The 67,837-nt window shown below is 47.2% G+C and overlaps 4 protein-coding genes across 7 annotated transcripts; 3 read left to right on the top strand and 1 right to left on the bottom strand.

Annotated features, from left to right (window-relative positions):
* Positions 1-27,260: 27,260 nt before the first annotated feature.
* On the top strand, positions 27,261-32,423 carry POU5F1 (POU class 5 homeobox 1). The gene is made up of 5 exons (XM_003422446.3): positions 27,261-27,653; positions 30,946-31,066; positions 31,355-31,485; positions 31,813-31,974; positions 32,157-32,423. The coding sequence occupies exons 1-5, from the start codon at positions 27,261-27,263 to the stop codon at positions 32,421-32,423; spliced, it is 1,074 nt and encodes a 357-aa protein (XP_003422494.1).
* A 2,000-nt stretch (positions 32,424-34,423) lies between these two features.
* TCF19 (transcription factor 19) lies at positions 34,424-38,245 on the bottom strand. Its single transcript, XM_003422464.4, has 3 exons — positions 36,966-38,245; positions 35,323-35,887; positions 34,424-34,779 (listed from the first exon to the last, which is right to left on the bottom strand). Exons 1-3 carry the CDS (start codon positions 37,192-37,194, stop codon positions 34,545-34,547), a joined length of 1,029 nt encoding a protein of 342 aa, XP_003422512.1. The 5' UTR covers positions 37,195-38,245; the 3' UTR covers positions 34,424-34,544.
* A 135-nt stretch (positions 38,246-38,380) lies between these two features.
* On the top strand, positions 38,381-52,815 carry CCHCR1 (coiled-coil alpha-helical rod protein 1). 4 transcript variants are annotated; one of them, XM_064283195.1, is made up of 18 exons: positions 38,381-38,469; positions 39,528-39,594; positions 39,672-39,885; positions 41,656-41,953; positions 43,064-43,227; positions 43,336-43,471; positions 43,677-43,787; positions 44,008-44,157; positions 44,723-44,833; positions 44,931-45,037; positions 49,360-49,472; positions 49,628-49,673; positions 49,823-49,965; positions 50,116-50,304; positions 50,405-50,506; positions 51,875-52,026; positions 52,147-52,336; positions 52,586-52,815. In XM_064283195.1, exons 2-18 carry the CDS (start codon positions 39,534-39,536, stop codon positions 52,696-52,698), a joined length of 2,400 nt encoding a protein of 799 aa, XP_064139265.1. In that variant the 5' UTR covers positions 38,381-38,469; positions 39,528-39,533; the 3' UTR covers positions 52,699-52,815. The 4 variants fall into 4 exon arrangements, with proteins under 4 accessions (XP_064139265.1, XP_064139264.1, XP_064139263.1 ...); XM_064283194.1 differs by lacking the exon at positions 38,381-38,469 and adding an exon at positions 38,552-39,232 and having other exon boundaries at positions 52,189-52,336; XM_064283193.1 differs by lacking the exon at positions 38,381-38,469 and adding an exon at positions 38,553-39,232.
* Positions 52,816-54,399: 1,584 nt separating this feature from the next.
* On the top strand, positions 54,400-56,364 carry PSORS1C2 (psoriasis susceptibility 1 candidate 2). The gene is made up of 2 exons (XM_003422447.3): positions 54,400-54,940; positions 55,579-56,364. Exons 1-2 carry the CDS (start codon positions 54,886-54,888, stop codon positions 55,932-55,934), a joined length of 411 nt encoding a protein of 136 aa, XP_003422495.1. The 5' UTR covers positions 54,400-54,885; the 3' UTR covers positions 55,935-56,364.
* Positions 56,365-67,837: the final 11,473 nt, after the last annotated feature.

Here is a 67,837-nt window from a genome sequence, read left to right as displayed (position 1 = left end):
AACTGCTGACCTTTTGGATAGCAGCCGAGCTCCTGACCACTACACCACTGGCACTCCATACATAGATATACAATCACCATGCCTTAGAGGGGGGAATAGAATCTTCCCTTTACACAGCTTAGGAATTGAGTCCCTGTGAATCTACATGCTTGCCCTGAGTTCACCAGAAATATTGGCCTTGTCACTTAAAGGACACTCAGCCTCCTGTGAAGCCCACCTGGGCATGAGCCACACTGTCAAGTCTCCACAACGGCAGGAAGGGCAATGTCAAGGTCAGACCCCAGGAAGCTTCACATCAGCTGATGTCTACATCCAATGGAACACACTTGAAGGGTGGACCCAGTCAGGTGTGACTCCTGCTCCTTCCTTCGGCTGTGGGTGCAGATGGGTGGGCCAGTCAGCCACTCTGAGTGCAGGACCTGGTGCTCCTGGGACTATCTTTACTTTTTCTCCTGAAGACCCTGCCCCTGCACATACCAAAACTCTATATTTATTGGAGAATTTGCTCTTTTTAGAAATGCAAAAAGGACTCCCCTAACCCTTAAACCAAACACTGTCACTCCCAGTGAATCATCCCAAACAGATAACCTCCTAATAGCCATTGAAAGTGGCCTCAGAGTTGTAGCTGAGCATATGGATTTAAGGCAGAAAGTCATTTTGGAGCTTGGACTCAGCTGATCTGGAAGATGGTCCTGACAGGAAGCATTTTACCATGTGGGCTCTGGGGGGAGGGGGTAGGAATGCCTCATGAGAGGAGAACGAAGACATATGAGGCAACTCCAAAAGCCAAAGTCAGTATGTCTGTGACCCAACAAAGGGATTTGGAAAATGTCCTCCCAGCCACTGTTAGTTTGTGGTTACCCATTCCTATTTCCTCTCTGCTATGCCATCTCAGGCAAAACATTTATTGAACACCTACTATGTGCTGGACAAGGAGTCCCTGGTGGCACAGTGGTTAAGTGCTGGTATACTACCTGAAAGGCTGGGGGTTGGAACCCACCAGCAGCTCCATGGGAGAAAAGACATGATGACCGGCTCCCATAAAGATTACAGCCTAGACCAGCGTAGCAGGGGCAGGGGTCTGGGGACCACAGTTTCAGGGGACATCTAAGTCAATTGGCATAATAAAATCTATTAAGAAAACATTCTGCATACCACCTTGAAGAGTGGCGTCTGGGGACTTAAACGCTAGCAAGCAGCCATCTAAGATGCATCAATTGGTCTCAACCCACCTGGATCAAAGGAGAATAAAGAGCACCAATGACACAAGGTGATTACGAGCCCAAGAGACAAAAACAGCCACATGAACCAGAGACTGCATCCTGACACCAGAAGAACTAGATGGTGCCCGGCTACAACCTATGACTGCCCTGACAGGGAACACAACAAAGAACCCCGAAGGGAACAGGAGAACAGTGGGATGCAGACCCCAAATTCTCATAAGACCAGACTTAATGGTCTGACTGAGACTGGAACGACCCCGGTGGTCATGGCCCCCAGACCTTCTCTTAGCCCAGGACAGGAACCATTCCCGAAGCCAACTCTTAAGACATGGATTGGACTGGACAATGGGTTGGAGAGGGATGCTGGTAAGGAGTAATCTTCTTGGATCAGGTGGACACTTGAGACTATGTTGGCATCTCCTGCCTGGAGGGGAGATGAGAGGGTGGAGGGGGTTAGAAGCTGGCGAAAAGGACAGGAAAAGAGAGAGTGGAGGGAGAGAGCAGGCTGTCTCAATTAGGGGGAGAATAACTGGGAGTGTGTAGCAAGGTGTATATGGGTTTTTGTGTGAGAGACTGAATTGATTTTTAAAGTTTCACTTAAAACACAATAAAAAATATTTTAAAAAAGATTACAGCCTAGGAAGCCCTATCTAGCAGTACTACTCTGTCCTATAGGGTCCCTAGGAGTCAGATGGCATACAACAAAACAAACATATACTGGGCATTGTCTTTAGGAGAGTTTGTGAGAGAAATCAAGCCTCTTTGCCTTTGAGCTTGGCACAGATTGGTAAGGAAATTATCAAATAGTATGACATGTACATACATGCTTTGTGAACAAAGACCTAGACCATTTACTCTGACCAATAAATCACAGAAACTTCATAAAAGACAGCATTTCAGTGTCTTAGCCATCTAGTGCTGCTATAACAGAAATGCCACAAGTGGACGGCTTTAACCAAGAGAAATTTCTGCTCTCACAGTCTAGTAGGCTACAAGTCCAAATTCAGGGCACCAGCTCGAGGGGAAGGCTTTCTCTCTCCGTCACCTCTGGAGGAAAGTCTTTCTCCTCATTCTTCCCCTGGACTAGGAGCTTCTCTGCTCAGGAACCCCGGGTCCAAAGGACACGCTCTGCTCCTGGTTCTTCTTACTTAGTGGTACTAGGTTCCCAACTCTCTGCTTGCTTCCCTTTCCTGCTATCCTTTCTAAGATAAAAGGTGGTGCAGGCCACACCCCAGGGAAACTCCCTTTATATTGGATCAGGGATGTGACCTGAGCAAGGGTGTTACAACCACCCCCTTTATGAGATTATGATTTATAACACATAGGAAAATCACAAAATGAAGGACAACCAACCACACAGTGCTGGGGATTATGGCCTAACCATGTGGACACATATTTGGGAGGGGGGGACAATTCAATCCATGACATCAGGTGAGGTTTCAGGTGTGACTAGGGGCCCAACAGGTAGAGATTCGGGAGAGCACTGACACAGGTAAGAATTGCTCAGTATCCAGGACCTGAATTTCATTACCTGGGCCTGGCCAGGGTTCGGACTAAGCTGACTGAGAAACCTGGCCAGAGAGAGTTTCACGAGCCATAAAGACAAATGAAGTCCTGATACGTGCTACAACATGAATGGACATTGAAAACATTCTGCTGAGTGAAGAAAATCACATGTAGAATATCTGAAGGAGGTAAGTGTATAGAGAACAAAGCTTGTTAGTGGTCACCAGGGGCGGCAGAGAGGGGGAAAGATGGAGCTGTGCCTTCAGGGGCATCGAACTTTTGGTAACGGTGATGGAAAAATTTGGAAGTAGATAGTGGTGATGGTCGCACCACATGATACATGTAATTAAAATCACTGAATTGCATGTGTTAAAAATGTGAAGATGACAAATATTTGTGTGTGTGTGTGTGTTTATCTGTTGCTGTCGAGCCAATTCTGAGTCATAGTGACCCTATAGGACAGAGCAGAACTGCCCCAGGATTTTTCTCCCACGGAGAAAAGTGAGTTATCAGGCGAGCCCTTAAGCATTGCGCCACCAGGGCTCCTGAGACTAGAACTACTGAAGTGTTTTCTTCTTTTCCGAATAGCCCATCCTTGACCCCACACAGACACTAGAGGGCGCTCTGAGCTTAGCGAAGGCTACAGTATGGTGTCTTACCACCTAGCGGCTTTCCCACTTACATCAAGATTTCATATTTCCTTCTCCAAACAAATTGCGCCTTTTAAGGAATCATGCCCTGATATTCCCATTTAAACAATGAAGACAGATACGTAAAGAAAGGTAATACAACTGAAAAGAAAACAACATACTGAGCTCAATGGTAGTGAACATCCGTGTCTAAAGAGTGACGTAATTTTCAGGCAATTTGATCAGGTCCCTGGGTAGAACAAATGGTTTCCGCTTGACTACTAACTTAAAGGTTGCTGATTCAAACCCACCCATTGGTGCCACAGAAGAAAGGCCTGGAGAGTTGCCTTCCCTTCCTGGTGACCTGCTTCCATAAATATACAGCCTGGAAAACCCAGCCTGGAAAACCCTGTGGAGCTCAGCTGTCTCTAACACACAGGATCTTCATGAGTCAGAATTGACTTGACAGCAAGGAGTTTGGGATTTTTTCCCCCCTCTTTTAGCTTAAGACAAATGAATTACTTCTATCAGGGTATTTGTTTGGTTTTGTTGTTTAGATTTGTCATTTTGAGGGTTGTTTTGTTTTGTTTTTGTCTCTCTTAGAATTATCTTTTATGTTTTGACTTGGTTCTAAATTCAAAATAATCAAAAAGGTAAAAAGTCTCTCTCACCCCAGTCCTACCCCTGAGAGGCCACCAATATTAGTTTCTTGCTTATCTTCCAAAGACCAATTCCTTTTACACATATGTAAGCAAACATAAAGGTATTTGTTTATATTATTTTCCTCTTTTCACACAAATTTTAGCAGGCAACAGATGCTTTTCTACACCTCACTTTTTCCCCTTAGCAGCATATTGTTTCATGAATGAAGGAGTGAGGGAACCTCAAGAGAGTCCTATACCTTTTTTTTAGCTTTTGGTGATATTCCATTTTATAGCTATGCTTTTTAGCCAGTGCCCTACTAATAGACATTTCAATTATTTCTAGTTCGTTTGTTGGTTTCTGCTTTTATAAACAATGCTGCAATCTATGATTTCAAATACATTCATTTCGCAGGTATACAAATATGTTTCTGGACACATTCCTAGAACTGGAACTGCTGGGTATATACATTTTTAATTGAAGCAAATGTTGCCTAACTGCCCTGCCCGGAAATATTCCTAATTTGCATTCCCATCTGCAATGTGCGAGTACCTCTCTTGTTAGTTATTTTTTAAATTATAAAAATACACAGATAGACATATTTGGGAGCCATCTGTGTACATATTGTATTTAAAATCCTGGGGCTGGATTAAACTGGAGCAATTTTTAGGAAGACAGACCTTAGAGAGAAGAGCAAGCCACAAGCCATCTAGGTAAATCTTTCCAGCTCTTCAAAATTAAGAGCAAAAGTAACCCGTGAAGGAGGCTGAGAAGAAGCAGACAGTATGGAGAGACAAAAGGAGAACTGTATAACGTCACAGAAGCTTAAAAAATGGGGAGGGGGGAGCCTTAGGAAAGCAAAGTGTATGAATTAATATAAACACTTTGGATAACAATTTGATATTATGTAATAAAGTGAAAGGTAACCCATGCATAAAACCCAAAAACCAAACCCCTTGCCATCCAGTCAATTCCAACTCTTAGTCACCCTGTAGGACAGAGTAGGACTGCCCCACAGAATTTCCAAGGAGCTGCTGCTGCATTCAAACTGCTGACCTTGTGGTTAGCAGCCGAGCTCTTAGCCACTGCACCACCAGGGCTCCACATATACTCAGTAGTTTCACTCCTAGATATGTATCATAGAGGAGCTTGCCCACAGGACCAAGGAGAGATGTCCCAAAAAGTTCACTTCAGCAATGTCTGCAATTAAAAAAAAACTAGAAACAACCTGAAGGGCAATACAGAGGGGATGAGATAAATTGTAGCATATTCATACCATTGAATAGTATCCAGCAATGAAAACAAATCAACTATATGTATAAACATGGATTCACCTTACATACAGTGAATGATACATTCAGCAAGAGCCCAGGTATACAAAGTTTAAAGACATGCAAAAACAAGGGGTTAAAAATTACTTGGTAAAAATATAGAGATATACACCAAATTCAAGGTATACACACATCGGGGCAATCCTGGTTTTGCACAGCACTGTGTTAACTGAAACACATGAATATCAGAACCATGCAACGTAAGGACTGCTTGTATATTTATAGTATTTGTTTTATACATTACATATAGCAAAAATGTTACCAATTGACAAAGCTGGCGGTGGCTTCACAGGGATTTCTTATAATTCTGTATTCTTTTCTTTCTGCTAAAACTACTTCATAATAAAAGTTGTGAAGTAAATTCACAAGGAATTAAGCAAGAATAAATACATAAATGAAAACAAGAGGGTGGAGTTGTCCAATGTAGAGAAAGCTGCCGAGAGGCAAGGAAAGGTGAGGACACACATCTCCACTTGATAAGGTAACACTAAGGATGTTTGTGACCTTGACAAGAAGAGTTTTCCTGGAGGAATGTGAGTTGAAACCAGAATGGAGGGGATAGACTGTGAAAGAAGGATGAGAAACTGTGGAGGCAGGGGCCAAGAGGCCTAGGTGTCAAACACTGGGGGTGGGGCAGGCAAACGAGGAGATAGGGTTGAATTCTGAGCATTCTTCTTTAGGTCCAAAGCTTAGAGAAAGAGAATTAACATTTATTTAGCTCTTTACACAATCTTCAGAGAAATCTTCTCAAGTAGGTTATACAAGTTGAGGCAGGAATTCTTCCAGCAGCCCCTGGGCCCCTCAGAGAAATTAAGTACTTTGCCCTGGTTTCTGAATACAAAGATGAATAATGTGAGGTTCCTGGAGCCTGGACCTCCCAATCTGAAGTAGTATTCTCCATTTTCTCCATAGTGCATGAAAAATCAGTAGTTTTTGCCCTCCGGAGGGTTTTTTTTCCTAAGTTCTTTGTTAGAATATTTGCAATGCCTGTACCTGACAAACAACTCCTGTACAAAATGTATAAACAACTCAGTAATAAAAAAAAAAAAGATAACCCACAACAACCCAAAAACAAGAATGAAGGACTTCAACAGGCTCTTTATATAGGACAGATAGATATACGAATGGCAAATACACGTGTGAAAAGGTGCCCCTTACTGGTCATTTCGGAAAAATCAAAGTAGAAGCACAATGAGGAGCCTCTGCACACTGTTTAGAATGGCGAAAATTAAACAGATTAAAAACTCTAAAGGTTGGCCCGGATTTGGAGCAGCGGAAGTTTCATCCATTGCCTACAGGGGTGTAAAATGGAACTACCAATTTGGAGCTCAGTTTTGTATAGTTTTAGAAAATTAAATAAGTAGCTATGACTAGCTTTGCATCTCTTAGGTATTACTCAAGAGAAGTGAATATATAGGTCCATAAAAACCATGTACGAAAAAAAATGCTGAGACTTGCTTTATTTGTAATAATAACAAAAGTGGGAATACACCCAAAATGTCCAAAAATTGCTACCCAATTATGTAATGAAATACTACTTTGCAATGAAAATTAACATATCGCCAACACATGTAACAAAATTGCTGAATCACGTAGATGTTATGCCAAAGGCGAAAAGCCATACACAAAGGAGGCCATACTGTGTGAGTGCGTTTATACAAAATTTTAAAACAGGTGAAACTAAGCTATGCTGATAATCCTCAGAACAGTGGTTGCTTGGCAGGGGAGGGGAGCATGAATGGAAGGGGGCAGAAGGAACTTTCTAGGGCAATGGAAATGTTCTGTGTGTTATAGGGATGTAGGTGAAATGAATGTATGCACTCGTCAAAAGTCGTTGATTGGTACACTAAAGATCTGTTCATCTTATTACAGGGAAATTTACTTCAATTTAAAAAGATCAACTTAAAAATGGAATAATTGAGGGCAAGACAGTTGTATGAAGACAACTACTGCAACATTGTAAAGGCAAAAACTGGAAACGAACTAAAATCCATCAATAAGGGATAGGTTAAGTAAATAAGAGTACAATGGACTTCTCAATTTTTTTCTGGCTTCTTTTTTAGACCATAACCTTGTATTTTCAGGTGTCTTTTTAATTTCAGGAATTTACCATAAAATGGAGCAGTCCTGACCATGATACATCTCAGAATTTACATCTCTCATTCTTATGTGCTATGAAAGTATGCTTGGTGCTAGAGAAGAGCTTATGAAATATTTCTGGCTGGCTTCACAGGGTTTTGAAAACTGTGTGACCTTTTGGGAGCAGATTGCCAGTCCTGTTTTCCAAGGCTCTTCTGGGTGGGTTCAAACCACCAACCTTTCAGCTGGTAGTCAAGGGCTTAACCATTTGTGAAAGTATTAGAAAAGCAGCCTCTTCTCTCCCCATCCCCACAAGCTGTCTTCAAAGGACTGGAATGGTCTCCTCTGATACATCCAACACCTCCCTTCCCTACCCCATAACAGCATGAAGAATATGGAAGGAAGGCAGAAGAAATTGTCTTCCCCTTCTTCCACTCTGTCCTTCCTGGAGCCTCTGCATTTTCTCTCATTTATCCTTCCCCCATACCAGCTCATTCACTTAACTGTTTCGCTATTAGGTGCCAAGAACTGTGCTGCCTCTGGGAATAAGAAAATGAGTAAAATAGCCCCTACCCTCAAGGAGTTTCCTGTCAAGAGCAGAACACAGACACTTGAGTAGATTGCTCAGTTTAACCCTTCTATGTTAAATTATGGAAACCCTGGTGGGGTAGTGGTTAAGTGCTATGGGTGCTAACCAAGAGGTTGGCAATTTGAATCCACCAGGCGCTCCTTGGAAACTCTATAGGGCAGTTCTATTCTGTCCTATTATGTCAGTGAGGGGAAGACAGGGATAATTCTGCCAAGGGGGCCTGGATAGAGCTGATGCATAGGATATGGCGGGTGCCAGAACTGTCTTTATTGGAATTCAAGTATGGGCACATGTAAATAATGCCTTTCTGATTTAATTCCTTTCAGCTTTCCTGCAAGTTGACCAGATCGTTCCAGAATGAGGAAGACAGGCAGGGTAAAGACCAGTTCCCAAGGGCCTTGGCCCAGGACACTCACTGCGCTACTGGATGTCTCCTAGGTGGAGCCTTCTCCCAGACTTCTCACAGCTCTTGACATCCTTCCCATGGTGTTCAACATGAATTACATGGCCAGTCAGCCTCAGAGCCAGACTTGTTGAGAAATGAAGCCAACACTGGCCTTTGCTGAATTAATGCCAAAAAACAAACCAGTTGCTGTGAAGTTAATTCTGACTCATAGTGACGCCATGTGTGTTGAAGTAGAATGATGCTCTGTAAGGTTTTCTATGGCAGATTTTTTGGCTGTTGATTGCCAGGCCTCTCTTCCAAGGTGCCTCTGGGTGGATTTAAACCACCAAACTTTCAGTTATTAGCCTAGCTCTTAACAGTTTGTACCTAAGGACTCTCTTTGCTACATTAATAAGGGAGCTGCTACATTAATCTGACGAACAGATAGTTTGGCACTTCGACCTCATTAAAACTTGAATTATAAATCCAAATGGCCTGCAAGACTAAGAAAGGTCACTCAACTGATTGGCCATAACATTTAGGGATGATAAAGATACAGTGAAACCGTCATTCTTCTGTTTTACTGTTGGGGATACAAAATATGCCATTGTTTGTGAGTGTAATATGAAAATATCCACCACTCCCTGAGCTAGCAATCCTTGGTGAGAAATGTCTCCAAAGAAATAAGAACTTCAGGCTATGAACATTTATGGATGTTTACTGCAGCTTTATTTACATTGTTGAACTGGAAACAAACCAAATGCACTGTTGGAAGAAAAGCAGCCTCTTAGGTAGACAGGCCTGAGGAAGAAAGGGCACTCCAGGCAACAAAAACAACCAGAGTGGGGAGTGGTTTTCTGGGAACCACAGGTAGATCTCAAAAAGTAACTGGGAGGGGGGCTTATTGTTAGTTGCCATAAACTTGATCTCGACTCACAGCAACCCCATTACAGAGGAGAAATACTCCATAGGGTTTCCTTGGCTGTGATGTCAAAGGAAGCAGATCACCAGGCCTTTCTTCAGCAGTACCTCAGGGTGGGTTTGAACTGCCAACCTCTAGGTTAGCAGTCAAGAACAAATCATTTGTGCCATGCAGGGTCCTTGGGAGTGGGGGTCCCACAGGCTGAATGAGAGCATATTGATTGTTACAGCATTTACCTCTGTCATTGCTTTCTGGGCATTTACTGACATTAAATTGTTGAGTTTCAGTCGTACCCCTTCATAACCCATAACCCACTGCCATGGAATTGATTCTAACTCATAGCAATCTTATAGGACAGAGTAGAACTTCTCCACAGAATTTCCAAGGAGCGTCTGGTGGATTTGAACTGCCAATCTTTTGGTTAGCAGCCTTAGCTCTTAACCACTACCCCCCCAGGGCTTCCGCCCCGTTCATGGTAGGTCTTATTTTCTGGGTTACAAATGAGAAAGGTTCTTGTGTTTGGTGAGCAAGGAATGTCAATCCAGGTCTTTTCTGGCTCCAAATCTTAGGCAAGTTGCAATTACCATATGAGCCAGGCCAAGAAACTGACTGTTTTTAAAGGCAGTGGGTAGGGTCTTATTGCAGGATCTCAGGCAGGGCAGTAAAATGATGGGATTTGTGTTTGGGAAAGATTACTTGAACATCTATGTGGAGGAGAGATGGGAACTGCTGGGGAAATGGGAGAGGGGAGCTTTGAAGAAGTATACAGTAAGTCGGAATGGACTGGGAGGCAGTGGGTTTTTCTTAGAGGTAGTTGGGTTTCTCCAGGAAACGCTTGTTGAATGAGCAGAGGGTAGGGCTGAAGAAGTGACTCAGAAAACTCTATAGTCACTGCTCAGGCACTGGAGCCAGTCAAGGAGGCTGAGGAGAAGAGCCACAGAGCTTCCAAGGAGGAAAACAACAAGAGGAAGAGAAATCCAGGGTCACAGGCTGCTGAGAAGCCAGATCAAATAAGGACTGAAAAGAGTTGGTGGACTGGCAATTAGGAAGTGGCTGGTGACCTTGCCAGCTCAGTGTCATGCTGAGGATGCCAGGAAAACTAAGATCTGAAAAAAAAAAAAAAAATTTATTTATTATTATTATTTTTTTTTAAAGATCTGAAGGAGACATATATTTTTTTATTTACTAAGTGAAGAAAAAAAAAGCTGCACAACAGTAGGATCTCATTTTTGTTTTTAAAAGCAGGTTACTATATTCATTAAAAATAAGCTGGCCCTTACAGCAAACACAACAGAGAATCCCTGAGGGAGCAGGAGAACAGTGGGATGCAAACCGCAAATTCTCATAAAAAGACCAGACTTAATGGTCTGACTGAGACTAGAAGGACCCCGGTGGTCAAGGTCCCCAAACCTTCTGTTGGCCCAGGGCAGGAACCATTCCCGAAGCCAACACATCAGACATGGATTGGACTGGACAGTGGGGTGGAGAGAGATGCTGATGAGGAGTGAGCTACTTGCATCCTTGAGACTGTGTTGGCACCTCCTGTCTGGAGGGGAGATGGGAGGGTAGAGGGGGTTAGAAACTGTCAAAACGTCAGGAAAAGAGAGAGTGGAAGGAGGAGCAGGCTGACTCATTAAAAAAAAAAAAAAAAGGGGGAGAGTAATTGGGAGTATGTAAAAAAAAAATGTAGTAAGGTGTAAATAAGTTTATATGTGAGAGGCTGACTTCATTTATAAACTTTCACTTAAAGCACAATAAAAATTGTTTAAATAAATAAAATAAGCTAGAAGACCATTCACTGAGCTGACAAGAGTGGTTATCTTGGGGAGGAGGGGTATTGGAGGGCTATCAGGTTCTTTGTGATACAATTCTGTGACAGGCCCTGGAACTTTTTATCAGAAAGAAATCAATCAAGTAAAATGTTTCTTAATTAAGAAGGGAGTGGGGTTTTGACTAATGGTACTGAGTCGTACACTTAAGACTGGTGGAAACAGCAAATCTTTCCTGGCGTAAGTTCACCACAATAAAAGATCAAACAACAGCAATGAAAAAAGAGTGGGGGCTAAGACAGTAGTAAAAAAGAAGGCTAATTCATTCTAGGAGCTTGTTTGGGAAGAGAAGGAGCGGGCCTAAAAAGCTATGTTTTTTTTTTTTAAATATGTTTTAAAATACTTACTTGGAGCTCTTCAGGTATCACCTCTTATCTTCTGAGATAAGTATTATTTCCACATTTTATACACAAGGAAAGTGAGGCTCAGAAGTTAAAACAAACAGCAACTGGACCAAAGCAAAAGCAAAGAAGCTTCTTAGACACACCGAAACATTTTGAGGGCCAGAGTAGCTGGGGCTGGGGTCTGATGACCATAGTTTTAGGGAACATCTAGGTCAACTGGCATAACATAGTTTATAAAGAAAATGTTCTACATCCCACTTTGGTGAGTAGCGTCTGTGGTCTTAAAAGCTTAGGAGCAGCCTTCTAAGATACATCCATTGGTCCCATCCCACCTGGAGTAAAGGAGAATGAAGAAAACCAAAGACACAATGAAAATACTAGCACAAAGGACTAAAGGACCGAATGAACCAGAGACTCCACCAGCCTGAGATTAGAAGAACTTGATAGTGCCTTACTAAACCCAGTGACCACCCTGACAGGAAATACAACAGAGAATCCCAAACAGAGCAGGTGAAAAAGGCAGAATGGAACTCAAATTCACATAAAAAGACCAGACTTAGTGGTCTGACAGAGACTGGAGGAACCCCTGAAGTCATAGCCCCTGACACTCTGTTATGCCCAGAACAGAAACCACTCCCAATGCCACACTTCAGACAAAGATTAGACAGGCCTACAAAACAAACAATAATACATTTGAGGAATGTGCTACTTAGTTCCATCAAATATACAATACCAAATGGGCAGTTCCTGTCCAAAAGCAGGATGAGAACGCAGGAAGGGACAGGAACTGGTCGAACGGACACAGGGAACCCAGGGTAGGAATGCGGACTGTGCTGTCACATTGTGGGAATTGCAACCAATGTCATAAGACAATACGTACATAAATTTGTGTGTGTGTATGTGTGTTTTAGTTGAATATTTACAAATCAAGTCAGTCCTTCATACAAAAAGCCATACACACCCCGCTGTGTACTCCCAGCTGCCCTCCCATTAATGAGACAGCACATTCCTCCTCTCTATCCTGTATTCCCTGTGTCCATTCAACCAGCTCCTTTATCCCTCTTCCTTCTCATCTCGCCACCGGCAAGAGACACCCGCATAGTCTCATGTGTCTACTTGAGCCACGAAGTTTACTCCTCACCAGCATCATTGCCTTTCTTACAGTCTAGGCCAACCCTGTCTGTAGAGTTGGTTTCAGGAATGGTTCCAATCTTGGGCTATCAAAGGGTCCAGGGACCATGACCATCAGGGTCCCTCCGGCCTCAGTGAGACCATTAAACCTGGTCTTTTTATGAGAATTTAAGATCTGCATCCCACTCTTCTGCTTCGTCAGGGATTCTTTGTTGTGTTCCTTGTCAGGGCAGTGATCGGTGCTAGCTGGGCACCATCGAGTTCTTTGGGCCTCAGGCTGATGAAGTCTCTGGTTTATGTGGCTCTTTCTGTCTCTTGGGCTCATATTTACCTTGTGTCTTTGGTGTTCTTCATTCTGCTTTGCTCCAGGTGGGTTGAGACCAACTGATGCATCTTAGATGGCCGCTTGCTAGTGTTTGAGACCCCAGATGCATCTCACCAAAGTGGAATGCAGAACTTTTTCTTAATACATTTGGTTATGCCAATTGATCTAGATGTCCCCTGAAACCATGGTCCCCAGACCCCTTCCCTGCTACTCTTGCCTTCGAAGCTTTTTGTTGTATTGAGGATATTTCATTGCTTTTGGTTTAGTGCAGTTGTACTGACTATCCCTGGGGTATGTGTTGATCTTCCCTTCACCTAAAAAAACTTTTTTCTACTACCTAGATAGTGGATATCCCTCTCCTGCCCTCCCCACCCTTGTAACCATCAAAGAATATTTTCTTGTGTGTTTAAACTTTATCTGGAGTTCTTGTAATAGTGGTCTTATACAATATTTGTCCTTTTACAATTGACTAATTTCACTCAGCATAATGTCTTCCAGATTCCTCCATGTAATGTAATGTTTCACAGATTCCTCGTTGTTCTTAATCATTGCGTAGTATTCCATTATGTGAATATACCAGTATTCATTTATCCATTCATCCGCTGATGGACACCTTGGTTGCTTCTAACTTTTTGCTATGGTAAACAGTGCTGCAATGAACATGGGTGTGCATATATCTGTTCATATGAAGGCTCTTATTTCCTTAGGGTATATTCTAAGGAGTGGAATTGCTGTGTCATATGGTAGTTTTGGAAACCCTGGTGATGTAGTTGTTAAGTGCTACGGCTGCTAACCAAAGGGCCGGCAGTTCGAATCTGCCAGGCATTCCTTGGAAACTCTATGGGGCAGTTCCACTCTGTCCTATAGGGTCGCTATGAGTCGGAATCGACTCAAGAGCGCTGGGTTTGTATGGTAGTTTTATTTCTAACTCTTTAAGGAAGAGCCAAATTGATCTCCAAAGTGGCTCTACCATTTTACATTCCCACAAGCACTGTATGAGTGTTCCAGTGTCTCCACAACATCTCCAACATTTATTTTTTTCTGTGTTTTTTGAATTAATGCCAACCTTTTTGGGGTGAGATGGAATCTCATTGCAGTTTTGATTTGCATTTCTCTGATAGCTAATGGTTGTGAGGATTTCCTCATGTATCTGTTAGCTACCTGAATGTTTTCTTTGGTAAAATATCTGTTCGTACCCTTTGCCCATTTTTTAATCGGGTTATTTGCCCTTTTTTTGGTTAGTATTTGTAGTATCATGTGGATTTTCGCGATCGGACACTGATCTGAACTGTCATAGTTAAAAAAATTTTCCCAATTTGTAGGTAATCTTTTTGCTCTTTTGGTGAAGTCTTTGGATAAACAGGTGTTTGGCTTTTAGGAGCTCACAGTTATCTAATTTCTCTTCTGGTGTTTGCACAATGTTAGTAATGTTTTGTGTACTGTTTATGTCATGTATTAGGACTCCTAGCATTGTCCCTATTTTTTCTTCCATGATTTTTATCATTTTAGATTTTACATTTAGGTCTTTGATCCATTTTGAGTTTGTTTTTGTGCATGGTGTGAGGTATGGGTCTTGTTTCAATTTTTTGTAGATGAATATCCAGTTTTGCCAGCAGCATTTGTTGGAGGGACTGTTGTTTTCCCATTTAACTGACTTTGGGCCTTTGTCAAATACCAGCTGCTCATATGTGGATGGATTTATGCCTGGATTCTCAATTGTATTCCATTGGTCTATGTAACTGTTGTTGTACCAGTATCAGGCTGTTTTGACTACTGTGGTGGTATAATAGATTCTAAAATCAGGTAGTGTGAGGCTTCCCACTTTGTTCTTCTTTTTCAGTAATGCTTTACTTATCCGGGGCCTCTTTCCCTTCCATATGAATCCATCTCACTAAAAAAAGTCAGTGGTATGGCGGGATTGCATTGTATGTGTAGATTGCTTTTAGTAGAATGGACATTTTTACAATGTTGAGTCTTCCTACTCATTAGCAAGGTATGTTTTTCCACTTACGTAGGTCTCTTTTGGTTTCTTGCAGTAGTGTCTTGTAGTTTTCTTTGTATAGGTCTTTTACGTCTCTGGTAAGATTTATTCCTAAGTATTTTGTCTTCTTGGGAGCTGCCATAAATGGTATTGATTTGGTGATTTCCTCTTCGATGTTCCTTTTGCCGGTGTAGAGGAATCCAACTGATTTATGTATGTTTATCTTGTATCCTGATACTCTGCTAAACTCTTCTATTAGTTTTATCAGTTTTCTTGAGGATTCTTTAGATTTTTCTGTGTGTAAGATCATGTCATCTGCAAACAGATACCTTTACCTCTCCTTTGCCAATTTGGATGCCCTTTACTTCTTTATCTAGCCTAATAGCTCTGGCTAGGACCTCCAGCACAATATTGAGTAAGAGCGGTGATGAAGGGCATCCTTGTCTGTTTCCCGTTCTCAGGGAGAATGCTTTCAGTCTCTGTCCATTTAGGATGATGTTGGCTGTTGGTTTTGTATAAATGCCCTGTATAATGTTTAGGAATTTTCCTTCTATTTCTATTTTCCTAGGGTTTTTATTGTGAGTGGGTGTTGGACTTTGTCAAATGCCTTTTCTGCATCAATTGATAAGATCATGTGATTCTTGTCTTTTGTTTTATTTATGTGGTAGATTACATTGATCGTTTTTCTAATGTTGGACCATCCCTGCATACCTGGTATGAATCCCACTTGGTCATGGTGAATTATTTTTTGATATGTTGTTGAATTCTATTGGCTAGAATTTTGTTGAGGATTTTTGTGTGTAAGTTCGTGGGGGATATCAGTCTGTAATTTTCTTTTTTTGTGGTATCTTTACCTGGTTTTGGTATCAGGGTTATGCTGGCTTCATAAAATGAGTTTGAGAGTATTCCATCCTTTTCTATGCTCTGAAATACCTATAAATTTTTGAATGAGAAATTAACTTGAGCTGTAAACTTTCACCTAGTGCACAGTAAAAGAGAAGAAGTTAAAACATTGTCCAAAGTAGTATGTCTCAGAAGTATAATCTGAGGCGCATGTTAAAAATACACACTCCTGGACTCATTTCAAATACCTGAGTCAGGGTGTCAAGAGCGGAGGCCTGGAAAGCAAGCAACCTGGATTGATTCTCAGGCTCTGGCAATCTTGGGAGCAATGCACTATATCAGCAGCCCTCCCACCTCTCTCAGGAGCTGGTATTCCGAAAAGGATTTCTCTGCTGGATAAGCAATAAACCACCTGCTGTGAGTCAATTCTGACTTGTGGTGATCCCATGTATGTCAGAGTAGAACAGTGCTTCATGGGGTTATCAATGGCTATTTTTAAAAGTAGTTGCCAGGCCTTTCTTCTGTGGTTCCTCTGGGTGGACTCAAACCTGCAACCTTCGTTTTAGCAGATAAACTAGCCATTTGCAACTTTCTCTATCCTTTCCTGAGGGGGAATAACTAAGGATCAGAGGGAAGCAAGAGGGATTAGCTTTGAATAGGAAAAAGGATGTCTGCCTCTGAAATCATAGGAAAAAGTAAGGAAGTAAAGCTGTAGTTAAGTGTGTAGGCTGGGTGTGTGTGTGACAAATTAGCCCACAATTTTCTGAAGAGTCAGAGATCATCTCTGAAAGAAACAGGTACAGCAGTGAGATAGATGGTTTGAGGTGAGGCACAAGGACTTGGGGTATCTGGTGTATGGAATAGAAAGGAGGCAGGGGCCTTCCCTCCACAGTAGGCAGTCTCAGTAAGGCCTGGGAGACATGAAGAAGCACTAGGAGTAACAAAAAAAAAAAACCAAAACCGCTACTGTCGAGTCGATTTGAACTCATAGCGACCCTATAGGACAGAGTAGAACTGCCCCATAGAGTTTCCAATGAACGCCTGGTAGATTCGAACTGCTGGCCTTTTGGATAGCATCCGTTGCACTTAACCACTACCAGGAGTAGAGATGCTCCTGTTCCAAGAGGGTCACAAGAAGGCAGGGAATGGTGGGAATGGAGGGTGGAGACATCAGCCTCTGTGGGGCCTTGTTTAGCCTACTAAGGAACTTGGAAGTTATCCTGAGGACAAAAGGGAATCCTTGAAGGCAGAACAGGGTGGTATGCAGTAAGATAGATGCTTCAAGTTAGAACACTTTGATTATATTAAAGAGGACAGATTTAAAATACTTAAGACTGGAGGCAGGGAGACCAGTTACAAAGTCCTCGGCTATAATCCAAGCAAGTCATGCCATAATGTGAACTAGGGGTGGTTTAGTGGGAGTAGACAGGAATATTCAAGTTTGAGAAATAGGAAGTAAAAAATGGGCAGGACTTTGTGGTGTTTGAATCTGGGGGCATTGAAAGAGGCAGCTCCCTGGGTAAACACCCACGGAAGGCACAGTAGCTGATTGTTAGAATATGTTCAGTTCGGCTATGGAAACAAGAGAACAAATGGGATGGATGGAAGTCAGAAGAAGTGTTAGCATAGATAAATTAGTAATCTGTGAGACCTGCTAGACATGGATGAGTAGAACATATTTGTGTGAACAGAGATAGAAAGGAGTAGAAGAACAACTAGGTACTACACATTCAGGATGCTCTAAATATATGAGGCATATAAAGCCCTCCATATTCATGAAGTCTTAATTGGACCATCCATTGCTGGCATCTGTGGTGACCCATGTTCTGTCTGAGAAAAACTCATGGCTGCTCATCAGGCTAATTGGCGGGTTACAGCTGTGACCAGGCTATACCCTCCTCCACCCTGCTATTGAGCAAGTGTATGTTTTGGCTCCAGGCACCTTCTGTCTGTTGGGCCTTCTTGCTCCAAACTCAGCTCAGGCCCCCATAACTGCATCATTTGGGAAGCCTGATGCACCAGAGAGAGACAGGACAGCAGGATCTTCCTAACCAAGAATTCAGGTTGTGGATTCTTCCACCAAGATTGCACCATATTCTAAGTGTGTTAACATATCCTGTCACTTTTTCCCTGCTCCTGCTATGTGTTTTAAATATATTTAACAAACCATGTGATCCAACATCTTAATTTGGTCTGTGAGCCCTTCTGTCCCACCACCTCTGGGATAGCTTCCTGGTATTCCACCAGGAGGCAACCATGGCATCACAGTCATTTCCCACATCACAACCCAGTTCTGAGAGAGAAACTGGCTATATGGGATGGTGGAGCTACGCACTAGGAATATAGGATGTTGTTCCATAGTAGGGGGAAGGAGGATATGCTCTGATTGAAATGTGTTGTATTTGAGATATTGTGCACATCAAGTCAAGATGCCCACCAGGTGGTTGAATTCTATGGATGGGAAGTACAGGGAAGGGATAGAGTTGGCTTTAGAGATTGAGAGTCATTGCTGTTTCAGACACTGAGCCTGAATGTGGTCCTGCAAGGAGATAAGAGTTCCCATATCCATTACCAACTTGCCTTCCCTTATCCCCTCCTTTTGTGCCCTAAAAAATAATCATGTTGCCTCACCTTCTCATGGGAAACTTGTGAGATCTTCTCCCAGGCAAGATATCCATGAGAGATAACCCTTTCCCATCATTTCTTTTTCTCTCAACAACCCATTCTCTGTGCTGTGACTTCTTTTCTCTTTCGTAGCCTAAGCTAGGCTTAGGGAGGCTCAGTAACATTTGCCATGGGTATAAAGCCAGTAGGAGGCATTTAGATCTGACATTAAAACATTATGCTGTGCCGAGCACAGGGCCTGGTTCTTGCCTTCCAGGAGGGCTCAGTGTGGTGGAGACTGTAACTAAGGAGGATACCGTGTGGTATCTGTACACACATGGCATGCTGGGAACACAGGCAAGAGCCACTAGCTGCTGCAGGGGATGAAGGGTAGGCTGCAGCATGACTTCACTAGACAAGTGCATGACAGAGAAGATAGGTCTTGGTGAGTGAAACGTTTATCAGGCTGAGAATGGAATTCCAGGTGTTTTGGGAGGTGGTGCGTGTAGAGGTGGAAAGGGCCACTGATTTGCTTTCCTGTGACTTCGGAGTTCTGGGCTTTGGTATTTCAGGGTCATACACCATCCAGACCATGGTGGTCTGTGAGTCGCTGGGGAACAGAGCAGCTGGGGACACTGGCAATACAACTATGATGGCCAGGACATCCTTCTCAGCACACTTAAATCTTTCAACTCCAACAAAAGCAGAAATGCAAATGGGGAGGAGGGAAAGGAGCAATCCTTCCCAACCTAAGCAGCATCTACCCTCTCTGGAAGTAACTGGAAGCTGGGGTGGGGGCACAGCCTCTGAAAGATGTGACAGCTGCTGATTGATCATTGGAGGGAAAGTGGAGGGGCCACAGGCCCTGGGGGAGGGATGGAAAGCAGCCTCCTCAGCTAGCCTCAGAAAACTCATTTCATTCCCTCTGTCCTTGTATGACCACTCTCCCGCCCTTACCAGCCTGGTCATTTTGCTTTCCTTCTTTCACACATGCTCTGTCAGCCCTGTCTCTGCTTGGTGTTCATGTTCTGACCCAGGGTGCACACCCAAAGGCACACAGGGCAACGTGTCTGACAGTCATCCTGGAATGCAGGGTGAAAGGTGCCTGGTATTAGCCCTGGCCTCGTGTGGAGGATGTATGGCAGTTTGGCAAGACCAGATGCAGAGAGTCCCCTGTTCCAGCAAAGTCTCTAGGTCTCCTTTGCCACCACCCCACTCTGTCACACTAGAGTGCTCCTCACCACCATGGGCTTGCATGTGACCCTTTACGAAGCACCTGGAAGGGAGCCCATCCCAACATGGTGGGGCCTTGGCATCTATTCTCCAGTAGCCCAGCTAACCTAGTTGAGGGATGAGCTTCCCCTGAACCCCAAGTCCTTGGGGCCTCAGGCCATCTGACCCCAGGGAGTGGGACCATTCAAAGCCAGCAGTCCACTGAGATCCCCTTTGAGGTAAGCAGAGGCTCTCCCACCTGGAGGTGCACCAGGTCAGTGCTGTGTCTCTGTAGGACCTCAGAGGAGCAGCCAGGGTGGCCCTGGAAAAGGGGAAAGGGTGAGAGTCCAGCCCTGGGGCTGTTCTGTCAGTGGCCCACACTTCGGTGGGTTTTATGCACCCACCAGCCTGGATCTTCTGTGGGGTCCTGGCTTCTGCAGCGGGAATTGTGGGAGTTGTAGGCACCTGCCTCCAGAAGCAGTGGAAGAAGTTCAGGGTAACAGGAATTCTAAGAATTTTAGAGCTGGAGGTGACCTTAAGAATCACCTGGTATCTCTCTCTGGGAGGCTGAGGCCCCAGAGAAGCATTTTAGAGAAAAGGAGCAAGGGAGAGAATATGAATAGGGGAGGAAATAGATTGGAGTCTCTGTGCCCTCTGTAGCCTTTGGCCTGGGTTGCGTCCTCCCAAAATACACACACATACACACACTCATACTCTCTTTTTCTGTGAGAAGTTTTACCTTCTGCTTCTCCTGGATTGTGTTTCTTGTAAACTCCCAAGCATGAAAACCAAATTAAAACTGGGCTCCCAAACTCCTCATCATATCTTGATCAACATTGCAGGGAAAGCCTTCAGATTTCCCAGGAAGTCTGCTTGGAGGTGGGGTGCTAGGAAGGCCTCTGCCAACATCTCACTGAGTGTCTCCCCTCCCACTCCTCCAATCTCAATTTCTCTTCATAGGTATGCAGGGAGAAATCTATAGACCCATGTCAAGTAAGTAGATGGGAGGGCACTTGATAATGGGGACATAAATTTATGGCTGATTTGGATTTAGAATTCATTGAGTCCAGTTCTGAGGCACAGGAAGGGGAGGTACCATTAGCTGGAGAAGTCAGAGCCAGAGTCAGAGCCTAGAACCCTGGTCTACCAACTCTTAGCTTATTCCTGACTACTTTCCCCAGCTTGACCACCTTCACCCCCTACCATTTCGTCTTCCTACAGACTACAACAAAGATCTGACTCCTCTATCAGAGGTAAGAGTGTCTGGGTCTGGGGAAAGACTATATTAGGATGCAGGCCTGGTGGGGATGTCAGAGGGTCAATTGTTGAGAAGAGTGGGGTCAGTCTCCATGAGCAGTGGAATATGTGTAAATTGAAGTGGAGAGAGGTAATCTCCCGAGGTGGGCAAGGCCTGAATCCTTCTTTTGTCAACCATCCTTTCCTTCACTTTCTTTTGTCGTCAGATTGACAAAATCCAGGATTCAAAATAAGTGGTTTCCTACTCTGGTTGTTATGGATTGTATTGTATACCCCAAAAATACGGAGTGTGTTTCTTGTAAACTCCCAAGCATGAAAACCATAACCTGTGGTTTTGGAAAGGAGTTGTCCTTGTTATGTTAAGAAGGTAGGATTAGTGTAGGGTGTATCTTGAGTCAATCTCTTCCGAGATATGAAAGAGGATAAACAACCAGAGATGGAGGAAGAGAGATGCCAAGCCACAAGGAGATTGCCCAGGAACAGAAGCTTAGAAGAGTTGAGGACCTTCCTCCAGTGCTGACAAAGAAAGTTTTCCCCTAGAGCTTACACTTCAAATTTGGAGTTCTAGCCCCCTAAACTATGAGAGAAAAAAAAAAAAAAAAAGGCTAGATTGCCTTGAGAAGACTGTGGATAGAATTATGGACATCAAAGGCAATTCTGGTGACAGCTCAGAAGGAAGTAAGGTAAGCTACAGAGAAAGTCTCTCTTAGAGAATACATATGGCACCAGCAGCAGAATGTTGTTAGAAATGTGAACATTAAATGTGCTTTGCAGAGGCTTTCAAAAGAAAAAGATGACATGTGATTGGACAATGAAGGAAGGGAGATGCTTTTTATGCTGTGGCAAAGAACTTGTCCGAATTTTCCTCAAATGTTTGGTAGAAGATAGAACTTGTAAGTGATGAACTTGGATATCTGGCTGATGAGATTTCTAAACAAGATCTTAAAGGGGCCATTCAGTTTCTTCTTGCTGCTTATAGCAAAATGGGAGAGGAAAGGAATTGACTTAAAATGAACTGTGCAAAATAAAAAGAGAACTTAGACATCGGAAAATTCTGTTGTATATAGTAGGGACATGTGTCCTAGAATGTTCACCAAGGACATGGCTACGCGATCTTTTGTTAAAGAGAGTAAGCCTGTGACTGATGGATCTAACCAACTACCACAGCAGAACATCCATTAGCTTAGACTGAAGGGGACAGAAAGAGAAGGAAAGGAAAGAATGCTGTCTGCCTCTTGGAATTCTACAGGCAGGAAACAGTCCAAAGGAGCTACAACTGTTGTCCTCCAAGGAAAGAAAAGGACCATTCCTGGAGCAGCTTACAGGTCAGCTGAACTGTTGGAAGGAGCAGTGGAAGCAGGGCCTTCTTGGTTTCAGAGAGTGGGACCATGGTTTCCTGGATCTCAAAGGGTGAGGCCACAGCCTCCTAGGTTTCAAAGAGTTGGATCTTTGCCAACTATGTTCTGGCATGTGGGGCTGTAGTTAAAGTGTGCCAGGGGCATGGAGCCATTGCCCCAAACTGATGGGGCAGGGCTGTCATGCCCAAGGGGCAATAGATGGTACAGAGGGGGTCTGGTTGCCACTCAGATGGACTAAAATGGGTCTGCCTAAAGCCCAGAGAGTAGAGTTACAGTCCCAGAGGGCCAGAAAGGCAGAGCTGAAGCTTTGGAGGGAGGAGTCTCCACCCAAACTCTAGAGGGCGTGGCCAACACTCAGAGTCTGGTTGGGGGGGTGGGGTGGGGTGGGGTGGGGGTGAGGGGGTGGTGGGAGAGCATTGCCCAGAAGGTCTCAGAGAAAAAAAAAGAGAGGATTATTTTCAAACCTAGAGCATTAATGTAATTTGTTCTGCTGGGTTTAAGATTTAGTTTGGTGTCTGTGATCTCTTTTTCTTCTCCAATTTCTCCCATTTGTAATGGAAATGTCTACCTTATGCCTGTTCTACCAGTATACTTTGGAAGCAGAAAACTTGTATTTTAGATTTCACATGTTCACAGATGAAGAGGAATTTTGCCCCAGGATGGAATATGCCTAATAAAGTCTTACCCATATTTGATTTAGAGGATTCAGAAGATTTTGGACTTGGAGTTGGTTTAAGGCTTTTGGGATGATATGATAGGGTGAATGTGTACTACATGTGGCAAGGACATGAATCTTCCAGGCCAAAAAAAAAAAAAAAGGGTGGAATATTATGGATTGAATTGTGTCACCCTAAAATAAACCCAGTACTGTTGAGTCGATTCCGACTCATAGCAACCCTATAGGACAGGATAGAACTGCCCCATAGAGTTTTCAAGGAGCCCCTGGTGGATTTGAACTGCTGACCCTTTGGTTAGCAGCTGTGGCACTTAACCACTATGCCACTAGGGTTTCCCACCCTGAAATACATGTTGTAAATCCTAACCTCTCTGCCTATGGTTGTAGTCCCATTTTGGGAATGGGTTGTCCTTGTTATGTTAATGAGGCAGGATTAGTGTAGGGTATATCCTGAGTCAATCTCTTCTGAGATATGAAAGAGATTAAAGAAGCAGAGACAGGGGAAGAGAGATGCCAAGCCACACAGAGATCTCCGAGGAACCAGGAAATAGAAGTTGAAGAAACTTCCCTCAGAGTTGGCAGAGAATGCCTTCCCCTAGAGCCAAACCCCCAAAACCCCAGTGCCAACAAGTCGATTCCGACTCATAGCGACCCTATAGGACAGAGTAGAACTGCCCCATAGAGTTTCCAAGGAGCGCCTGGAGGATTCGAACTGCTGTCCCTTTGGTTAGCAGCCGTAACACTTAACCACTACACCACCAGGGTTTCCCCCCTAGAGACAGTGCCCTGAATTCGGACTTTTAGGCTTCTAAACTGTCAGAAAATCAATTTGTTTGTTATAGCCACCCACTTGTGGGATTTCTATTATAACAGCACTAGATAAAATTAAGACAGTGGTCTAGAGAACATCTCCATTGGTCCCCACCTAAGCCCTTCCAACTGGTTTGCCTAAACAAGCAACACCCCCACCCCAGAGGGGGATGGCTGGGCTGACAGCAGCAAGACCACCGTTACTTCTTACAGTGAGGCTGGCCAGCCACACCTGGGGGAGAGGTGAGCCTCATCTGCCCTCCCTGGGCCTGCCGGCAGTGTTTTACAACCAAGCCAAAAAACCCCATCGCCGTAGAGTTGGTTCCGACTCATAGTGACCTTATAGGACAGAGTAGAACTGCCTCATAGGGTTTCCAAGGAGTGCCTGGTGGATTAGAGCTACTAACTTTTTGTTTAGCAGTCATAGCTCTTAACTGCTGTGCCACCAGGGCTCCGAACACTTATATTTGTCTGTGCAGCACCTTGACATTGTTGGAATAAAGACGTATGTGGAGAGTTCTTGGACTTGAGGTTTCTCAATGACTCTCCAGGACTCAAGAGAATCAAGGAGCCAGGTCTGATGACTCAGCCTTGTTTCCAGTCTCCTCCCGGCCCAAGACAGACTGGGCAGATTCTGGGGAGAGGGGACCTTGGCAGAATTGAAGCCATCTACCCTTTAGGGCTAACAGGCAGGTGGGTGGGGGAGGAGAGTCTGTCTCAGCCTCCTGTGGGCCTTAACCCCCCCAGGAAGAGCTGGCTAGGCCTCCAGACAAGTTTAGCTGACCTTTAAGGTTCCAGGTTACTCTCCAGGCTTGCGCTAGGCTGACCTAGCTCGAATATCTGGCCACAAGCAGCTAAGGACTCAGGAACCCACCCCTCCTCTGGCTCTCCCTCTAGAATGAGCCTCTTGCCCAAGCCAGAAACATACCACTTAGAGAAACTACATATTGTAATCTGAAAAAGAAGAGGGAGATTTTGAATGGGAAAGTTGGGAAGGTGAGTCTCTGGGAAGACAGGGGCAGCTGGAGTGAAGGGTTTTCAAAAGCCTAGAGGGTGATGAGTTGAGAGGCAGCTTTGTTAGGATTTTAGCCAAGTCCTGAGCCCGCCCCTCCCCCTCTTCGGGGAGGCCGTTTTCTTGGCAGACAGCAGATAGGTGCATGACAAAAGTGCTGTGATGGCTCTGTCCTGTGGAGTGAGGAGCTGGCTGGGGAGGGCCCCTCCTGTTCCAAGTCTCTCCACTCCCACCAGGCCCCTTAATCTACCTGCTTTTTGGGCAGAGAATGACTTAGAGGTGAACACAACTCCAGCCCTTCTAGATGTTCCTACACCTGTGAAAAGTATTGAAACACATGCATATAGTTAGTTGCCCTAAAAGTATATACAGACTGGCATGTGAACACAGACAGTTTGGTACAGACTCAGAGGAAAAAAACAGACTCAAAGGACTTACTGATACCAGCCAGATGAAGACAGCAGACTCCTTGACCACAGTCAGAAGGGTCCCACTGGGACACCCAGCCCCCTAGGAAGCAGACACGGAGCCACTTGACCCCAGCAAACAACCCTAGAAAGGGCCGAGCCTGGAGTGGAAATGAAGAGATGCCTTAAACCAGGCAGAGGTTAGCATCTCCAGGCTGAAGCTTCCATCTTCCAAGCTGTGGGGAGCTCCGGTCCGGTATCTTCCCAGAGCCCCTAATTCACCCCAGGGCCTCCACTTAGGGCAGGTTTTAGGAGCAGACAGACAAACATCATCCCTAGCAGGCAGGCACAGGGAGGGCTATTCTTTTGCGAACTGCGTCAAGCACCAACTAGGCCAGCAGTTTGAGCCCTCAGAACACTAGGCCAGGTCCCAAAAAAATAGACCCTGAGGGAGAGCTTAGGACAGGCTTCCCACATCCCCACCACAAATTGCTCCCTATCTCCTCAGCACCTCTTCTGTCAGCCCCCCAAAACAAAGTTCATCCTGTGGCCTGGGCGCGGGAGTGGGGTGGGTGGCAAGGCCAGACGCCTAAGTCCTCCAGAGAAAGGGGGAGCGGGATACCTGGGTCCCGGTGGGGGCCCTTGGAGCCTGTCTGAGGAGGTGCAGTCTTTGAGAGGGACTGGGGAGGGGGGGTTGCTGGAGCTCCTTTTAGCCACTCTGAGGAGGATTCTGTGTGAGGGGGTTGGGGCTGGAGGGCTGGAGGGCTGGGGGGGAGCAGGAAGCTGTCCCCAGGGGAGCCATCCAGGCCCATTCAAGGGTTGAGCACTTGTTTAGGGTTAGAGCTGCCCCCTCTGGGGACTGGGATTGTCCAGCCTAGGCCATTGTCCTGCCCCCTTCCCCCGTCCCTCCCAGGCCGCTTTGAACCTGAAGTCAGATATTTTCTCTTTCCCCCTCCCACCTTGACTTTCCCCACCCAGGGCCTAGGGCTGGAGGCCTGGTATAGGGAAGTGGGGGAGGGAGAACAGGGCCTACAGTATTAGATCCTTGGGTACTTGAAGACAGGCGGCAAGGACCCTGATGTGCGGGTCCCACCATGGGGGGTCCTGTGTGAGGGAGTGTCTGGTCCCTCTGTCAGGAGCAAGATTGGAAAACTCAGACCCAGTCAGCCCAAATTCTTGTCCTAAGAAGGAGAAGTGGGGATCCGTCCCAGAGTTTGTAGGTGAAGAGACTCTGGGATCAGAAGACTGGGGATTGGAGGTGGGGGATGAAGTAGGGCCCTTGGCGGAGAATCAGAGGTGTGTCAATCTGCTCCTATTGATGGGGTTGGAGTTTAGCAGGCTGGGCAAATAGGTGCCAGGGATTTGAAGCTGTGGGGTACCTGGCTCTGGCAAGTAAGGTAGGTGGAAACGCCTGGGTTTCTAGTTGGGGGCATGGGGCCCACAGGGGAAATTAACCAGTTAAGCACAGTACTGCACCATCTTACAGTAAGCAAGGTACTCATGGGCTTAACTGTGTTTATTTACTAATCTGTAGCATAGTTTCACATGGATTTCCAAGATGTGGTAAATTCATATGAAACTGTGCACTACAGATTAGTAAATAAACACAGGTAAGCCTGTGTGTACCTTGCTTATTGGGTAATCTCTGCCAGCGGGCAGCTGGTGAGCATATCTGTGGCTATTAATAAAAGGAAGGTAATCCCAACAGTACTTGGCACATCCAGGTTCAGTAAATGTTTATGGAGCTGAGGCGGTGGCTGGGCTTCAGTAAGGGATGGTGCCAGGAGTGTGAAGAGGGTCAGGCACCAGGGTTTATGAAGAAGTGGAGTGTCAAAGAGATCTCAGGCCTGATGTGTGCATGGCCAGGCTAGTCTGCTGAGAGTCCGAAGTGAACGTCCCTATGTAGGGCCTGCACCGAGGGCCCTGGAATCTGGAGGTGCGCCCAGTGCAATCTCCTTGTTTCTGTTCCACAAACACCACTGCAACAGGCAAACACCCTTCGCCTCAGTTTCTCCCACCCCCACCGCCCTCTCCCCCACCCATCCAGGGGGCGGGGCCAGAGGTCAAGGCTGGTGGGTGGGATTGGGGAGGGAGAGAGATTTTGAGCAGTCCCTCAGAGATCCCTCCTTTCACCAGGCCCCCGGCTTGGGGCGCCTTCCTACCCCATGGCGGGACACCTGGCTGCCGACTTTGCCTTCTCGCCCCCACCGGGCGGTGGGGGCGAAGGGCCGGAGCCGAGCTGGGCTGACCCTCGCACCTGGCTGAGCTTCCAAGGCTCCCCAGGTGGGCCAGGTATCGGGCCGGGGGTTGGGCCGGGCGCTGAGATGTGGGGCATTCCCCCGTGCCCTCCGCCGTACGAGTTCTGTGGGGGCATGGCCTACTGTGGACCTCAGGTTGGCGTGGGGCTGCCCCAAGGCGGCCCGGAGACCCCTCAACCCGAGGGCGACCCAGGGGCCGGGGTTGAGAGCAACTCCGAGGGGGCCTCTCCCGAGCCCTGCACTGGCCCCCCTGGTGCCGTGAAGCTGGAGAAGGAGAAGATGGATGAGAACTTCGAGGAGGCGAGTGATCTGCAAAGGGGAGAAGTAGCTGGGGCTGGCAGGGGCGGCAACAGGAGCAGGAGGCTGTCGCCTACAGCTGCCTAGGCCTAGAACCCAAGAGGGGAGCAGGCAGGAGCAGACCACCCCAGGCAGAGCGATGTGTGGCTGCTTTGGGCAGTCCAGAGAGGCATGGTCAAGGTGGGGAGTAGAAACCGGAATTCGGAGAGATAACCGCAAGCGAGGCCCGCGGCGGCCTAGGGAAGTCGGAAGCGAGCACAGAGTGGGCCTAGCTCCGGAGCGGGCCCTTGACAATAAGGCCTCTTAACATTTCCTAGGCCTGACTAGGGTCAGACCGCTCATTACTAGTCCAGCCCTGGGCGGTGGTTGGGGTTTGAGCTCATTTTCCCCACCCTTAACCCTTCTTGAAAATTTGATCTTATCAGTCCCAGGATCTGTGGCCTTAGGGTTAAGTGTAGCCTGAGGATAAAAACCAACGTTCTTATCCTAGACTAATTGTTCCTGAAGGTCTAGGGTGTGACTGGTTTCTGATAGCTCTTGTTTGGCCTTTCTGGACTGCTGAGTTTTGTTTACCCCATGTCAAATTTAGGGTCCCTTATGAAAACCCTGGTGGTGTAGTGGTTAAGTGCTATGGCTGCTAACCAAAAGGTCGGCAGTTCAAATCCACCAGGCACTCCTTGGAAACTCTTTGGGGCAGTTTTACGCTGTCCTCTAGGGTCGCGACGAGTCGGCGTTGACTCAATGGCCCTGGGTTTGGTTTTATCTCTGCTGAGGAGCCCTGGTGGTGCAGTGGTTAAGAGTTCAGCTGCTAACGGAAAGATCTGCGGTTTGAACCCACCAGCAGCTCCGAGGGTGAAAAGACCTGGCGATCTGCTCCGGTAAAGATTACAGCCTAAGAAACCTTATGGGGCAGCTCTACTTTGTCCTATAGGGTCGCTGTGAGTCGGAATCAAACAAAACTACCTCTGCCTTGGAGGAGAGTGAGACATCATTATGCAAAGTGCACACCCTGGCAGCTCCTTGTAAACAGCTGAAAATACTTGATTTTAATCAATTTAGCCTTAATTTCGTAAGTTGGGAATAAGAAAGAAAAAGGTGGTGGAAGATGTCATCTACAGGCCATTCCTAAATATAGGGTTTGCTGAGGGATTGAAGACTTTACATGTTCAGCCCTGGTGGGGCTATTAAAGATGTGTCTTCCAGGCTTCCAGAGACAAGTGTAAGCAATTAGAGATCAAGTACTAAGCTTTTAGGCCCCGCAGAAGGAGGTGTGAGAGTGGTTTCAGCCGCGACGTAGTAGCCCCAGACTCTTTGCAGGAGGTGACTGCTGAGCCTTGAATAATAATGGCTGCCAATTGTGGGCCACTTCCTAAGTGCCTGGCTGTGTACCCAGTTTATACATCATTATCTCATTAAGCTTCACAAAATCTCCTAGGGAGGTATTATTAGCTTATTTCACGGGTCTTAGTGGCTAAGTAGTGAAGCAAGAAATTGAACTGGGGTATAGCTTATTACATAACCCTAAAATAGGATTTGGAGAAGCTGAGAAGGGGAGAGCTTGAGGGCCTTTATAGGATTGAGTTGATCAGGCACTAAGAATGGAAATGAAAACTTATTTGAATTTAATATGGTTGATCACTCTTGAAATACTTCCCTTAAGGCCTCCAGGGCCACACATAGACTTGGTTTCTTGGTAGCTGCTTCTACTGTCTCCTTGGAGTGCCCTGGGGCTCAGTCCTCCAAACTCTGCTTTCTCTACCCTTCTTTCCTCTCATCTACCCTCAAGGCTTTAAATGCCATTTATACGTGGATGACTACTACATTTCCCATCTTTAACCAAATGGCTTCCTGAACTTCACCGCCCCATCAGAGTTGCTCAAGGCCCGAACCAGTCATCCTATATTACTTTCCAATCCTTCGGAAGCACTGCTGTCTTTAGCTCTGAAATACATCCTGAATCAATTACTTCTCCCAGCCGCCATCATCCCTGCCTGATTACGGTAGTCTCCCTAGCTCCACCCATGCCCCTCCTTACAATGTATTGCCAATATATCAACTGAATGACCAATTTAAAATGTAGGAGGCTATCATTTCACTCTTCAAAGCCTTTCAGTGGGTCCCCATGTCACTGAGTAATACCAAAGGTACTGCAGTGCCTACAGGCTTTGCCCTATTCATCTCTTGGACCTCATCAGCTCCTACCTTCTCTGCTTTCTACTTGTCTTGCTCCAGCCGTGCTGGCCTTGACACCTCCGAACACACCAGGTACAGTCCTACCTCAGGGCCTTTCTCTGTCTAAAATATTCTCCAGATAACGCTTTGCTCAAATATCCCCTCCCCTGGCTATCCTATTTAAAATTGGTCACTTTCTTCCATAACTCCCTACCCTGCTTTACTTTTTTCCATAGTGTTTCTGACATCCTGACATAGTGGGTAATTATTTGTCTACTTTATGTAGCAGCTGGCATATAGAAGGTGGTCAATAAATCTGCTAAATGAATGAATCGGTGAGGATGCTCCTATATTGCAAAAGAATACAGAAAAAATATGGGACAATCAGATATAAATATTTTTTTAATTGAGCACCAGATGTATACAAAGCACTTTATTCCTACCTGTGCTGACACTTATTACTTTTTGCAGTGTATATATGTGCCTGGGGCATAGTTTGTGGGACCTCCGAAAGCAAGCTTGGGAGAATATATTGGCAGTAGGTTTGGTTTTTGGTTTTATCAGAGGAATGGTGTTCTTTGTTCTCAACTTCCTTTATCGGGGCAATACTTGAGTCAAAAGGCCTTTGTGTTAAGTGAGCTGACAGGCAGGAACTCTATAACCTGACAGGTGTTGTTTCTGAGACTAAGGCCTGTCTGCTCCCCTGTGGGTACTTGGATGTGCAGATTTCTGGAGGAAGAGGGGTCCCTAAACCCTGGTGGTGTAGTGGTTAAGAGCTATGTCTGCTAACCAAAAAGGTCAGCAGTTCGAATCCATCAGGCACTCCTTGGAAACTATGGGGCAGTTCTATTCTGTCCTATAGAGTCACTATGAGTGGGAATCAACTTAAAGGCAATGGATTTTTTTTCTGTTTTTTGTCATACATGAATCAGTGAGCAGTACTGGAGTGCAATGATACTTGTAGATGATAGGTGGGCAGTCTGGGAGGCAGAGATACTTCCACAGATGCATTCTTTGGGGCCGTAGTCAAAAAGTATGGTGAAGGAAAATGGGGAGGAGAGGTAGGTAACTTGTGTGTTTATATTCTTATGAGTCCTCTGCTTTTTTCTTTTTTAAACTGCAGTCCCAGGACATCAAAACTCGACAGAAAGACCTTGAACAATTTGCTAAACTCTTAAAACAAAAGAGGATCACTCTGGGGTATACCCAGGCCGATGTGGGGCTCACCCTAGGGGTTCTCTTTGGTGAGTCAGCTCCGCATGTTCTACAGGGGCCACCCCCTACCCCCGAACATCCCTGAACTTGGGCTTTTCCTTCCCTCAAGGGATCCAGACAGCGGGGTGTTTCAGGAGCAGGGTTTTACCTCCAACCATGAAGGGAGAGGAGGTGGGAGAAGATACTTGGGCTTAGAGTGGTGGGACCCTAGTGTGGGACATCTTGTGAGGACCAAAAGAAGGTTGAAGCCTGGGTTTCAGAGTCTTCAGGACTCTAGATGCTGCCTCATCTTGCCTTTTTCAATTGGCTTCCCCCAGGGAAGGTGTTTAGCCAAACGACCATCTGCCGTTTTGAGGCTCTGCAGCTCAGTTTCAAGAACATGTGTAAGCTGCGGCCCCTGCTACAGAAGTGGGTGGAGGAAGCGGACAACAATGAAAACCTCCAGGAGGTAAGGGCAGGAGGGATACACGGGGACCTGCCCTCTCAGTCCCATTTGCAGAGTTTCCATTCCTTGCTTGCAGCTCTCCCTTTATCGAGGCAGCAGTTCTCAGTGGAATGGGGTGTAAATTCTTCAGTCCTGCTGGGAGAAGGTCTGCAGCCATTGGTCTAAACCCACCCTTCTAGATGCTTCCTTGTCATGCTTCTTGGCTCTGCTGACTCATCCAGTCAGTGCCTCCTTAGCCCTCCAGTCACTGGCCCATTGATGCTGTTGCTCATGGTCCGAGGCTGGTCCTCTCACCTCCCTTGTCACCCCCTCTCCTCTCTACCTGCCCAGATATGCAAAACGGAGAACCTCCTGCAGCAGGCCCGAAAGAGAAAGCGGACTAGCATTGAGAACCGAGTGAGAGGCAGCCTGGAGAACCTGTTCCTGCAGTGCCCAAAACCCTCGCTGCAGCAGATAGGCCACATTGCCCAGCAGCTGGGGCTTGAGAAAGACGTGAGTGCCCCACCCCTGTCGGCTCCACATCCTACTTGTCCCCACTCACCCTTTCTTCCCTAGCTCTGGCTCCTGCCCTTCAACCACCCTGTTGGCTTTAGATATAATGACCAAGCAAAAAGCCAGGCCCACCCTCCTGGAGATCATGATCTAATGTCACTCTCCCCTCTGTCCACCACCAGGTGGTCCGAGTGTGGTTCTGTAACCGGCGCCAGAAGGGCAAACGATCAAGCGGTGACTACTCCCAGCGAGAGGATTTTGAAGCTGCTGGGTCTCCTTTTCCAGGGGGACCAGTGTCTTTTCCTCTGGCACCAGGGCCCCATTTTGGTACCCCAGGCTATGGGGGCCCTCACTTCACTACTCTGTACTCCTCAGTTCCTTTCTCTGAGGGGGAAGCCTTCCCCTCTGTCCAGGTCACCTCTTTGGGCTCTCCCATGCATTCAAACTGAGGTGCCTGTCCTTCTTCCCAGGAATGGGGGGACAGAGGAAAGGGGGGAAGCTGGGGAAATAGGACCCTGGACATTATACCAGGGCTTTTGGGGTTAAGTTCTTCACTAAGGAAGGGAGGAATTGGGAGCACAAACAGTGGGGGCAGGAGATTTGGGGGTATAACTGATTGGAGGGAAGGTAAAGTTCAATGATGCTCTTGATTTTAATCCCCACATCACTCATCACTTTGTTCTTAAATAAACCTGGGTCACAGTAGATATTAGATACTTCTGTCTTTGGTTTATTATACTTTGGTTGCTGAAGAGAGTGTGGACATGGGGATAAAAACAAACAAACAAAAAAACTCAAACTTGTTGCCATCAAGTCTATTCTAACTCATAGCGGCCCGTAGAACTACCCCATAGAGTTTCCAAGGAGCAGCTGGTGGATTCAAATTGACGATCTTTTGGTTAACAGCCAAAGGTCAGCAGCCACCGGGCTCTTAATCACTGCATGCTCTTAATCAATGTGCCACTAGGGCTCCAGGGCATGGGGATACCCAATGCTAAATATTAGCTGTTTTCATATGCAAATAGACCCGGAAACCAAAGTGCCATTCAAACTGCTCAAGGTCACAGAGGGAAAGTTAGGATTAGAACCCAGTTACAACCCAAGTTTATTGCTAGAGAGCCTTCTAGGCATAAGCTGGTTTTTGGGAGCCTGTGACACGGGTTCTTAGGAGAATGAGTTGAACAGATACAGTCACCATGTATCCTCATTGCCTATTAGGAACTGGCTTTTTTTTTGTCTTTGTACCTAGGTCCTCAGTGGCTTTGTACGGTACTAAGATACCAGGTCTAGGTGGTCATTTCTGCTGATCAACCCAACCAGAAACTCCACTTTGTGCTTTCTTGATACAAGGGTTCATTTGGTTTCCACTTAGTTTTTGCCTGTCCTGTCAGTGACTTGCCTAAACCTTAGTGTTAAGGTCTGACTTTGTCACTAGCTGTTGGGTGCCCTTTTCCTGGAGCTGACTCCTCAGTGAAAACCTTGGGTTGTTAAGTCTAAGCAGAGACAGAAGTAGGGAGAAAGACGTGCAGGTTGCAAAATAATCAAGGTTTCCTTAATAGGAACTATAGGTCCCTGGGTGGTACAAAGTGTTTTTGCTCTACTAGCCCAAAGGTTGGTGATCTGAACCTACCCAGCAGCACCACAGAAGAAAGGCCTGGCAATCTACTAGCATAAAGAGTACAGCCAAGAAAACCCTACAGAGGAGTTATACTCTAACACAGGTTGCCACGAGTTGGAATCAACTACATGTAAAGTTTTTGTTTTGTAAAGGAAACTAGAAAACTGTGACAAGCTCTTGTCTTGGTGTGAGGCACACCAAAGAAAATCACAAGGACTGTATGTGAGTTAGGAGGTGGTTGATCTACACTAAAGCAGGTCAGCATTTAGTTTGTGCACTAGGCTTTCTCTTTTCCTGGTGGTGCTGGTGAAGGCAGTAAAAGTTTTGCCGTCTTCATGAAATTAACCAAATCCCAACTACCTTATTTTAATGGCAGTGGTTTAAAAGAGCCAGACATGAATGAAATTGCTTGTTTTTTTATTTGGAAATAGAAGCAGAAAGTCCAAAAGATCTGAAAAGTTAGGTTATGATGATCATGGCCAGAGGTAGGACTAGCCACAGTACAGGGCAATTTGGGGGCCAGGTCCTAGGTTTTCCCGGAATCCTCTAGGTGATACCATCAAAGGACACCAAGAAACCCACTTGTCCAATACTGGGGCTTATGATATCTTCCCAGGCATGGCCTTTGCAATTGATGGATGCTGTGGTCCCAGACTTTCTGGTGTCCATGGCAAGAAGCTCTACCACCTGTCAATGGGAATTTGCAATCCACTGGCTACAACTTCTTAGAGGCAGTATCTTTGGCAGGAAACATCTCTTCTGTCACCTTTGGCCATGAGCGCCTGCTCCAGTCCCTGAATTCAGTATCCATGGCAATGGGCTCTTCCCTGGCATCATTCCCTCCTGGGGAGGGAAGGGAAGAAGGGGGCATCTCTTAGGATCCATGTGCACCTTGCTGTTAATGCCCCTGGCCTGGAGGCCCCAGCTCTGTCCTCTCTGTTGGGCCTTAGGCCTAGATGCCAACACCGCATCCTGGGCATCGGAAGTCTGCCTCCCTGGCTGCCTGGATGCTGCAGCCAACACAGGCCACATGGAACCAGGTGTCACAACCATCACACTGAACCCAGGCCACTGTCTCTTCTTGGGGCAGGCAGCAGCGGGGAGCTGCACAGGGTTCCCCGCCCCCAACTGCAGGGGGGGCCATGGGGGCGCTCACTGGGTGCTTCCGAGGACGCCCACGACGGTTTCTAGGAAGTTGAGGGGAAGACACAAAAACGAGGGTCACTGGAAAACTGTAGGAGAAGCCTTGAAATCTGGGTAACTGCAGGGTGAACCTGGAAACTCCTTGGAGGCTTGTAGTGTGAATCTAGATAAACTCTTGGTAAGACATCTGTAATGTGAGCCTGTAAACGGTCCTCAAAATCTGTAGGGTGGATCTAGAAACAGTCCCTGAAAATGTGTGGGGTGAGCCTGGAAATGTCCCATCCTTAGGCACTAGAAGAGTGGGGTTGAAGATGTCTGAATGTAAAAGTAGGAATTCTGTGCTGATCTATTTTAAAACCACTGCCCCCATCCCACCTAACTCTTGCTGTGTCCTGTATATATATTGTTTCTGTCAGCAGAGCTAACCCAGGTCTTGCCATTCCAACATCAATTCCACCTCTGCCCACTACCTCCCATCCCCACCCCCAAGCAGAAGGCCTCTTCAGGGCCTGGGGTTCTGAAACAGAATTAGAAAGCAGTGAAATATTGCTGGAAGGCAGACATGATCGGAAGGCCTCTCCACTTACCCGACGGGTGTCGGTGGGGTTTTCTCTCCTCGCAGTTTCTTCCTGGGCTCCATGAGGACTGGCGGGGGGCTCTCAGGCCCTTTCTCATCATCGTCCAGTTCTGCCAACACTCGGTGAGCTGATTTCCTCCGGTTTCTGGGGGCTGGGGTTCGGGCAGAAGGAGTGGTCCCCACTTCCCCAGGGGGAGTGGGAAGGGGTAGGCTCTGGGGCCCACCCCCACCCCGGGAGAAGGTGAGAGGCTGGGGCTGGAGTTTGCTGAGGCTGCCGATGGAGTTGAGGATCAGTGTAGCCTTTGGGGCAAGGGAGAGGGTGCTGAGGGGCCGCTGTGGAGCCCCCTGAGAGGGCAGCATCGGCTGGAAACCACCCCCGGACCCTGCTTCTCCCTGAGACAGTGGGATGGTAATGGCCGCAAAGTCCTGAGGTTTGACTCGAACTTGTTGGAACATGAAGTAGAACTCGGAGGGGCTGGTTCCTGGGGTCCCTTCAGGGCCAAAGGTTAGGAGGTCACCATCACTCAGCTCCAGCCTGTGACCCTTTGGGAGTCGGACATTATTGACTAAGGTCCCTGTTGATGTTGGGGCACCAGACAGATACAGACAGTGACAAAAAAGAAAGGACCAGAGTCAGGAGTGGAGAAATTTAGACCTGTTCGATTTTCTGGGGCCCATCAGGAGGAATATGACATGCTGTTGTCCTTCTTCCCTCCCTCATATTTTAAGCCCCTCAGGTGGTGACACCAGATAGTAAGCAGCTTGTGAGCTGGGAACAAGTTTTTTTTTATTGTGCTCTCCACGCTGATTCCTTTCCTCTCTCTGAGGTCCATGCCTCCATCTCAGTGGAAGCTCTCTCACCCAGCTCCAATTCAAAGTACAGTTATTATCTCAGCATAGCTCTGGAGCCAGGCTGTTTGGGTTCAAATCTTGGCTCCACCACTTACCAACTCTGTGCTCTTGGACAAGTTTCTTAACCTCTTTGTGCCTTATTTTCCCCATCTGTAAAATGGGGATATTAATGCCCCCCTACACTCAATGCACTTAAAACAGTGTCTGGTTCAAACAGGAAGTCTTAAATGAGTGTTAGCTACAATAATTATCTAATCCTTACAACTACCAAAGCAGACCCACTAAGCCTTACTATTTAGTTTTATCTAAGAGGAAACTAAGACCCAGAGAGGTGACGTGACAGGCCTGAGGTTTCACCAGGAGCCAGTGGCAGAACTGGGGCGGGAACCCGGGCCCTCTGAGGCTGAGACTATAACTACCTTTGAGTCAGGGAGAAAAAGATACACTCCCATTATTAAATTGTGATTTAATGCAACTACTTAAGATGGAAACAGGTGCCTCAACAAACCTGGAAACGGTCCAGTCTGAGTCTGGCCCCCAATGGCCACAGACATACCCCCTGATGATGTCCCAGGCACCGGATCTACTTCCCAGCCCCTTGTATGAGCTAAAGAGGACCATCAAGGGTCAGCCCTACAGACAGCTTCTGACACCACCCCTTTGGGGGGAAAATGATCTGGACCACAGCTCTATCCAACCAGACAAGGATTTTGGAGGCAGGCAGAGCCCCCATGGAGCCCCTTAGTCAAAAGCCTGGATCTGCAACCCTTCAGGGGCAATGCCGCCCTGCTCACTGCTCACCTTGGCTGCTGTGGTCCTCCAGACTGACCCTCCAGTCATCACCCTTGCGCTCAGCGTGGAGCTCGGCATGAACCCCGGAGATGAGGCCGGGCTCCCGCTGGGGCCGCAGAGCCACATCACACAGGTCGGCCCTGCGGCCCAAGCGATAGGTGCAGCCAGCCCCGGTGGGAGGGTGGAAGGTGTAGAGATCGCTGCCTCCTATGCGCAGCAGCTGGAAGCAAGGCAGCATGGGCGGTGCTTCTTTGCACCACGCCTTCCACTTCAGGAATCCATCACTTTATGCCGGTCCTGGGTCGTGTATGGCTGGTCCAAGTTCTCTTCCGAGTGTGATACTCAACCTGGAGCACACTCCCTGAGTAGGGGAATTTCAGGGGACAAGCAGCCTAGGCATGCAAAGCAAAATTGGCTGTCCAGCAGCTTTGCAACTGGAAAATTCGGGGAAGGTCCTTGGTGCAGTGACAAAACAGGAACACGCCCTATGGCACCTCAGTTGAGCCGGATCCTCAGGCCGCAAAATAATCGGAACGTCTCCAATCTGTGCAAAGCAATGATACCTTAGGCAGCTTTTGGGCAAATGCCAACTGGAGGGAGTGGGGGCTTGCTTCTGTGCAATAGAGCGCATCACCTCAGTGTAATTTGAAAAAAGCAGCTTCCTGTCAAACCTGCTTAGCCAAATGGAGTACCCCTTCTGCTCGCCCGCATCCCGCTTTTCTGGTTAATCCTCACTCGGAACTATTTAGTTTGGAACCCTGTGGGAAGCGAATCCACAGTCACCCCCCGAGAAGTCCCCCAAGTTCTTCACCAAAGCAGATCTAAACCCCTGCTTCCCGGTTTCCCTGGGTGGGATGAAAACAGCGGATGGAGCTCCCCGCAATCACGCAAGACTAATTCAGCCCTTTCCCTCCGGGTCCCAGCCCGGTTTCGGATCTACCCACGCAGTGACATCTTGGAGTGGTCTCCTTTCCAGACAGTGTCGGTCTGTGCGGAGGCCCCAGGACCCCTCGGGCTCCTTGGCCCGGACCCGCGCTCCCGCAGATGTTTGACAGCGAGGGCGCCCAAGCCAGGAGGGGCCGGGCCTCTGTGCGCGGGCTGACGCGACCCCTCCTTCGGAATTCCCGGGTCTCCAGTTCGCGCAGAGGGGGCCCGCCCCCTGATGCCTTTGATTGGGCAGCTCTCTTGTCCTCGCTTCATCCCATTGGGCAGCGCACTGGTATCCCTGCACTCCCGCCTTTCACCTTTTCTGATTGGTTCACAAGTTTTCCCGGGTTCCCGGAGTTGGGAGGACCCACCAGGGCGCGGAGATACTCAAACACTGTAATTGGACCCAGTTTTAGACGCTACTGCGCCTGCGTACACTTCGCCCCTCCTTCCGGGGTGAAATCTGGCTTTGGAGCGGCCCACAAACCGGCCCGCTCTGCGCAGGCGCACTCAGGGGCGGAGTCCAAGGCCCCGGAGCTGGGCGTAGGGGGTGTGGCCTAAGGCAGAGGGGGTGTTCTCGCGCTGGGTAAGGGCGTTCGAGAAGAGTCGGTTGGGGGCGGGAAGGGGCTGAAAGGGGTGCGGGGTGGGCTTAGGGGGTCCATAGGAAACGAGAGGTACAGGGGCTAGATGAGGTGGTCAGAACAGCCTTAGCGCCCTGAGGGTGAAGGCTCAGGGGAAGCGGGTGTCTGGGGAGAGCGGGGTTGAGAACCGAGCATCGGCTGGAGTGCAGGGGGCGAAAGTACACTGATGAGTTGGGAGGTGAGAGTGAAGAGCCAGGATAATTCCTTCAGGCTAAAAACAGATTAGGAGGTAGGGAGGGACAGGAGTAGGTCCCCGATTAAGTCAAAAATAGATAAATTGGGGTGGGATGGTGGGAGAAAGATCTTGAAGAGCTAACTGTATGCTCCAGGACTTTGGAGAGGGGAGAGTGGGCAACAGGAATGAAAGCTGAGGGCATAGTAGAAAGAAATTGAGAGGAAGGTTGCAGGGAGGATTTGGATGAGATGGCAGAAAGACGGCCTTCTGCCTAGGGATCTTGCTGGCTGTATTCCCAGGGATCCTGGGGAGGCGTTTTGCCCCACATGTGGCCACGTTCACCTGGGGCCAGGCCTTGGGCAGGGGCTTTTACAGGGAAGGACCCAGGAGTCATGGCTTGGTGGTGCCTGGATGGGCTTCCCCAAGGCCTTGCTGAGCCATGGAGAGAACTCTGGAGATTGGGCTCGCAGCCCTTGGAATCCATAACTTCGATGCGCAGGACCAGCAGGGACTATAGAAGCTTAAGGAAGAGGGTAAAAGCACTGTCGAGAACCCTAAAATTATGAGCAGAACCTAAGTGCATCCCTCCTCAGGCTGTCTCTCAGTAAATTTCCTCCATCTCTGGGGTTATTGCCAGAGTTCTGTCAGGATCTTGGTTGGGACAACCAAGTGAATTTGCGGCTCCTCCTTTCAGGAAATAGGAGTAGGTGAGAGTGGGGTGGACCTGGCTGCTATTTAGGAAGGATGACTTTGTTAGTGTAGGGGCTTTCTTTTTGGAAGTAGGACTGAAAATTGAATTGGAGTGTCCTTTTTTCTCCAATTGTCCAGGGGAACATGGATGGCTGGAGACAGAATCTAGAGCTTTCAAATAATGTGGAGACGTTGCGACCTTCAGGTCAGTGGGACCAGGCAGGGGACTGGTGATTGCCTCTCCCTGGGAAACTGACCATCTGTGCCCTTGTGATTCCTCAGGTTCCACTGGGCTAATTCCCCCATCCCACTTCCAAGCTCGGTCCCTTCCAACTCTGCCAAGAATGGCTCCCACCTGGGTTGCAGACATTCCCTTGGTCCAATCCCCAGCCCATCAAGATGTCTCAGAGAGGCGGCTAGACAACTTGAGACCTCAAGTGCCAATGTGGGAACGGGATGCTTCTGGTGATGGGCAAGAGCCAGGGCGGAGAGTCAGGTAGGGATCCATCATTGTCGTTTTCTCAGGCTTGCTTGCCTTTGACCGTCCATCAAAATAGATTCCTTACCCTGTTTCAGCTCTAGGTTCCATAATTTGTTCATGTTTGTATAAACAACTATTGGGTGCCTACAACACATAAATAATAAGGCTAGGGATGAGGATAACAAAAATGAATGAGAGATCCTGATATTAAGGAATGGAAAATCCTGGGGAAGGAGACAGATTGGTCAACAGGTGATCCTAATAAGCATGAAGATGTGCAGACCAGGAGTATAGACTTGGTACTGTGGTGGTGAAGGAGCCCTGGTGGTGCAGCGGTTGAGCACTTGGCTGCTAAGTGAATGGCAGTTCCGACCCACCCGGTGGCTCTGAGGGAGAAAGACTGGCGATCTGCTTCTGTAAAGATTTACAGCCTAGGAAACCGTATAGGGTAGTTCTGCTCTGTCACATTGGGTCGCTATTAGTCAGAATCGACTGACAACACCTAACAACTGTGGTGGTATGGAGTCATTCTGATGGTGTAGCTGAAGAAAGCATTTACAGAGGACATGGCTTTAGAGCTGCCATGCTATTTGTTGATGTGCTGTCTGTAAAACTTTTTGACCTTTCATGTGTGTTTTCCCCAAATAGACTGGAATGTCATTCTGCCATTTTGCTCTAGAGTGGGCTTACACACATGAGTCTACCTTGGACCCCACCAAAGAGGAAGGACCATAATGAAGAAGAGGGACCCCTGGACTGGGGACGGAGACCCTCTAATGCTAGCTTGGCTGCCAAGTGGCAGACCTTTGCCCAGTTAATTTTCTTCTGAAAAATCTTTTGGTTTTGGGCTTCAATGAGGAAGCTATCGCAAGAGCCTTGTTATGAGTTAGTTTAAACTTTACACGACACCAGTAGACTATATACGCCCCAAAGGTAGGGTCTATGTAATTTATTGATGTACTGTCCCCTTTGACTCCTCATGTAATATACTGAGCACTCACTAGGTGCGTTTAACTAACCCCTGGCCTTACTGTACTGGTACTAGAAGCTCATGAGTGCTATACCTTTGCTCCTCCTTCGAACTTTTCCTTGCCCTTACATCAGAATTCAGAAGTCTCTGAGTGTTCTTCCAACCTCTCCACTCAGAATGTGTTTCCTAATGGCATACCCTATTCACACTGTTTCCCGCACCTCTTGCTTTCCTCTTCTACCGCGACCCTTGTGTGCATTTGATGTTTAATATATATATATGGCTCTCTCTAGGTGTATGTCTCATGACCTCAACTAGCCCTTAGGTCCTGTGAGCCCAGACCAAACCCACTGCCATCGAGTCAATTCCAACTCATAGTGACCCTATAGGACAGAGCAGAACTGCCCCATAGGGTTTCCAAGACTGTAATCCTTATGGAGACAGACTGCCACATCTTTCCCCCATGGAGTGGCTGGTGGGTTTGACCTGCCAACCTTTAGGTTGGCAGCCGAGTGCTTAACCACTGCACCACCAGGGCTTCTTATAAGCCCAGACAGTGGACCTGATATGTGCAGGGCCTCAATGAATGGTGATGGTGATGTAAATATAGAGATCCCTGTGTAGTATTCCTCATGCCTCTCTGCAGAGGCCCCGTGGCCCATCTTCATGCCCCTGCCTACCCCAATGGGAGCAGAGGAATCTTTTGCCTCTTCCTGTCTCCTATGACCCTGGGTGGGAGCAGAGAGGCCCGAGTATCTGTGTCCAACCTCCCAGTACCAGAAACACATCTCACCTATGTGAACCTGTCTTTGAAGGTCCCTGGAGGGGTCTCAGGCCCTGACCCAGCAGGCTGAGTTGATCTCTCGGCAGCTGCAAGAATTGCGGCAGTTTGAGGAGGAGATCCGGCTCCTGCGGGAGACCTCACTGCAACAGAAGATAAGGCTAGAATCCCAGGCCATGGAGCTGGAGGCTCTGGCGCGGGCAGAGAAGGCAGGCCGAGCTGAAGCCGAGGGCCTGCGGGCTGCCCTGGCTGGGGCTGAGGTCATCCGGAAGAACCTGGAAGAGGGGACCCAGCGGGAGCTGGAGGAAGTTCAGAGGCTGCACCAAGAGCAGGTGAATGTTGGGGTGAGAAGGGCTCAGCATCACAACAGGGTGAACTGGGTAGTAGCTTCCCAACAAAGAGCAAAGGTACCACAGAAAGGGTACCTGTGAGCAGTGAAGTGGTGAGATCTTTGGAGAAGGAGAAAAAGCAGGTGACCTGGAAAGAAGGAGAACTTGGGCGTTTTGGCCTTATTAGATTCCACTCTTTTCCCAGGACTCAGGTGCCCTCCCTCCACTTGACGCCTTCCTCCTTCCCTTTCTAGGACTTTTATAGTTTTGCCTTCCTACTTCACTTCAGGACCTAGTTCATCTGGGAGCAATGCAGAGGAGGGAGAGTGAGGAGGTGGGTGTGGGGGCCTGCTGGGAGAGGGAGATTCTCCAGTCACCACTTACCAATGCTTCCTCTTTGCCACCCTGAGATAGGAGCTGGGGAATCAGTGAGGTATAAATGAGCCTGCGGCCCTGCCCTCATGGGTGAGTGTACAGTCCAGTGGGGGAGACACACACTAAACACTTGATGTATTCACGATTAATTAATTGCAATTGGGAGCAGTGCCATGAAGGAGAAGGGCAAGGGAACCTTAGTCTAGTTGGGGGTGCTAGGGAAGGCCAACTGAACAAATTGACATGTTAAACAATGAAACCATAAAGGTACTAGAAGAAAACATGGCTGAATCCCTTTATGACCTTGGAGTGGCAAGCCATTGAAGGTGTTTAAAAACTTGTTAGAAGATTGTTACAGTCATGCAGGCAAGAGATGAGGGTGCAACTGACTATGAGTACATCAAGTGTTTAGTGTGTGTCTCCCCCACTAGACCGTAAGTTCATCCGTGAGGGCAGGGCCTCACCAACTCAGGTTGGTGGCAGTGGAGATAGAGAAAAATGAAATTTGGCTTGGAGGGAAGAGCAGACAGGAATTGTGATGGATTGAGTTTGAGCAACAGGGAAGAGGGAGGTGCCAAGGGCAGTCTCCATCTTGCTGCACACAGTTGGGTGGTTTGTTGGGGTGCTGTCTAAGGTCACAGAGTGAGAGTGAAGGGACAGAGCCAAAGCAGGGGGAGGTGGGGAAGGCACAGAAGTGGGAGTTAGCTGGCCCAGCTGAGCCTTGTCTTCTCTCCATAGCTCTCCTGCTTAACGGTGGCTCACCAGGAGGCTCTTTCCAGTTTGACCAGCAAGGCTGAGGGCTTGGAGAAGTCTTTGAATAACCTGGAAGCCAGGCGGGCAGAGGAAGCCAAGGAGCTGGCCACGTCCCAGAGGGAGACTGAGCTGCTGCAGAAGCAGCTGAGGTAAGTGGGATGGGGGTGGGCTGCCCCGGAGGGGGTCAGCAGTTGGTAGGTGTGGTGGATCTCCAGAACACCCCATTGATGGTCTCCCGGTTCCCGCCTCAACCCCAGCAAGACCAAAGAAGACTTGGAGGCTCAGGTGACCCTGGTTGAGAATCTAAGAAAGTATGTTGGGGAACAAGTCCCTCAAGAGGTCCGCAGCCAGGCTTGGGCGCAGGAGCGTCAGGAGCTTCTGGAAACCATGCAGGTGAGGGAGAGTGCTGGGGTCTCATCTGTCTGTGTGTGTGTGTGTGTTGGAGGGGTCTGGGTGGGATGTGAGGGCTCAGTGACCAGGTCTTGAGGTAGAGGTGGCCCCTGGGAGTGGGGAGGGCATGGAGACCGGCTGCTGGGGAGACCAGGCCCAGTGAGGGCAAGCATGGAGGCCCTACAGGCGGCTCTCCTTCTGCCCACAGTGCTTGCAGGAGGACCGGGACACCCTGCACAGCACTGCTGAGCTGCTCCAGGTACGGGTGCAGAGCCTCACCTACATCCTGACCCTACAGGAGGAGGAGCTAGCCAGGAAGGTAGGGGCCCTTTTTCCACATCTGGGTCCTGTATCTTCTGTCCCCAGCCTCAGTCCCTTTGTGTGAGACGGGTAGGTGTGCTGTAGAACTGACCAGGTCTTTCCTGAACTCCTTGCTATGGCTTCTGTTGCCCAGGGTGGGACAGAAAAAACAAAGGCTGCCCCATCCTTCTTCTCCTCCCCCGGGAGCCCACATCCTGTCCTCGTTCTTCTCACCACAGATTCAGCCTTCAGATTCCCTGGAGCCTGAGCTCTCCAAGAAGTTCCAGTCATTGCTGACCTGTTGGCGGGAGAAGGTGTTTGCCCTCATGGTGCAGCTGAAGGCCCAGGAACTGGGCCACAGAGAGTACGCGGAGCAGCTGAAGAGACAGGTGACTTGACTTTTCCCCCCCATGATTCCCTCCCCTGCTCCTGCGAACCCCTTGCTTCTTACATAATGGGAAGGTCTTCCTTCATTTAGTCAACAAAAATTTATTGAGTGATTACCACATGCTGAGGATACAGCCCCGAGCACAGACAGGCCAAGTACCTGCTCTCATGGAGCTTACATTCTAGAGGGAGCCACACAATAAGTAAGCAATTCAATGATGTCAAGCAATTGTTTGTGCTATAAAGGAAAATATGAAAGATAATTTGACAGAGAAAGACTGTGGGGTGGCAGCAGCCATAGGTGGGATGGTCAGGCAAGGCCTCTCTGAGGACGTGGGTGACATGGTCAGAGGTGGTGGGTCTTTGTTGGGGGGATCATGGGGCAGTTCCTCAAGGTGTGGGCACATAGAACATAGAACTGGCCCCACTATCAGGAACTCAAGTTTCTTGTCTCCCTGCATGGCATTCTTTCAGCAAGCCCTGCCCCGGCCCCTTCATCCCCTGTGCCCCTCCCACTGCAGCTTTGGGCTTTAGAAGGGGCGGGTCCCAGCCTCCTCTTCTCCCCAGGTGGCCGAGCTAGAGGAGAGAGTTGCATCGCAGAGCCAGGAGCAGGCCATCCTGCAGCGCTCCCTGCAGGACAAGGCCGCAGAGCTGGAGGTGGAGCGGGTCGGTGCCAAGGTCAGGGTCTCAGACGGCCAGAGGCTACCGGGCAGGTCTGCAGGGGGCGGGGTGGGTCTGGGGGCGGGTACATTGTCCTGACCCGCATCCTTTTCAGGCCCTGCAGGGGGAGCTGAGCCGTGCTCTGGAGGCCCGGCGCCAGCAGCAGCAGCAGACAGCCTTGGTGGAGGAGCAGCTTAAGCTAGTGGCCAATTCTGTGTGCAGGTACCTGGGAAGGAGGCTTAGGGTGGGGTTGTTTCTGCTTCTCAGCTTCCAGAGCACTGTGCATCTGAGGGTCTCAGGCAGGAGGGGCTGGAAAGCTGGCGGATGTGAAGGATACAGGGCTGGAGGCATTCAGCGCTATAAAAGTCCCTGGGTTTGTGTTTCCTGGGGCAGCCCCTTCTACACTGACACCGCGAGCAGTTGCTATGAACCACCGTGACCGTGCGTGTTCTGTCGAGGGGTGAGGTAATGCTTCCTCAGGCAGTTGAGTCTGCAAACAGCTGGGGTTTCTAGAGCACCTGGGAGGAGCTCCAGCTTTAGGAGTTCCGGGATGGGGGCGTGGGTACTTGATCGGTCTTTCTGCCTTTCTTTCAACCTTTTTTTCCTTCTACCTTCCTCTCTTTTTCCCCTCTCCCCTTTCCCTCCCTTCCTCTCTACTTTTTTTCCTTTTTCTTTTTTTCTCTCGCTCTCTAAAAATTTACAGGTGTGATCTGTTTAGTTGGGGAAAAAAAAAACCTATCTATTTTAAAACTCTACACCTAATTCCTTACTATAGATTTTATCTAAAATGTATGTCAGTTTTTTTGTTAGTCAATTGCAAGCAGTGTCTCTCATACCAACTTCCTAGTTGTTCCATTACTGACTCTTGTTATGGAACCTTTATCACCTTGAGGAAAACCTCAACGGAAAAACGGGTAATAACTTTCCCTCAGCTTTGGACACTGAGGTACCTGAGCCATTGTCTAACATTTAGAAGTCAAAAAACTGTTTTAGTAAGAGCTACAGTAGGTGTTGGAAGCACCCTACTTAAATAATTTTCAGGTATCAGTGCTCTTTGCTGTGCTGTTTGGGGCACAACTTTGAGGCCTTTGTGATTCGTCTTTTTATTTATTGGCACAGACTTGGACTGTCCAGAGGAAGTCCCAGCCCTGTCCCCAGACATCCCTTGGTCCCTTTTCCCTGGGGACCTGTGGCCTGCATAGGCCTCTCACTCTCTTGAGCTGGTGCCGGTCCCACATCTGGCACAGTCAGTCCAAAAAGCTCAGGGACCTGCCCTCCATTGGTATCAGAGAATCTACACTCCTGGGCTTGTTGGAGAGGATAACTTTGTTTTTGATACATGATTGTGATCAAAAACCAGGTTGTGAGGAATAAGCTCAGCATGTTGCATGAAAAGATAAGCAGTCGTTTAATGCCTCTGTGGCGCAGAGGCCCTCAGAAAACCTAGTGGGCAGTCATCAGTTCATACACTCCAAATGTGAAACACAGTGCCAGGGGACTCCCAGAACCTCCAGACCCATCAGGGGCCTGCAAATGACAAGTCTAAATCTGCTGCAGATTAGACAGCTCTGTGCTATGTGCTGTTTTAGCCCCAGTAGCGTTGTTTGTACTGAACACATTACTGTGTTATGGTATCGGGGCCAGATAAGATATGATCCCATGAAGCTAATAATTGGTTTTGACTGTAGGACCGTTATTAAAGACACTGATTGCTAGGACCCAAGTGAGAAGCTTACCATAGATTTGGGTATCAGGGATAGCTGTGTTTTCTTAGGAGGAACTGAATTTTTTTTTTGAGATTAAACAGACAAGTTTTATTAAATGTAACAATGTTATAAAAACTGAATAATAATAGTAGTAAAGTATTACTGTCTATCAAAGCTTTAGGTAGACAGCACTTTAAGACCTAAGTACAAAGAATTGTTTTCTGATCTTAAGTGCCAGTTATTACCAATTTTCACCCAAAAGGTCTTTTTTCTCCCCCTACTGAAGTTAAAGAGCCATTGCTGGTCAGCTGAAAAGGGAAATGTTTGGCTCTCTGTTCAAGGTGTTGATTAAAGTAATGCAAACTAAGTACAAGTAGCAGCCATGTAAATCTGCATGGCATTGCATCCAAGCAGAGGACAAGGGGTAACTTAAATATGTGCACTTAATCAAATCCTGGTTTTCTCTTTGGCGTTACAGGGAGCAGCGGTACCAGCTAGCTGGTGTCTAATATTGCACTGCTATTATAGCATAAACATACAGTACTGAGCCCTGACAGCGTTAGTACCTGCTCACAAAATGCATCAGTGTTTCTCTCAGTCTGGCCTGCTGACCATAATCCTCTGCTTTGAAGTTTTAATGATTTGACAGCTAAGGCAACAGAGGAAAAGGTTTAAGGCCATCTTAATGTATACAAGCATTCACTTTAGTTAGTATATTGCTTTTGAGAATAATCTCATTTCTGTGACATTAAAAACTATAGAGTTTTCCTTATAAGTCCAAATCATCAATTTAACGAAAGAAGTACAATATAAAATAATACGTATGAAACCACGATATTCAGTTACAGTTCAAACTAAAAATTACTAACTATATGTAGCTGCTTCATTTTTGGCTTTGCATTTTGGCCCCTAGTTCATTCATTCTTTTTTTTTTTTTTTTTGTGGTGCTTTAAGTGAGAGTTTATAAACCAAGTCAGTCTCTCATACAAAAACTTACACACACTTGCTATATAACCCTAGCTGCTCTCCCACTAGTGTGACCGCATACTCCACCTCTCCACCCTGTATTCCCCACGTCTATTCAACTAGCTCCTGTCCCCCTCTGCCTTCTCATCTCACTTCCAGATAGGAGCTGCCCACGGGGTCTCATGTGTCTACTTGAGCCAAGAAGTTCCACTCCTCATCAGTATCATTTTCTGTCTTATAGTCCAGCCCAATCCCTGTCTGAAGAGTTGGCTTTGGGAATGGTTCCAGTCTTGGGTCAGCAGAGGGACCGGGGGCCATGACCTCAGCGTTCCCTCCAGTCTCAGACCATTAAGTCTGGTCTTTTTACAAGAATTTGAGGTCTCCATCCCACTGTTCTCTTGCTCCATCAGGGATTCTCTGTTGATTTCCCTGTCAGGACAGTCATCAGTGGTAGCCAGGTACCATCTTCTGATCTCAAGCTGATGTAGTCTGTGGTTTATGTGCCCTTTTTTATCTCCTGGGCTCATATTTACCTTGTGTCTTTGGTATTCTTCATTCTCCTTTGCTCCAGGTGTCATTCTTTTTTTTTTTTTTTTTTTTAATTAATTTTTATTGTGTTTTAAGTTAAAGTTTACAAATCAGGTCAGTCTCTCATACAAAAATTTACATACACCTTGCTATATACTCCTAATTTTTCTCCCCTAATGAGACAGCACAGTCCTTCCCTCCACTCTGTCTCCTTGTGTCCATTTGGGCAGCTTCTGCCCCCTCTGCCCTCTCATCTCCCCTCCAGACAGGAGATGCCAACATAGTCTCATATGTCTACTTGATCCAAGAACCTCCATCTTCACCAGTATCATTTTCCATCCCATATTCCAGTCCAATCCCTGTCTGAAGAGTTGGCTTTGGGAATGGTTCCTGTCTTGGGCTAACAGAAGGTTTGGGGACCCTGGCCTCCAGGGTCCTTCTAGTCCTAGCCTGACCATTAAGTCTGGTCTTTTTACGAGAATTTTGGGTCTGCATTCCACTGCTCTCCTGATTCCTCAGGGGTTCTCTGTTTTGTTCCCTGTCAGGGCAGTCATCAGCTGTAGCCAGGCACCATCTAGTTCTTCTGGTCTCAGGCTGATGTAGTCTCTGGTTTATGCGGTCCTTTCTGTCTCTTAGGCTCATAATTACCTTGCGTCTTTGATGTTCTTCATTCTTCCTTGCTCCAGGTGGGTTGAGACCAATTGATGCATATTAGATGGCCGCTTGCTAGCGTTTAAGACCCCAGACGCCACTCTCCAAAGTGGGATGCAGAATGTTTTCTTAATAGATTTTATTATGCCAGTTGACTTAGATGTCCCCTGAAACCATGGGCCCCAAACCCCTGCCCCTGCTACGCTGGTCTCCAAAGCATTCAGTTTATTCAGGACACTTCTTTGCTTTTGGTTTAGTCTAATTGTGTTGACCTGTCTCCAGGTGTCATTCTTACGCATTCTTTACAACTGGCACCTGCTGGAAAAAACCCAACTTTTTAACTACGTATGATTTGTGTAGTGTACACCATTTCTTCTGACATACCCTATAGTGTTTTAAAAATGGTGTAGCAGGGTCAATTTTATGTAACAGTCACTACAGAGTCTCAGTGCTCAGGTTCTCTTCTTCCCTTTTGTCTGCAAAGGGGCTAGGACAGGCTAAGGGCCAACAAGCGAGGGCATGTGCATTACAGGCCTGGCCTTGCCATTGACTCTAGCTTCTCTTTCCTACTCCTATTTCCCCTGCCCAGCTGTCCTCTCTTCTATGACAGCTCAGGACAGAGTGGGTTATCTGTACAAGTCCATTCGTGAATGCAGTAAGGGTTGAAGAGTCAATGACCTGTGCCTTCTTCAGCTCTCAGATCTGGCTCCAGAATACCGTGGCCAAGGTGGAACAGGCTGTCACCCGGCTACCCAGCCTCAGCAACCGACTCAGCTATGCTGCCCGCAAGGTCCACACCATTCAGGGTGGGTAGGGCCACTGCAAGACACCTTCTGCCCCTACCAGATCTGACACTCTTCTTCCTGGCCCAGTTCATTCTGATCTCATATCCATCCCCCATCTCCACTTTTTTCCTCTGAAAACTCATTTCTCTGTTGTTCTCTGTCTTTCTTCCACGCAGGTCTAGTGGCTCGGAAAGTGGCTCTTGCTCAGCTGCGCCAGGAGAGGTGAAGTTTGGGGCCTGGATCTGTGGGGGAAGAGTGGGCTTTGGGGTGTCGGTTGTTGGGTACCAAAGCAGTGAGGACTGAGGAGGGTCAGGGGTGTAGGGATCGGTGCTGGGTGTGAGCTCCCCTGATTTTGCCTCTTCCTGTCTCAGTTGCCCTCCACCCCCACCCCCACCAGCCACAGATGTGAGTCTTGAGTTGCAACAGCTGCGGGAAGAGCGGAACCGTCTGGATGCAGAGCTGCAACTGAGTGCCCACCTCATCCAGCAGGAGGTGGGCCGGGCCCGGGAGCAAGGTACACGGGACCCTGAGTCTCCAGGGGCCAGCATCAGGTTTGGTGGGGATGGAGGAGGAGGAGGAACATCTGGGGTCTGGGTGTGGAGAGGCCTGGGCACTGATGGGTCGGCCTGGGGAGGAGGCTGTTGCTGAGTGCCACCTCCTCCAGGGGAGGCGGAGCGGCAGCAGCTCAGCGAGGTGGCCCAGCAGCTGGAGCAGGAGCTGCAACAAACCCAGGAGTCCCTGGCTAGTGTGGGGCTGCAGCTGGAGGCGGCTCGCCAAGGCCAACAGGAGAGCACAGAGGAGGCTGTCAGCCTGCGGCGAGAGCTGACGCAGCAGCAGGAGCTCTACGGGCAAGGTGTGGCGGAGGGGCAGGGGGACATATGGAGGGTGGGGAGGAGGTGGGAGCCATGAGCCATGGTTCCTCTTGTCACACCACATCTGTACCTTCACCCCAGCTCTGCAAGAGAAGGTAGCTGAGGTGGAAACTCGGCTTCGGGAACAGCTGTCAGAAACAGAGAGGAGACTGAACGAAGCTCGGAGGGAGCATGCCAAGGCTGGTGAGATTTGCCAGAGTAGATGTGGGCCTTCTAGGAAAAAGGAAGTACTGAGACAGGAGCTTATTTCTTCCCCCAGACTTTTTAAAAAAGATATCATAGTTATATACAAGTAACGAAGTGCACAAGGAAAGGATATAAATGAATTTTCATGTGGTGAACACACCTACGTCTCTAACACCTAGATCAAGAAGCAGAACCTGACCAGCACCAGAGCCCCCTATGCCCCACCAGCCATGACCCTGCTGCACAGGCAAACACTGTCCTGACTAACACCAAAGATTACCCCTCAGTTTTCCTTATATAAAAACCAACCAAACCAAACCCACTGCTGTCAAGTCAATTCCAGCTCATCGTGGCCCTATAGGACAGAGTAGAACTGCCCCATAGAGTTTCCAGGGAGTGCCTGGTGGGTTCGAACTGCCAACCTTTCGGTCAGCAGCCGTAGCTCTTAACCACTATACCACCAAGGTTTCCTTCTTTTATGTACATGAAGGTATATGTATATACCCATTGCCATCAAGTTGATTCTGACTCATAGCAACCCTATGGGACAGAGTAGAACGGCCCCATAGTTTCCAAAGAGTACCTGCTGCATTTGAATTGCCAACATTTTGGTTAGCAGCTGTAGCACTTAACCAGTATGCCTCCAGGGTTTCCATGTATCTGTATATGTCTGATTTATTTACTTTTTGTTGTTGTTTTCTTGAGAATATACACGGCAAAACATACACCAATAGTTAACCCCTCAAATTTCTATTAAGAAAAATTTCAAACACCTGGACAAGTTGAAAGAGTACTGTGCTGAGTATCCATATACCTTCTCTAACTAGATGCAGTTGGGAACACCTAGTGGGGGACAACTTGGGGAGGAACTAAGTTCTATTTTGGGCACATTACTTCTGAGAGACTTATCAGACCTCTAGACAGCAATTAACCTTTTGCCACATTTGATCTCTATCTATCCACATACACATTTATATATTCATTTTTCTGAACCTTTTATAGTTGTAAAATCACAACCCTTCAGCTGCATTGCCCACGAATAGGAAATTCTCCTGTATAACCTCATTACCTTATCACATTTTAAGAAAAGGAAAACAAATTGCCCCAAATCTAATATCCAGTCCATATTCAGTCTTCCCCTAAGGGGCTCTGGGGTGGTTTGGGGATAGGGAAGGTGCTTTGGGTTCAGAGATTCATAGCCTCCCTGAGCACCAGCCCACTCTCCCACCGTATAGAAGAGACACAGATGGCTTCAGAATGTAAGTGACTTCCCTGAGTCACAGAGCTGGTGACCCAGCGTTCCTGCCAGTCATTCCAGTCTGGGCTGACCCACCCTGACCCCTCTGTGCCCTGGCTTCCCCATAGTGGTCTCCCTGCGCCAGATCCAGCGCAAAGCTGCCCGGGAAAAGGAGCGGAACCAGGAGCTCAGGCAGCTGCAGGACGAGGCCCGCAGGGAGGAGGGGCTGCGGCTGACCCGGCGCCTGCAGGAGCTGGAGAGAGACAAGAACCTCATGCTAGTAGGAGACAGGAGACCAGGAGACCAGGGCCCATTGTGGGCTGGTTGGTGGGCAAGGGTGTACAGAGAGGAAGGGGAGGCTCCCACAGGGCTAGGTGGCGTTTAACCCTCTCCTTCCCAGGCCACCTTGCGGCAGGAGGGTCTCCTCTCCCGTTACAAGCAGCAGCGGCTCCTGGCGGTCCTTCCATCCTTGCTGGACAAGGGGAAATCTGTGGAGTCTAGTCCCAGGCCTCCAGGATCTTCAGCACCTTCAGCTCCCCTGGAATCTTCATCTCCAGCAGTGGCACCCTCCTCCAGGGACCCCATAAAAGGTAAGAGCTCAGGCATGAAGGGACAAATGAGGGGCCCGTAGGAATCTCTCCTCCAGACACTCTTGGGTGCGTGAACAGTATTCTCTGTGATCCATGGAGGCCCATGGCCTCCTTTATCCACAGTCACCAAACCCAAGGAACCTTCTCCCTCATGACCCTCATACTCTGTGCCAGCCCTGAACCTTCTGCACAGTCGCTGCAGGAATCTGCTCTTGTCCTGTTCCTATCCCTTGGCGTCTTCTTCCCCAGGGTCCCTCTCTGCCCTGCTCGATGACCTGCAGGGCCTGACTGAGGCCATTGCCAAAGAGGAAGGTCTGTGTCAAGGAGACAACCAGAACTCTCCTGCGCCTGTCCACCATTGAAGGGGAGGACCAGGCAGGATCTGGAGAAGTGGGGTGGCAGCCAGCCCTCTTCCCTACCTGGCCACCACCCAGTACCTGTGACGACTCCTGTGCTCAATAAAGATGATGACAGAAAGAGCCGTTGTTTGGAATTGTCATATCTGGGAGTGGAGGGGACTCCTACCTACAGTCAGCTCTTTTCCTGGAGACATGAGAAGTCCCCCATACAGTTTTTTTCTCTAGACAACTCCTTTTCAAAACCCCTTTCCGAGGCTGCTGTGGAAGCTTTTTGGGAGGCTCCAGGTTTTCTTTGTTCTCGTCTTTTGTTCTAAAACGTTACCTCTGAAAATTGATGAATGCCAGGAGCGGGAAAGAGAAAGTATGCGTTCTTTAACCAGGTGGTGTGCTGGCTGGGGGTGCAGGGGTGGGATTGACGTCCATGGGTCCCTGCTCCCATGGCCTTACAGCCTAGTGGGGAGAGACAAAGGTATACGAGCATCTAAGTGAATAAACAGGGTCTCCAGGCGGTGCAGACGGTTCGCGCTTGACTCCTAATGTAATGGTTGGTGGTGTGAACCCGCTGAACAGCACCACAGAAGAAAAGCTTCCATAAAGATTACGGGCAAGAAAACCGATGGAGCAGCTGCATCAGAATCAGTGGGCTTGGGTTTTTTTTTTGATATGTGAACAAGCAGTTTCACTTCAAACAACAGGTAAGTGCTGTGAAAATACAGTAATGTGATGGAACTGAACAAGGAGACACAATGAGGGTATTAAGGGAGTATAGCATGCCACAAACGGTTTGTGCTAGACTAGTAACCTAAAGGTTGGTGATTCGAACCCACACGGTGCTGTGGAAGAAAGTCCTGGCTACCTGCTTCCATAAAGATTATAGCCAAGAAAACCCTATGGAGCAGTTCTACTCTGTAACACATAGGACGGCCATGAGTCAGAACTGACTCAATGGCAACAGGTTTAAGAGAGACGGCGGTGGCTCAGGCTCAGGGGAAATGGGCAGGAAGTGGCTGGGTTTCGGGTGTGGCGCAGATGCGCTTTGCAGGTGGGTTGGGTAGGGGTGAAGGAGGGGAGATGAGAAGAGGAATGAAGGTTTTCAACTTGAACCACAGGGTGAGTATCCTTCATTGTCGTGGAGCAGACCAGATGGGAGACAACTTAGAGAGGAATTGAGTTTTGGACTTCCGAGAGGCGTATTAGACCTATAGGCAGAGATGTTCATGAGGAAAAATGCCAGGGGGGAAACTCAGGCTTAAACAAGTAAGCTGAGATCCAGAGAGGCAAAGCTGAGGGGAGGGAGGAGGTGGGCAGAGAAGGTTGGAGCTAAGGAACAGGGGAGTGGGGCAGGGGGCAGAGAGGAGTCCTGAGGGAGGAGGGAGAGGCTGAGGCAGTTTCCTGAGCCTTGGGGCTGTGACTGATCTACTCTGGGTGGGGAGCAGGAATCGGGATGTCATCATGTTTCCTTCCTCATCTGTAATGACCCCAGGAAACTCCTGGATGGAATTCCTCGCATGCACCTGCTTGGGAGGCCTCCTGAACTCAGCAAGCCTGAAGAAGACAGATCCTGGAGAGCCATGCCTGAAGAAGGCTTCCTGGAGAGCCGCATGCCTAGGTCATGAGGGGCCATGTTCCAGGGAAGAACTAAGCCCACCTGGAGTGTTCACAGTGGAGGCGGCTGGGGAGGCTCCTGCACTGGCTGAGGTACCCTAGCTGCATCTAGGGGTTCAAAGGCCCCTGGCCAGCGCGTCCTGCCTGCTAGCCCTGTAATTAGACTGCTTGCCCACGCGTGGTTGGCTCCCATTCTTTGGCTTCCAACTGCCATGAGGGATGAAAGGTGGACGTCTCTGTGATTATGGGGGTAAAAGATGGGTACTGATAGCTGCAGGGTGTGGATAGAGGGGGCATGAAAACAAGGGTAAGGTGATCCCTGGGTCACTGATTGGGAGAGCCAGGCGGCTGGGCCATGGGCTGGAGTACTAAAATGAGAGGTGCCACTATCGTCAGAGGCTATATATTAGTCATGACCTTCCAAACAAGTCCGACCAGTTAGGTTCTGATGAGAGTCCTTGAGTCACTGGGCTGGCTCCTCCCCAGAGATTAGCTTCCTCCTCTGCCTCCTTGCCTATAAAGCCTCTTGGGTTCCCAGACACCCAGACAGCTCACACCCCCTACTTTGGGGGTCAGGAGACAGCCATGGTACTCAGCTGGAAACTACTGGGGATCCTGGTCCTTTGCCTGTGCTCCCAAGGTGAGCTAGGAATAGAGTCTTTGAGTGTAATTTGGGGGTGATGGGGGATGGTCCAGGTGAGGCCAGGTTGCCCGCTAGGAAGGAAAGGGGCGAATGGGACGCAGAGCAGTGAAGGAGATTCTGGGAATTCGCATGAGGGTTAGAGTTCACAATCAGATGATGCTGGAAGGTGTGTTTTGGCGGGTTCAGGGGTAGCTCTGTGTGGAGATTTAGATTAGAATTTGGTGTGCAGGCGAGTATCTCATCAGACCTGGGGTCTGAACTAAGGTGGGTGGAGGTCATTGTGGAAGTGAGATCTGGGTGTCACATGGGGCCAAGGTGTAGACCACTTTGAGCCTGCAGACCAGCTTAGGGTCCATGCCAGTTGGCTGTCCCAGCCAAGGGTGGATGGAGCTTATTTGAGGCGTCAGTTCAAAGTTGGTCAAGTCAATAGCTCAGATCAATATGGGATTTTCACGTCATTTTAAGATCACTTCAACATTTTGTAAATGTGAGAGAGCTCTTTGAGAGTTACCTTTGAGGGTAGTTTGTGGAATATGTTTCCCTGGGGCTGTGGCTCATCCCAGAGAGCCTATGTCCCTCGAATTGTAGTGAGGGGGATCTGGCCCTTACATACCTCTTACCTCTCTCCTCTACAGGCATCTCAGGCAGCGGGGACCACCCCACTCCCTCACCCAAAGAGGCCCACGAGGAAGAGGGCTCCCCAGCATGGCCTCAGGGCCCCCCAATCCCCGGTGACCCCTGGCCAGGGGTGCCCCCTATCTTTGAGGACCCTCCACCTCCAGGCCCCAATCGTCCCTGGAGAGACCTGCCTGAAACTGGAGTCTGGCCCCCCAAGCCCCCTACAACAGATCCGCCTCAACCTCCCCGGCCTGATGATCCCTGGCCGGCAGGACCCCAGCCTCCAGAAAACCCCTGGCCGCCTGCCCCTGAGATGGACCACGGGTCTCAGGAGGAGCCAGACCTTGACCTGCCCCGGCAGGAGTACAGATAGCCAGGCAGAGAGCTCCTGCTTCCAGGCACCCTCGCTGGGTGAGCACCCAATTCTCCAGGCAGAGTGCACCCAAGCCCACCCCTACCCTTTGAATTCCCATGAAAGTCTCCCCAGTTTAGCCTAACTCCTCAATTCCTTTTCCCGTCCCCTCAATTTTATTCTGAACCCCGAGGTGTTGTTCTCAGTATTTTCTATACCCTTTTGATATTCTCACATTTGCCCTCCTTTTTCCTCTGACAGCCTAAGCATGCACCTCTGCCTTACATCCAGGCCTCTCCCCTCCCTCTGCTTCTCCGACCTCCTTCCCACCTCCTCTCCCGCTTCCCTGGGAACAGGGCTGGCGACACTGTGTTCTCTGCTGTCACCTGGTGGCCACAGCTGGAACTATCAGCAGGCAATGACAGTACAAACTTTCTTGAAATGGAAAAATAAAAACAATATACTCTTAATTTTGATCTAGGCTGCTGCTTTGTCAATGACTAAAAAACAAAAACCAAACTTGTTGCCATTGAGTCAATTCCAACTCATAGTGACCCTACAGGACAGAGTAGAACTGCCCCATAGGGTTTCCAAGGAGTGCCCCATGGGTTCAAATTGCTGACCTTTTAGCAGCCATAGCCCTTAACCACGATACCACCAGGGTTTCCTGTTAATGATTTTAGGTCTTTGAATATTCAGATACCCTTCTCACAGTATTAACTTAATGAAATTTGGAAGTAATTTGAGTTTCTGTGTTGTCCATAATGTATAAGGATGTGGGGCTCAGCAGGAGGGTTGGAAATATAACTATCAGAGTTACAAAGACATTCATATTTCTCCCTGACCCTTTTCTTGGATCCAGGCTGCTCTTCCTGGGACTACCAAACAGGTCAATTACAAGTATCAACCTTTCCAGCTCATTAAGGGATGCATTTTCTTTCTTTTTAAAAAAATATTTTATTTTTTGTTGTTGAGAATATACACAGCAAAACACATACCAATTCAACAATTTCTGCATGTACAATACAGTGACTTTGATTACATTTTTCAAGGTGTACAACCATTCTCACCCTCCTTTTCTGAGTTGTTCCTCCCCTACTGACATAAACTCACTGCCCCCTAAGGTTCCTATCTAATCTTTCAAGTTGGCTGTTGTCAATTTGATTGCATACAGATAGATCTTAAAAAAGCATAATGCTCAAGCAGACATTCTTTACTAATTAAGCTAAACAATTGTTTGGTTTTAAGACTTCAGGGGAGATATATGTACCCAAAACCAAACCCAGTGCCGTCGAGTCAATTCCGACTCATAGCGACCCTATAGGACAGAGTAGAACTGCCTCGTAGAGTTTCCAAGGAGTGCCTGGTGAATTTGAACTGCCAACCCTTTGGTTAGCAGCCGTAGCACTTAACCACTACTCCACCAGGGTTTCCATATACATATGTATATATTTTAAAATTGTACTTTAGATGAAGGTTTACAGAACAAACTAGTTTCTCATTAAACAGTCAGTGCACATGTTTTATGAGACTGGTTAACAACCCCATGACATTTCAACACTCTCCCTTCTCAGCTTTGGGTTCCCTATTAACAGCTTTCTTATCCCCTCCTGCCTTCTAGTCCTTGCCCCAGGGCTGGTGTGCCACTTTAGCCTCACTTTGTTTTATGGGCCTGTCCAGTCTTTGGCTGAAGGGTAACCTCAGGAGTGACTTCATTACTGAGCTGAAACGGTGTCCAGGGGCCACACTCTCAGGGTTTCTCCAGTCTCTGTCAGGCCAGCAAGTCTGGTCAGGGGATATGTTTGGTTTAAGGTTTAAAGGTTATCTCAGGACAATAGTTTTGGGGGTGTCCAGCCTCCATGGCTCCAGAAAATCTGGATTCTCTGAGAATTTGAATTCTGTTCTGCATTTTCTCCCTTTTGATCAGTAAGATGCATTTTCAATAAAAGTTTACATCTTATATTTAACCAAAAAAAAAGAAAAACCAAACCCATTGCCACTGGGTTGATTCTGACTCATAGTGACCCTCTAGGACAGAGTAGAACTGCCCCATATGGTTTCCAAGGCTGTAATCTTTATTTTTTTATTTATTTATTTTTTTAATCTTTATAGGAGCAGACTGCCGTATCTTTCTCCTGCAGAGTCTCTGGTGGGTTTGAACCGAGAACTTTTCAGTTAGCAGCTGTGCACTTTAACCACTGCGACACAGTCATCAATATTTGTAGTGTTGATCAATTGTATCTTTTCAGAATTATACAGGTAGTCCCTGACTTTTGACACCTGAGTTATGACAAACTACACTTAACAACTGTCCAGTTTTTCTTTTTTGTGTGTGTACATCTTATCATTAGTAATATGTACTATATACAATGTTGCGGCATGTAATTTGTTGATGTTATCATTCTCTGATGTAATGTTTCCAACCTCGAAATACAAATAAAGATTTATAAAGATATTGATAATAAAAGGCAATAATAATGAAAACTTAAAAAAAAAATCAGATATTAGAGTTACGTCAGAACTGATTTAGAATGGAGTTTTTTAGTAGTTGAAATGGAACCCTATCATTGGTCGGGGACTACCTGTAATTATAAATTCAGTGCAGAGCAACTGCTGTTAGTACTTAGAGTCTGTGGTAAGAGGAAATACATTTGAATTTATATACATATTGTTGTTACAGAGATAGGTAGTAAAAGACTTCCAAGTATTGAATTATATTTCTTGAGTTTTATAATTCTGTAGGGAAAGTGGAATGGAAAAGGAAGAAAAAAAAAAAAGGCAAACTTTCTGACTGGTTAAAGGGCTTGCTGACTTCTTAAAGGGTATATTAATGGATACAAAATTTCATAGTGGAGTGACTTTTGTCTTAATATGTAAATATTTACAACTCCCTGGAAATTACATACTTTGCAACTATTTAAACTTATGATTAAAAATGTTAGATGTTGACTTAAAAATGTATAAGGGGTAGAGAGTTTTTCAAAATTCCTTACGGGGCAGGGAGGGGGGATGGTATTTGAGCAGTAAAGTTAAAAGCCCATAGGTCCCAATAGCCGAATCAATTGAGTGGCTATCAGGGCTGGATTGAAGAGAGACTAAAAGAAATTGAGGGTGGATGACCTTAAAATTCACCCCTTAGGGCTCTGTTTGCTGACGTAGGAATTCCCATTAAAACCTGTAAGCGGTGAGACTGAAACAAAATTAAATTTAGGGTTTAGACATAATTTTAGAACACAAAAGAATTGTAGGAGTAAGTCTAGTAGAATTTGTTGTGGTTGTTGTTAGCTGCCATTAACTTGGTGGACTCATGGCAACCCCATGCCCAATGGGCTCAGAGTATTGTGAGCCATAGGGTTGTTTTTTGGTTTTTTTTAATGTATAATTTATTTTTTGTTGTTGTTGAGAATATACACAGAATATACACCAATTCCATAGGGTTTTCACTGGCTGGTTTTTTTTTAAGTAAATTGCCAGGCCTTTCTTCCTAGTCTGTATTAGTCCAGAAGCTCCACTGACATCTATTTACCAAAGCAACACGCAAACCTCCCCGACAGACAAGTGATGGCAGTTTGCCAGGAATCAATTCTGGGACTCCTGCATGGAAGGCGGGAATTCTACCACTACCTCCGGCAGTAGAATTTAATAGGCCTTTTTTAAGGCACCGGGTGTTTTTTAAGGTTTTCACCCTGGTGGCGTAGTGGTTAAGTGCTACCGCTACTAACCTTAAGGGCGGCAGTTCAAATCCGCCAGGCGGTCCTTGGAAACTCTGTGAGGCAGTTCTACCCTGTCCTATAGGGTCACTATGAGTCGGAATCGATTGGACGGCAACGGGTTTGGTTTTTTGGTTTTTGGGGGGTTGCCGTAGAGTCGCTGTGAGTAGGAATCCACTGGACCGCAGTGGGTTGGGTAAGAGTTGGGTAAGGTTGCTATGGAAACCCTGGTGGTGTAGTGGTTAAGAGCTACGACTGCTAACCAGAAGGTCAGCAGTTTGAATCCACCAGCCACTCCTTGGAAACCCTATGGAGCAGTTCTATTTCGTCCTATAGGGTCGCTGAGTCGGAATCCGCTCAACCGCAACAGGTTTGGGTCTTGGTAAGGCTGCTGTGGGAGCCCTGGTGGCGCTGTGATTAGGCGTTCCGCTGCTAACCAAAAGGTCGGCAGTTGGAATCCACCAGCCACTCCTTGGAAACCCTATGGGGCAGTTCTACTCTGTCCTATGGTGTCGCTATGAGTAGAAATCAACTCGACGGGAAAGGGGTTTTTGGTTTTCAAGGTTGCTATGAGTCGGAAACGACAGCATGGCAACTTTTTTTTCTTCTTCTTCTCCTAAGTAGACTAGATTCACCTGTTTGTTCATACATTACCTTATACCCTTCATATACCCACCAATGCCAGTTGTGGTGAGGGAATATAAAGAATAAAAAATATACAGTTTCCACTCTCAGAGAACTTACAATTAAGCTGGTGGAGACCAGGTGGACTTACATGCAAAAATTAAATATCAGTGTCACAGACAGTAAAGATGAATATAATTAACTACGTGAGTAAGCCCCAAAATAGTCTTGGCAGTAAACGCCATGAGTTCAGAGCCGGAAAAGTCACAGTGAGCTGGAATAGTCCGGGGAGGCTTCTAGGAGGAGGAGGCTGGAGCAGGGCCGGGAGGTAAGGGCAGAACGTGTAGCAGGACAGTCCAGGAAGAGGCGGCCCAGGAGCTTTGCGCGAACGCGCAGCATCAGAAACTGCCTGCCTTCCACCCAGCCCCCAAGGCTCTTGCACCCCGGGTGCTCGCTGGTCCCCTCAAGACCCAACCTTGCTCCTGTGCGCATCGGGTGACATCAGACATCAGGCCTCTGCCTTTGTGCGTGCTGCCCTGTCCCCTCTTGCCTGGAGTGACCGACTTCTGTATTTCTCTTCAGTGAAAGACTTTCCTCCCCCGCCCCTTCCCGCGTCCCCCAGTCTGTGGTGCGGTTGTGTCTAGCACAAAACTCCGACCTCAGTGATGTACTCACCGCCGCCTTCCCCTCCTAGGCTGTGAGCCTCTCGGGGCAGAGACTGTGTTTTGCACGTTTCTTCTCCATCCTTGACTATTTTGTGCACACTGACTCCCAGTGCTCTTCGGTCCCTACAGTGTGCCTCTGGCTGCAGGTACCTTTTCCTGGTGCTGGGAGTGCTGGAAGCCCTTGGAAATTTTTGTCCTCCTCCCCCAGCCCTGAAGCCATGGCTGACAACCAAGACACCCAAACTCATTGCAGTGGCATCGATTTTGACTCATGGCTACCCCCGTGTGGTACAGAGTAGAATGGCTCCACAGAGTTTTGTTGGCTGTTGTTTTGTTTGTTTGTTTTAGCAACTGGTAATCTTTTTTTTTTTAATCTTTACAGAACCAGACGAAGAGGACTTTGCTCCTAGGCTCAGCTGGGTGGGTTGGAACTGCTATCCTTTCGTTTAGTAGCCAAGCGCAAGCTGCGCCACCTAGGGACTTTTGACTGCCAAAATGGGGGTATAAATGCTCCAGTCCCCTCTGACCCTCGGTTGCCCTCTATGAAACTTTGCGTGGTTCCTCACCTTTGCTTGGCCTCCTTCACATCCAGGTCCCACTTCTGCATTTCCCTGCCCACTTGTACGCCCCACTCATACTTTCCATGGCAACTACTTTTTTTTGTTTGTTTACAGTTTACATTAGGTTTCACTCTTTATGTTGTACAGTTCTATGGGTTTTGACAAATGCATAATGTCATGTGTCTACCATTACAATATAATACGGAATAGTTTCACTGTCCTGAAAATGCTCTGTGGGCCATCTATTCATCTTTCTCCCTTCCCCCTCTATTACAGCTACTTTTTACTGAGCATGCCAAATGCTCTGCGGATTAAGCTCTCACTTAATTTACACAACAACCCTATCGTTAGCCCCGCTGTGCAGAAGACAGAAACAGAGGCAGTGACTCATACAAGGTCATTCAGAGGACAAATGGCAGAGCTGGGCTTTCAACTCAGGTCTGCCCTACTCCAAGGTCTACGATTTTAACCACTACGTTATTCCACCTCTTTATTCATTTTTGCAACCTGACACAGAATACAGTGCATGGGTATTTTTTACTGTGTTTTAGGCAAAAGTTTACAGCTCAGGCTAATTTCTTATAGAAAAATTTATACACCCCTTGTTGTGTGACCCTAGTTGCTGGTATTTTTTAAATTAAATTTTTATTTATTTGTTGCTGTTGTTGAGAATATACACCGCAAAACATACACCAATTCTACAGTTTGTACATGTACCATTTAGTGACATTGATTACATTCTCCAAGTTGTGCACCTATTCTCACCCTCCTTTCCTGAGTTGTTCTTCCTCCATTAACATAAATTCAAGTTACTGTTGTCAGTTTGATCCCATAAAGATGGATCTTGGAGCTCTGGCGACACAGTGGTTAACAGCTTGGCTGCCAACCAAAGAAAGTTTGGCAGTTCGAATCCACCAGCTGCTACTTGAAAACCCTACAGGGCAGTTCTACTTTGACTCCAAGGCAATGGGTTAGATAGTTCTTGAAAGAGAATAATGCTCAAGACAGACATTTTTTACTACCCACTGCTGTTGAATTGATTCCAACTCATAGCGACCCTATAGGACAGAGCAGAACTGCCCCGTAGAGTTTCTAAGGAGTGCTTGGTGGATTCAACTACCGACATTTTGGTTAGCAGCCGTAGCACTTAACCACTATGCCACCAGGGTTTTCTTCATTTTTTTTTTTACTAGTTAGGCTAAACTATTGTTTGGTTTTAAGAAGGCTTCAGGGGATATTTCTAAGGTTAAAGATTATCTTAGGGTAATAGTTTCAGGACTTCATCCAACCTTCATGGCTCCTGGAAGTCTGGAGTCCATGAGAATTTGAAATTCTGGTCTGCATTTTATCCCTTTTGATCAGGATTCTTCTATAGAAACTTCGATCAAAAATGTTCAATTATGGTAGCTGGGCACCATCCAGTTCTTCTGGTCTCATGGCAGAGGAGGCAATTGTTCATCGAGGCAATTACCAACACATTCCATGTCCTCCTCCTGTTCCTGATGGTCCTTCTTCCTCTTTTGCTCCAGGTGAATAGAGACCAATTGTTGTGCCTTGGATGGCTGCCTGCAAGCTTTTAAGACTCCAGGCACTATACCAGGAACTAGGAGGTAGAATAAAAAAAAAAAAAACCAGTGCACTGAGGTAGAATAGAATCACTAAACATGTAATTAGGCCAGTGTGATAGTTAAGGTTCTGTATCAACTTGGCTGGGCCATGATTCTCAGTGGCTTGGCAGTTATGATGTAGTTTGGCAGTCATGTAATGATGTCATCTCCTCCGTGATGAGATCTGATGTAATATGATCACCTCCATGATGGGGATTTGCTATGAGTAGCCAATCAATTGAAAAAGAGTTTCCTTGGAGGAGTAGCCTGCATCCAATATAGGTAGACTTTCTGGCAAGGCTTGGGGGTTTTGCTCTCTCTAGGTTCTGCAGTTGGCTCCTGTTCCTGTTCATCTGACCTCTGGTTCTTGGGACTTGAGCTAGCAGCTTACCTCCCAGTCTTGGGATTTGTCAGCCTTCACAGCCTGTGAGCCAGAGGCCTGTTGTCTAACCTGCTGATCTTGGGTTCACCAGCCCCTGCAGGTATGTGAGTCAGATGTCGCCAGCCTGATCCACAGACTTGGGACTTTCTGTGTGCCATTTCCTTGAAATGAATCTCTCTATATATTTTCTATATATGTATATGTAGATGCCTCATTGGTTTTGCTTTTCTGGAGAACCCAGCCTAAGACAGTCAGTTAACTGGGATGTCCCAAGAAACCATGACCCTAAACCTCCAAACTGAGAAACAGTATCCCATGAGGTTTTTGGTGGTACATAAGCAGCCTCAGCAGCTACTCTTTTTTTTTTTTTTCCCAGGGCCTGGGTCTTAATTGACACTTAATGCATGTTTTATGAATGGCTGAATTCATTAATGAATGATGAGTTTGGACACAGAAAGTAGATTGAAATGCCTGGTCGTTGTTGTTTTTTGCCTTCAATTCCACTTTGACTCTTAGTGACCCCAAGTATGCAGAGTAGAACTGTTCCATAGTGTTTTCAAGGCCTGTGACCTTTTGGAAGCAGATGGCCAGGCCTGTCTTCTGAGAAAACTCTGGGTGTGTTGAAACACCACCAACCTTTTGGCTAGTACAGGTAGTCCCTGACTTACTGTCTTAGTCACCTAGTGCTGCTGTAACAGAAATACCACAAGTGGTTGGATTTAACAAAGAGAAGTTTATTCCCTCACAGTCCAGTAGGCTAGAAGTCCAAATTCAGGGTGCCAGCTCCAGGAGGAGGCTTTCTCTCTCTGTGGGCTCTGGAGGAAGGTCCTTGTGATGCATCAGTCTTCCCTTGGTCTGGGAGCATCTCAGCACAGGGACCTCAGGTCCAAAGGACGTGCTCTGCTCCCTGCACTGCTTTCTTGGTGGTATGAGGTCCCCATATCTCTCTGCTCTCTTCTCTCTTTTATATCTCAAAAGAGAGTAGCTTAAGACACTACCTAGTCTTGTAGACCTCATCAATATAACTGCCGCTAATCCATCTTATTACATCATAGTGACAGGATTTACAACATATAGGGAAATCACATCAGAGATAAAATGGTAGACAATCACATAATGCTGGGATTCATGTCCCAGCTAAGTTGACGGATATTTTGGGAGGACACAATTCAATCCATGACACTTACCATGGGGTTCCATTCTGACGACTCCGTCCTAAGTCAATTCTGACTTAAGTCATATTATCTTTTTTTTAGTTTTCATTACTATTCCCTTTTATTATCAGTATCTTTATAAATTGGGTCTTCATTTGTCTTTAGAGGTTGGGATGAGAATGATAACATTAGCAAATGCTGTGCTACGTAGAATGTAGTACGTATTACTAATAATAAGATAAACAAAATGGGTGGTCATAAGTGCAGTTTGTAGTAACTCAAATATGTCATAAGTCGGGGACTACCTGTAGTCAAGTGCTTAACCATGTGTGCCACCTAGGGACTCCTGAAATGGCTGGAGTGAAGGGTTTATAACCTGGAGAAGATGGAGACTCTGTCGGACAGGTAGTTGGAGAGCAAATTTGGGAAGGTCTGGGTGCCAGGCACAGGAGCTCGTATCCAACACATCTTTCTCCTCTGTCAGAATTGGGCCCAGGGGCTGGGGACACACATGTGTCTGGGTGTGCTGTGGCAGGGAGGGATGGGATGACCCTCAGCAACCTCCCAAGCCAGTGAGAAGGTGCTAGCTGGGAAAGGAAAAGAGAAAAAACAAATCTCAGATGAGAGAGAAAATGAGGGAAAGGAATGGAGTCCCTGAGAATGCAGGCAATGAGCTAGGTCTCTTTGCATCCTGCCATCTTATTTAGCCTCTACAACATTGGGTTGCTTTCCATGTGTTTTTGCCTTGTAAAGCTTATGCTTCTTGAGGGCAAGGAGAGACTCAATACACAAACAATGGCCAGACCATATATAAAAATAGAACTCTCACCCACAACTTGCAGCACCTGCATAGGAAGCCAAACCACTATCCTCAGCAACCAGTTCAGAAAGCTAAACAACAACCTCTGTAACAACCAGCCCCAAAGGGCTAGGACTTGATTAATCACTGCCCACTTCCCTAATATTTGCCCTCACTTTCAATTCAGGACTGACTGGAGAAAGGCAACTAGGTTCAGTGGTAGAATTCTCACCTTCCATGTGGGAGACCTGGGTTCAATTTCAGCCAGTGCACTTCAAGCATAGCTACCACCTGTCTGTTGTGGAGGCTTGTGTGTTGCTGTGATGCTGAACATGTTTCAGTGGGGCTTCCAGACTAAGATGGGCTAGGAAGAAAGGCATGGAGATCTACTTCTGAAAAATCAGCCAGTGAAAACCCTATGAATCAAAATAGTCCAATCCATAAGCAATTGTGGGGATAGTGCAGACGAGGTAGCATTTTGTTCCTTTGTGCATGGGATCACCATGAGTCAGGGGCCCAACCTGAAGGCAGCTAACAACAACCAATAATATTGGATGCCCTACTTCTAGTTAGTCTCACTGCAGATTCCCTATGCCAACAGCCTCCAATCAGCTTTCCCTTTTCTCCACTATACAGCTTTCCCACTCTTCTCCCTGCCTTGCAGTCTCTACCAGACACAAGTGATGATGGTCGAATAAATCGCCTTTGCTCATTCTCGCTTGGATGGTTTTCATTTATTTCCCCACAGCAGGGACTGTGCCTCGTCTGTGTTTCTATCCTTTACTTCTCTCTGAGTACCTGGCCCAGAAGGTGTTTAATAAAACGATTAGTAGCCCCCTTTCACAGCTGAGAAAACTACAGCTGAGAAAGGTAACTCATCTGTCCAAGACATACCACAAGTGCCAATGTCAAGACTAGATACAGGTCTGCCTGGCTCCCAACCAGTTCTTCCCAGTACAACTCAACAGGTGGATGAGTGGGAGAGAGAAAGGGGGAGGCATGATGTAATTGGAGATTTTGATACCTATTAATAGCCAGTGGGTTCAAAAAAAAAAAAAACAAACCCAGTGCTGTTGAGTCAATTCAAACTCATAGCAACCCTATGGGACAAAGTAGAACTGACCCACAGAGTTTCCAAGAAGCGCCTGGCAGATTCAAACTGCCAACCCTTTGGTTAGCAGCTGTAACATTTAACCACTATGCCGCCAGTGGGTATCAACAGTTAAATATGCTGTGCTTATTAGCTGGGGAAGAGACGGAGTGGGACTGGATGGTATGGAATATTAACATAGGGGAACTCTTATCCATTCCTATTAGACAATGCTGGGTTTCTCCCCATCTGCCTTGGCTGACCTCACCTAGGAGTGAATAAGGCTGGGACAGCATGATGTCTTATGTTAACATGGAGTCATAGAACTAAATAATAGAATAGGATCACAGATATATGGGCACAACAGCTCAGAAACTCAGAGATGGCAAGTTGTCAACGAATGCTTGGCCAATGAAAGCGAAGAGCCTAGAGCTAGTATCATGGTATAATTTAATTCTAGAAACCAACTCAACAAAGCTGCAAGTTACCTTGAGAGAGCATCAGGCTTAGCCCTTGGCCCTTGGGCAGGTGAACAGTGTTTTTGGATCAGACAGAAAAGACGGTTGTCTTCTCTTCTTTGAAGATCTCCAGGCAGGGAGACTCCAAACTACTCTTTCACCCATCCATTTCCACACATGACACACTTTTATTGAGCATCTACTGTGTGTTTGTACGAGGTGATGGTGACAACCCCAGGAAGCAGTTTCAGTCCTCCCTGCCCTCCAGGAGCTTTGTGTCTAGGAGGAAACAAACATGTAAATCATGGCAATAAAATGTGATAAAAGTTAGAGAGAAGCACACCCTGAGGTAGGAGCTAGGGAGGGAGGATCCAACTCCTCTGCCAATTTTGCATTTCAAACTCATTTGACCGGGGACGTCCTTTGGTATAAACTTAAGCTCTCTTACTGTACATTTTATGTCACTAAGCTTCATCAGGTGCCTGGCACTGGCTCAAAAAACTTATTGAATTAAACCAAACCCACTTTCTAAGGTTTTTTCCCCTCTCAAGGAGTTGCTGGGTGGTGCAAGTTGTTGAAGTGCTCGGCTGCTAAACAGAAGGTTGGAGGTTTGAGTTCACCCAGAGGCACCTTGGAAGAAAGGCCTGGTAATCTACTTTTGAAAAACCAGCCATTGAAACCCTATTTGAAAAATGAAAAGAAAAAAACAAACCAAAAACCCTATGGAGCCCAGTTCTACTCTGACACACATGAGGCCACCATGAGTTGGAATCGACTTGACATAAACTCATTTTTTTTTTTTTTTTAATATACTCAAAGTCAGTAATCAATCACCCTATAGCCTACCCTTTTGCAGCATAATCTCAACTCCTGTG

Source organism: Loxodonta africana, chromosome 1 (genome assembly GCF_030014295.1).
Source record: "Loxodonta africana isolate mLoxAfr1 chromosome 1, mLoxAfr1.hap2, whole genome shotgun sequence".
Lineage (NCBI taxonomy): Eukaryota > Metazoa > Chordata > Mammalia > Proboscidea > Elephantidae > Loxodonta > Loxodonta africana.
Note: the sequence above shows the minus strand (reverse complement) of the source record. Positions and strands in the feature narration are given on the sequence as shown.

Excerpts from the sequence above, each read along its gene's own strand:
- POU5F1 (XM_003422446.3), top strand. The coding sequence starts at position 27,261 with ATGGCGGGACACCTGGCTGCCGACTTTGCCTTCTCGCCCCCACCGGGC. Across the intron at positions 31,067-31,354 it reads CACCCTAGGGGTTCTCTTTG|GGAAGGTGTTTAGCCAAACG; the intron begins GTGAGTCAGCTC and ends GGCTTCCCCCAG. Across the intron at positions 31,486-31,812 it reads ACAATGAAAACCTCCAGGAG|ATATGCAAAACGGAGAACCT; the intron begins GTAAGGGCAGGA and ends CTACCTGCCCAG.
- TCF19 (XM_003422464.4), bottom strand. The coding sequence starts at position 37,194 with ATGCTGCCTTGCTTCCAGCTGCTGCGCATAGGAGGCAGCGATCTCTAC. Across the intron at positions 35,888-36,965 it reads GGAGGACCACAGCAGCCAAG|GGACCTTAGTCAATAATGTC; the intron begins GTGAGCAGTGAG and ends CAACATCAACAG. Across the intron at positions 34,780-35,322 it reads ACCCCACCGACACCCGTCGG|AAACCGTCGTGGGCGTCCTC; the intron begins GTAAGTGGAGAG and ends TCAACTTCCTAG.
- CCHCR1 (XM_064283193.1), top strand. The coding sequence starts at position 39,026 with ATGTGGCCACGTTCACCTGGGGCCAGGCCTTGGGCAGGGGCTTTTACA. Across the intron at positions 49,674-49,822 it reads GCTCAGCTGCGCCAGGAGAG|TTGCCCTCCACCCCCACCCC; the intron begins GTGAAGTTTGGG and ends TTCCTGTCTCAG. Across the intron at positions 52,337-52,585 it reads CTCCAGGGACCCCATAAAAG|GGTCCCTCTCTGCCCTGCTC; the intron begins GTAAGAGCTCAG and ends CTTCTTCCCCAG.
- PSORS1C2 (XM_003422447.3), top strand. The coding sequence starts at position 54,886 with ATGGTACTCAGCTGGAAACTACTGGGGATCCTGGTCCTTTGCCTGTGC. Across the intron at positions 54,941-55,578 it reads CCTTTGCCTGTGCTCCCAAG|GCATCTCAGGCAGCGGGGAC; the intron begins GTGAGCTAGGAA and ends TCTCCTCTACAG.